The sequence below is a fragment of the Arvicanthis niloticus genome, chromosome 1 (genome assembly GCF_011762505.2).
Source record: "Arvicanthis niloticus isolate mArvNil1 chromosome 1, mArvNil1.pat.X, whole genome shotgun sequence".
In the NCBI taxonomy this organism is placed as follows: domain Eukaryota; kingdom Metazoa; phylum Chordata; class Mammalia; order Rodentia; family Muridae; genus Arvicanthis; species Arvicanthis niloticus.
In genome coordinates this window covers 17,052,715-17,107,386 of record NC_047658.1, presented here as the reverse complement: position 1 = coordinate 17,107,386, position 54,672 = coordinate 17,052,715, and the positions used below count along the sequence as shown (strand labels likewise).

Here is a 54,672-nt window from a genome sequence, read left to right as displayed (position 1 = left end):
TTTCTCCCTCCCTATTTAACTCAGGTCTGCCCTGAGTTTCACAGGGTTGGGGGTGCACATCCAGACTCAACCATCATTCGTCTTGCCAATAAAGCTGTTTTGGAAACCCACGGATTTTCTCGGGTTATTGGGGCCTACCATCTTGTAGCCTTTGTAGAGGATGTCCCTGAGTTCCAGCCACCGGGTCCCGCAGGCCAGATGGCTTTAAGGCAGAATTCTACCAGACTTTCAAAGAGCTAATACCAACACTCCTCAAATTCCATGAAATAGAAACAGAAGGAAAACTAATTCATTCAATGAAGCCACAATTACTCTGATACCTAAATCACACCCAAAAAAAGAAAGAGAACTTCAGTGGCCAGGAGAGATGGCTCAGCAGTTAAGAGCACTGACTGCTCTTCCAAAGGTCTTGAGTTCAATTCCCAGCAACCACATGGTGACTCACAACCATCTGTAATGGGATCCAAAGCCCTCTTCTGATATGTCTGGAGACAGCTGCAGTGTACTTGTCATATACCTAAAATAAATAAATAAATAAATAAATAGATAAATAAATAAATAAAATCTTTAAAAAAGAGAGCTTCAGACCAATTTCCCTTATGAATATCGATGCAAAAATACTCAGTAAAATTCTCAAAAACTGAATCCAAGAACACATCAAAATGATTATTCACCATGATCAAATAGGCTTCATCCCAGGGATGCAGGCATGATTCAATATATGGAAATCCATCAACATAATCGACTTCATAAAAAATGCAAAGGAAAAAAGTTACATGATCATCTCACTAGATGCTGAAAAAGCTCTTGACAAAATTCAATACCCCTACATGTTAAAAGTCTTGGAAATAACAAGAATTCAAGGTCCATACCTAAACATAGTAAAAGCAATATACAGCAAACCAGTAGCCAACATCAAACTAAATGGAAAGAAACTTGAAGCAATCTTACTAAAATCAGGGACCACACAAGGCTGCTCACTCTCCTTATCTATTCAATATAGTTCTTGAAGTTTAGTCAGAGCAATTAGACAACAAAAGGAGGTCAAAGAGATACAAATTGAAAAGGAAGAAGCCAAAATGTCATTATTTGCAGATGATAGTATACTTAAGTGACCCCAAACACTCCACCAGAGAACTCTTTCAGCTGATAGACAACTTCAGCAAAGTGTCCAGATATAAAATTAAGTCAAACAAATTAGTAACTTTCCTCTACTCAAAGGATAATGCCAATCACAAAAGAAGACACATGGTATGCACTCATTGATAAGTGGATATTAGGAAAAAAGCTTGGCATACCAATAATATGGCTTACAGACTATATAAAAGTCAAGAAAAAGGAAGAGCAAAGTGTGGATGCTTCAGTACTACTTAGAAGGGGAACAAAATTATCACAGGAGGGAGACTGAGGAGGGACTTGAGAGGAAGAGAGGAGGGGTAGGGGAAAAGGGGCAGGGTCAGGTATGGGAGGAGAGGGCTGGGGTGGGTAGAGATGTACAGGAGAGGGAGAGAGTGGGTCAAGAAATTGAACAGAGGTAGGTGTGTAACAGTGGGGGATGGGGAACTGAGGGTAGCCACTAGAAAGTCCTAGATGCCAGGAAAGCAAGGGCTCCGGGGACTCAGCTGGATGACATTAGCTGAAGTGCCTAACTAAGGGGAGAGAGAACCTGTAGAGAGCAAATCCAGAGCTTAGGCAAAGCCCCTGGTTGAGGGATGGGGCCACCCACCCTTCTAAGAATTTTAACCCAGAATTTGCTCCTGTCTAAAGGAAATACGGGGACAAAGACTGGAGCAGGGACTGAAGGAAAGGCCATCCAGAGACTGCCCCACCTGGGAATCCATCCCACATGCAGCACCAAACACGGACACTAGTGCTGGTGCCAAGAAGTGTTTGCTGACAGGAGCCTGATATTGTCTCCTGAGAGGCTCTCCCAGAGCCTGACCAATACAGATGCGGATGCTTGTAGCCAACCATTGGACTGAGCAGGGACACTGCAATGGAGGAGTTAGGGGAAGGACTGAAGGAGCTGAAGGGGTTTGCACCCCCATAGGAAGAACAATATCAACCAACAAGATCCTCCAGAGCTCCCAAGGACTAAACCATCAACCAAAGAGGAGGGATTCATGGAGGGACCCATGGCCCCAGCTGCATATGTATCAGAGGATGGCCTTATCTGGCCTCAGTGGTCTGGTAAAGGCTTGATGCCCCATTATAGGGGAATGCTAGGGCAATGAGGCAGGAGTGGGTGGGTTAGTACCCTCATAGAAGCAAAAGGGAGGGGGCATTGGGTAGGAGGTTTGTGGAGGAGAAATTGGGAAGGGGGATAGCATTTGAAATGTAAATAAATAAAATAACCAATAAAATGATGGTAAGTGTTCCCTTCTTTCTAGAGAGGCTTCACTAATTTTTTTCACACTCAGGTTCTTCTGTACAACAAATGGAATTATTCAGGATTTGCATTGTCTTAAAATGTTACCCTTAACCTCTAAACATTTAGTATGTCACTTAATCCACAGCTGGGAGTACAAAATCTAGAATCAATGTGGATTACTTTGTCAGGTACCTCTACTCATAATTTATTACAATTGATTCCAAAATAATTGCAGACAGAAAAAAAAATACAGTTTATTTTGGCTTAAGTGGTCACATCTAATCTACCAGGACCATTGTCTGAGGGAAACAAAAAGGACAATGTTCTTTCAATATGTCTCTTTTCCTAGAAACTAACAACCTAAAGGAAGCACAAGAATCTCATGAATGTTTTTATCAAATTTTTCAGTATTGAAATAATAATAATATAATATAATGAGTAAGCTCAGTTGATAGTTAACAAATGCCCTTCATATGTAAGAATTAATATCAAGCCTCTTTCCTCTTATACTGTAAATTCTGGATGGTTACTGTCATAATATTTGGCTCACAGATGTTAGCATGTTTGCAGTTTGGGCGGATTAAAATATATATCCATGATATTCTACCTACTTATTCTTTGCTCATTTTTGCTGTTCTTATATCAGGAGAAGCAGTGATAAAATCATCCTTTTACTCAGAGTCTTTGCTATTTTAACTCCATGTAAAATATTAAAAACTGACAATGGTCCTTCATAGACTATCAAGCCTTTTCAGGAATGTTCCAACAATATGCTGCAACTCTCATCACAGGCATTCCATATAACTCTCAGGATGAATCTTTTGTGGAAAAAGGTAATGGAGAACTGAAATATTATTTAAAAATAAAGCAGGGGAAGAAGAATAATATGGCTACTCTTCATAATATTTTATCTTCTATTTTTTATGTTTTATATTTTTTAAGACTTGGTTAAGGACTGCCTACTTCTGCAGAACATTTTTTTTCTCTGCCTCTAGAGTAATGTTCCTTTGGAGAGATGCTATGTAAGGTGATTGGTACTTCTCAGGTCCCATAATTTACTGGAGCTGATGTCATGTTTGTATATTTCCTCAGTGGAATGAAAACCCAGTGTGGATACCTAAAAGACTGTCTTGACCTGAAAATTTGATGAAGAAGATCCAAAGTGTCTGTAAATGCTACACCTGAGGAAAAGAAAGTGAATGGGGTGATAGAGTTATTAAGCCATGAATGTCAATCATCAGTGACCCAGAAGAGGAAACTAGTGACTAAATGAAAATAATTCATGAAATCTCAAGGAAAGAATGTGACTGCCGAATTGCTGTACCTTGCTATGTTGCCTCTATTAAATGCATCTGTTACTGCTGATGATACTGTGCCTTAGGCAAAAATGGCCACATGAGATTTTAAGAATTAATATGCAGGCCTTGCATGATACAACATTAACTACATGGCACTGAAATTTAGATGAATTTTCCTCATTCATTGCCACAGAAACCTAGTGAAGATATTTGGTCATTATGTTATTTTGTCTCTAACCAGACTGAGGTAAACATTGTGTCCATGGGTGTCAGAATTTTTCTGGCAATAAGATAACATAGAAGTCACTTAGGCACAAATAACATCATAAGAATTGGTTCATAGTCTAAAAGCAATGCTCAAGATTTAGGAGCACAGGTCTGGTATAAGTAAAAAACATGAATTCTGGTAGACATGGGGGCAGAACCTATTTTATCAGGCAGCAAAAGAACAGCAGATTGTGAAACTACATTACTCTTGTCATTTCAGGAAGAGCAGCTTTGTACATCATTCTATTGAAGAGATAGTCTGTATATTTCATTTTCCTGGATTTGCCAGTGCTTAACTATGTGTGAAAGGCCTGTTTTTTCTCTACACTTTAACATCCCCCATCTTTATAGAACCATAAGTTTCCTTCAGGTTATCAAATATCCAAACATCATTTCTATAAAAAGATTTAAAGTTGTTACCTGATGTCATTTACAATAATATTTTTTTAACATTCATCTTCAATTATCCATTACTTCCACTTTTCTAAGAAAGAGTTTTAATTTTCAGTGGAGTATATAACATCTACATTACCTCTGCTGTATATCTTTACTAATTGCATCTTATATAATGATCTTGCTAATCTGAGCTGAACCTACATGTCTCTATCAAATGTGGTGTTCTCATAACAGCCTCTGAAACACCTGAAAAGTCACTTCTATCCTGTTCCTGAGCTCTAAGTTTTTAATCAAATCCTAGTTACAACTTAGGGATGTTTTATAGTTCCCCAGAGTAAGAGGCTTCATTTTCTCTCATGTAACAAAATAATGATATTTTAAAATAGAAGGAACTTCTACTGTTATCTGAAGCCATGGTGTTTCTTTTTCTTTTTCCTGATCACTGGAAATAAGAACCTGTTAAATCAAATTTTAAAAGACACTTTGCTCTAATAATTTTTAGTTTACAGAGTAGAATATAATAGAATATTATATTGTCCAAAAAATCAAACATGTGAATTTTTTTTAATGAAATCAGTACAAAATGAATCCAACATGGCTGACATGTTGACACATTGTTCACAGCAGCACTTTGCATGCAGAGGAGAGTACTTTGTATCCATCAGTTTATGCCACAGTTGCATAATTATGGGAACAGTAGGCCAACAAGGCCACATAGTGAAACTATGTTACAAAATAACATATAATGAATCTAAAGCAAAATATAACTAATGGTTTCAGTACAAAGAGAGTTTGATACAATTAGATGAAGAAATTATGAATGTACACAATTACATCATATTACACCCAAAGAAGACATTTAGAATGTTGTGGCACTGGTTAAACCATATTTAATTTACTATCATAGATAAATTTTAATTTTTAACCAAATTTAAACGGATATTCTTTCTTGAATGTGTTTTGTTCCTGATGACAAGACAGGAGTTTTTTTCTGGCCTTAACAAAATAATGTAGCACTTGGGGGCAAAAATCAATCCAAGGAGTGCTATACTGGAAGCCAAGATGGAGAACACTTCCATAGCCACCATGACCTTCCCCTTTGTGCTATGGTAGACAGGGAGGAAAGTGATCCAAACACAGAAGAATACCTGCATGCTGAATGACAGGAACTTGGCCTCATTGAATGTGTCAGGCAGATTCCTGGACAAGAAGGCCATGGTGTAGCTCCCAAGTGCTAAGGAGCAGAGGTAGCCCAGGACAGTGTGGAAGGCAACTGTGGAACCCATGTTGCACACAATGATGATGTGACCATGTTCAGCATGAGTATCTTGATCAATGAAGGGTGGAGAGGTAAGCAGCCAGATTCCACAGATAATAAGTTGGATCAGTGTGCAGATGGGAATGATGAAATTAGGGGCTCTTGATACCATTAACCACCTCACCATTCTAGCTGGAACGGTGGCCTTGAATGCAATAACCACTGTAATAGCTTTGGCCAACACTGTGGAGAGAGCCACAGTGAACAAAATTCCAAATGCTGTCTGCTGCAAGATACAGGTGGCTGTGTTGGGCTGGCCAATGAAGAGCAAGGAACTGAGGAAACAGATGAAGAGGGTCAATAGCAGGGTGTAGCTGAGAGCCCTGTTATTGGCCTTGACAATGGGTGTGTCTCTGTGCTTCACAAAGACTACAAGAACCATAGCTGTGAGTACAGAGAAGCCCAGTGCTGTGATGGTGAGTGCCATCCCCAAGGGGTCTTCATAGGCCAAAAAGCTCACAGGTTTCTGGAGGCAGTAATTCTTCTCTGAGCTGGCATATTGACTTTCTGGACATGTCACACACTGATCCATATCTATTCAGAAATGAAAGTGAATGTGAATGAATCCTCAGGTGCTACCTTCACCCCTAATATATTAATTACCCCCAGCTCATTGAAGTGCTTCCTGAGTCACCTTCTTTTATTATTTCAGAAAGACATTTTAAAAAATTTTTGTTATTGATTTTAATTTTTAATTATCTTACTGTGTCATATTTCCTCATGGCTTTTTTTATATATTGTTATTTTGAGTTGACACTATTCTTCCACTTCAGATCTTTAATTATTCATTTACACATTAAAATGTTTAACCCTTTTCTCCCTTGCTCTGTCATCTTGCCTCTGCTCTCTCTTTTTTCCCTTTTTATTAGATATTTTATTTATTTACATTTCAGATGTCATCCCCTTTCCCTATTTCTCCAGCCCCCAGAAACCTCCTATCCCATCCCCCCTCCTCCTTTTTGTTTTATACCACTGTAATTACATGCAAGTATTAAGGTCAGTTCTATGTTGAGGAACTAGCAACACAACAGATGCAAATAGTCAAGGAACAAGCAAGACAATAAACCCAGATAGTCAAAGAACAAGAAAAGCAATAAACAAAATTCTGTGAGCACTCACTTGATCACTGTTTCTAAGGGCATATCAGGATGACTAAAATATCTGAGCCTACTTCCCTGTCCTAGTCCAAAGTCATTTTCATGACTGAAGTCTACTTCCTTGTTCTAGCCTAAGATTTAGATTCCTGCCTGAAATTACTTTTTTGTACTAGCCTAATGTCAGATTCCTTCCTGAAGCCCACTTCCTTGTCCCTGGCCAATGTCAGATTCTTTATTTTTTGTTGGATATTTTATTTATTTACACTTCAGATGTTATCCCCTTCCCTCATCCCCACCCCCAGAAACTTCTTATCCCATTCCCCCTCCTGTTACTTCTATGAGTGTATGCCCCCACCCATCGACCCACTCCCCCTCCCTGCCCTTGAATTCCTGAACACTGGGGCATCCAGCCTTTATGGGACCAAGGACCTCCTCTCCTACCAATGCCTGAGAAGGCCATTTTCCACTATATATACAGCTGGAACCATGGGTCCCTCCAAGCGTGTTCCCAGGCTGGAGGTTTAGATCAGGCTCCGGTCAGCATGTACTTCCTGGCATTAACAACAGTGCCTGTGTTTAGTGATTGCACATGGGATGGATCCCTAGGTGCAGTTTCCAGATGGCCTTTCCTCCAGTCCTTGCTCTATACTTTGTCTCTGTACTTGTTCCCATGAGTATTTTGTTACTACTTCTTTTAAGAAGGACCAAAGCACCCACAATTTGGTCTTCCTTCTTCTTGAGCTTCATGTGGTCTATGAGGGGTATCTTAGGTATTGTGAGCTTTTGGGCTAATATCCACTTATCAGTGAGTGCATACCATGTGTGTTCTTTTGTGATTGGGTTACCTCACTCGGGATGATATTTTCTAGTTCTATCCATTTGCCTGAGATTTTCATGGATTCATTATTTTTAATAGCTGAGTAATATTCCATTGTGTAAATGTACCACATTTTCTGTATCCATTCCTCTGTTGAAGGACATCTGGGTTCTTTTCAGCTTCTGGCTATTATAAATAAGGCTGCTATGAACATAGTGGAGCTTGTGACCTTGTTATATGTTGGGACATCTTTTGGGTATATGCCTAGGAGTGGTATAGCTGGGTCCTCAGGTAATACTATGTCCAATTTTTTGAGGAACCACCAGACTGGTTTCCAGAGTGATTGTAACAACTTACAATCACACCAACAATGAAGGAGTGTTCTTTCTCCACATTCTGGCCAGCATCTGCTATCACCTGAGTTTTTTTTAAAATCTTATCCATTCTGACTTGTATGAGGTGGAATCTCAGGGTTGTTTTGATTTGCATTTCCCTGATGACTAAGGATGTTGAACCTTTCTTTAGGTGCTTTTTGACCATAAGAGTTTCCTCAGTTGAGAATTCTTTGTTTAGCACTGTACCCTGTCAACTGTTGCTGGCAGGTCCAGGAGAAAGGAGAAATGTCCCGATCCATCCAGATTTCTCTCTGGGGCTGAGAAGGATGGTGAGTGTTGGTGGCCCAAAGAAACACACCCCTGGCTGGGAGTCTTGTTGAAGCAGGAACTCAACTTTAGTGTAATAACCGCTTGTTTTTATAAACTTGGAGCCTAGGTAGGAAGAGTTTTGTGGGGTGAGATGACATAGGGGGTGGGAAAGGGAGACAAAGTGTATGGGGTGACTGACAGGGCCAATTGCAAAGCTCTACATCAGCAACAGCTGAGCAGAGGTAGGGCTAGACTGGTCCTGTTGAGTCACCCCAGTATGGAGGTAACTAAGACAGGTCTCCAATGTGAGCCAGGCTTAAGCTCTCCCACAAGGCTGCAGAAACTCAAGCCAGGCTTGGCTTTGTTTACAAGGCCCAAACCAGGGCAGAAATGGGGCCCAACAGTACCCCCATTTTAAAAATAGGGTTATTTTATTGTCTGGAGTTTAATTGCTTGAGTTCTTTGTATACTTTGGATATTAGCCCTCTATCAAATGTAGGCATGATAAAGATCTTTTCCCAATCTGTTGGTTGCTGTTTTGTCTTATTGACAGTGTCCTTTGACAGAAGCTTTGCAATTTTATGAGGTCCCATTTGTCAAATTCTTCTTTTTTTTTTTCAGACATGGTTTCTCTGTGTAGTCCTGGCTGCCTTGGAACTCACTCTGTAGACCAGGCTGGCCTTGAACTCAGAAATCTGCCTGCCTCTTCCTCCCAAGTGCTGGGATTAAAGGTGTGTGCCACCACTGCCTGGCCCATTTGCCAATTCTTGATCTTAGAGCATAAGCCATTGGTGTTCTGTTCAGGAACTTTCCCCCTGTTCCCATGTGTTCGAGGCTGCTCCCTACTTTCTCTTCTATTAGTTTCAATATATCTGGTTTTATTTGGAGGTCCTTGATCCACTTGAACTTTAGTTTTGTACAAGGAGATAAGAATGGATCAATTTGCATTCTTCTACATGCTGACCTCCAGTTGAACCAACACCATTTGTTGAAAATGCTGTCCTTTTCCCACTGGATGGTTTTCACACCTTTGTCAAAGATCAAGTGACCATAGGTGTGTGGGTTCATTTCTGGGTCTTCAATTCAATTCTATTCTATTGATCTTCCTGTCTGCCTCTGTACCAATAACATGCAGTTTTAATTACTATTGCTGTGTAGTACAGCTTGAGGTCAGAGATGGTGATCCCAGAAGATCTTTTATTGTTGAGTTCATTAATCCTGAGTTTTTTGTTATTCCAAATGAATTTGAGAATTTCTCTTTCTAACTCTGTGAAGAATTGAGTTGGGATTTTGATGTGGATTGCATTGAATCTGTAGATTGCTTTTGGCAATATGGCCATTTTTACTATATTAATCCTGCCAATCCATGAGCATGGGATGTCCATAAACATAAAATGTCAGATTTTTGCCAAGTAGCCCCCAAAGCTCTCCACCTCTTCCCCTTTTTTATTCCACAAACAAGACTGAGCCTGTGTTAGGTCATTCTGAGAAGACTGCCTTCCTTACCCATTGTTGAATATACATTATCCAAAGCAATGTACTTCTGCCTTAGGTTGGTAAGACTCTGTGCATAATCTTATAAGTTTTTGGCTTGCCAGACTGTTATATTAATAACTCTGTCTGGGGGTCAGAAAGACATTTTTAAGTACTCTGAATAATTTCAAATCTATACAATGCTTTTTTCTTATGGTGACAAAAATTACAAAAGCCTAATGCCTTTCCTCTGTCCTTGTATGCTTTGCCTTAATTTCTGACTCTGTTGCATCTATTTTATGAGTCATAACATTTCAGAAAGATGTTGTATAATTGTAATTTGATTCTAACATCACCTTATGAAAAATGTCTAATTCTGGATATATATTTTGTACAATATTGATATTTTTTGAAATTCATTTCTTAAATGGTGTTCTCTGATTTGGTACTTATATTCATTTATTTTCATAAAATCCCTTGGGTACTCCAATTTGGTTAACAATATGAACGATTTCAAGCCGATCAATGCCATTATATTCTTGAAGCTTAAGTCCTTCAGTAGTGTTACGTTGTTACATTTGGCTATGGCATTATTTGTTAACACATAGGGAGAGAACTATTAAATAATAGTTATTGAATACTCTGCTCCTAAACATTTGTGAGTTTTACCTTGAATTAAAAAATATAAGTACCTCAGTTTATGCCATAATTTCTACTACATTAAACCTTTGTGTATTTCCGAGAACTATCATTTCATCAAGGGATTGTCTCTGTTTTATATTTTGAGCTAACACTTACTGAGCTTATTTTCAGAAGAATCAAATTTCTCTTTTCATACCTTGTTTTTTTTTCATTTAATGATCATAGAACTCTACTTACTTTTTTCTCATTTTTTTTTACACATTCACAACTCACCCCTTTGCTTCTATATGAGTGTTTTGTTTTTTCCTTTTTTATTGTACAATGTATGCTTCAAGACTAGAATTCCATCTTTGACTTAGTTAAGGAACGTAATGTCTGTTTCATTAACTAATATAAAGATGACACCTTATTTTAAAATTAGGTTTTGTTCTACATCTTGCATCAGTGATATCTTGAATTTTAAATTGTTATCATGTGTGTTTTTTACCCTATTTTGCCTTATGTATGGCTTTGAAATATAGTCAGTAAAATCAAATTTGCAGGAGTTTGTATTTATGACTGAAGTTCTCTTGTTCTGCACATACTGAATATATCTGTGGACCTACCATATAGCATAATTACAGGGAAGGGATTTTATCAAAGGAGTATTTCATATCTGGTATTATGAACTCATGTGAAATTTCATGGTGGTAGGAATTTGTATCACATAAGAACAAATTCAATGCTTCCATTAAGCTTAATCTACTTATTGTCAAATAACTGTGTAAATGTTTGGTTTTATAACTGTGTAAATGTTTGGTTTTATGTACATCAACAAGTGACACTCTCATTCTTACTCCAAGAAGCCTATCTTAACAGTGTTCTGTGATGACAGTCAAGGTATATGATGGTGGAAGATCATGAAATAAGTGATGCTTTAATCCCTATCCATAAACAAAGACTTTATAACTATACCTTCTAAGGTTTAGTGGAAATAAATGCATAATGTTTATAAGCTGAGGACTTAAAATTGCCTCCTTCCAGGCAATACATGCATCGCTTTAAGGATGTCTCAACAATTAAGGATAAGTTTCTTGGTTGGTTCTGCATATGTATGGGTTATAGAAAAATGAGGAAATTATTTTATCCTTTTTTTTTTTGCTAAACTATCTCCTGCAAAGATAGTCAAAGAAAAAAAAGTGAATTATTTTACTAGTGTAACAATTAATGATTATACTGGGTTCCCAGGTACAGTCTAAACCCAAGGGTTATGAAGATGACCATGATTAAATCAAATAGGAAGCATTCCCATACCAAAAAAATCATGAAGCCGGTAAAGGGATGATTAAGGATGGAATAAATTGACAAGTGCTAGTAGGCGGGGCGTGTACCTCGGATATATTGAATACATGTGGGCAACTGTAAAAGACTGCGTTTGACAAAATGTAAACAGCATGGAGAATATACCCAACAGATAATGAGGTAGATTACGTGCAGACCATCTCCTCTCTCTATTCCCCCAGACTTTATCCTTCATTGTCAGTCTTTAGTGATGCAAGAGAACACCAGCTTCAGCCTCCCTTTTTTCCACACGTTCTGTGAATACCATAGACCATCCCCTTCTATTTTACCTCCCCCACTCATTGATATATTCAAGCTTCCAACTCCAACAGACATGCCCTGGTAAACTACAGGCCACAACATCTAGAAAACCAAGTAAGCTGCTCCCAGACCTTCTCCTTCCTGTGTTTGCCTAGACCAAATCCTTCCCACCCCACATTTCCCAGCTCTGCAATAGAACAATTTTCAAAGTCTTCTGTGCCCCTGTCCTCCCATCTCCTGTGGATTCCACAGATCTTGACCTTTGTCTTCCTCTCCCCACTTGTTGTTTTGTCTCATACACCAATTTTATTATAAACCCTCTGCTATTCCATGAGCTGCTCTTCTGAGGGTAAAAAGCAGGCTAAAGCAGACATACAGCGCATCTACTGCTCCTGAAACCCAATCCCCATAGTCTCATTTCCAACTCTGTAATAGAATATTTTTATCTCCATTTCCTTTCACACACCATCACCAAGAGATCACAAGGACCTTCTCCTCCAATTTTTCTTCCCCTTATTCATTCTAACACCAGCAGGCTCCTATCCCATACCCCATTCTGCCTCATTTTATGACGGTACTCCCCTCCATATACTCCTGCCTTAGCACCCCAGCAAGCAAGTTACAGTCTTCTGTGATAAAAATTTCAGGTGTTGTTCTCATCTTGCAAGATGGCAGGTGAAAAGGCAGAGAAGCCTGATACAAAGGAGAAGAAACCTGAGGCCAAGAAGGTTGGATGTGATGCTGCTGCCTCTGGTCCCCGGGCCGCTGGTGCAGCTCCAAAGTGTAAACCTAAGGTTTAAAAGCCCAGGAAGGGGAAGCCCATTGCAGCTGAAACCCTGTCCTGGTTAGAGGAATTGGTAGGTACTCCTGATCAGCTATGTATTCCAGAAAGGCCTTGTACAAAAGGAAATACTCAGCTGCCAAGACCAAGGTTGAAAAGAAGAAGAAAAAGGAGAAGGTCCTTGCTACTGTTACAAAAAACAGTTGGTGAGGACAAGAACAGTGGCACCCAGGTGGTGAAGCTTCGAAAAGTGCCTAGGTATTATTCTACTGGAGATGTGCCTCAGAATCTGCTGAGCCATGGCAGACAGCCCTTCAGTCAGCAGCGAGAAGGCTGCGCTCCAGCGTCCCTCCCAGGACTGCTCTGATCATCCTCACCAGGCGCCACGGGGGCAAGAGAGTGGTTTTCCTGAAGCAGCTGGGCAGTGGCTTGCTACTTGTTACTGGACTTCTGGCCATCAACACAGTTCCTCTGCACAGAACACACCAGAAGTTTGTCATCACCACCTCTACAAAAGTTGTTATTAGCGAGGTTAAAAATCCCCAAACACCTGACTGACGCTTACTTCGAGAAGAAGCAGCTGTGCAAGCCCAGGCATTAGGAGGGCGAGCTCTTCCACACAGAGAAGGAAAAATACGAGACTACAGAGCAGTGAAAGGCTGATCAGAAAACTGTGGACTCGCAGATTTTGCCAAAGATTAAAGCTGTTCCTTAACTCCAGAGTTACCTTCGATCTCAGTTCTCCCTGACAAACCGGATGTATCCTCACAAACTCGTGTTCTAAATTGCTTACAACCTAATTAAACAGCTTCATATGTTAAAAAAACAACAAAAAAAAAAAAACAAAAAAAACTTCAGGTGTTTGATGAAAGAAATTGAAAGAGATATGAGAAGATGGAATATTCTTCCATGCTTATGGATCTATAAGATTAACATATTAAAACGATCATCTTACCAAAAGCATTCTAAAGATTCAAAGCAACCCCCTTAAAAAAAGTACAGAATACCCAGGATACAGTCCACAGAACTCAAAAAAGGTCAACAAGCTGAAGGGCCCAAGTGAGGATGCCTCAGACCCACTTGGGAGAAAGAAAGCAACCACAAAGTGGGGAGACAGGGAGGAAGGAACCTGGGAGGGAAAGGGAATGGGGGATGTGGCAGAGGGGAACCTGATCTGGTATTGGGTGGGTGGGGAAGGACTGTAGCCCTGAGGGCCAGCAGAAAGAATGGAAACAGGCAACCTTGGGAGGTAGAAGGTTGGGTGGAACCCCCAGAATGTACCAGAGACCTGGGAGGTGACAGACTCTCAGCACTCAAAGGGAGGGACCTTGCATGTAGTGATATACAGGGGGAGAAGGAACTTGTAGAGCCCACCTCCAGCAGAAAGACAGGGCATCAAGGGAGAGATGGGGTTGCTATCCCACAGTCAAGGTTCCATAATTGTTTCAGTCTGAAAGAACTGCAGGGATGGAAATGGAGAGCCTGAGGGAAAGAAGGTCCAGCAACAGGCCCAGAGTGGGATCTAGCTCAAGGGGAGGTCCCAAGGCTTGACACTATTACTGAGGCTATGGAGAGCTCACAAAAGGGAACCTATCAAGACTGACCTCCAGAAGATCCAACAAGCAGCTGAAAGAGTCAGATGCAGATATTTGCACCCAACCAGTGGGCAGAAGCTGCTGACTTTTGTGGTTGAATTAGAGCAAAGATGGAAGAAACTGAGGAGGAGAGCATCCCTGTAGGAGGACCAGCAGTCTCAATTAACCTGGACCCCTGAGATCTCTCAGACACTGGACCACCAACCAGGCAGCATACACCAGCTGATATGAGGCCCTTAACATATATACAGTAGAGGACTGCCAGGTATGGGTTCAGTCAGAGATGATGCACCTAACCCCCAAGAGCCTGGAGGTCTCAGGGAGTTTAGAGGTCTGGTGCAATGGTGGTTGGGGGTGGGGATATCCTCAGGGAGACAGGAGCGTGGGGATGATGTATGGGATGTAGAACAGTTGGAGGGTGGACCAGGATGGGAATAAAATCTGGAGTGTAAATAATAATAATAATAATACCACCAAACAAACAAAAAAAGAAAATGCAATCTGAGGAAATCTATAAAATTCTTGATACAGAACATCTAGGAAAGACTGAACCTAAAAAAAATAGGAATAGAAGAAGGGAAAGAGTACCACTCCAAGATGGCACAATATTCTCAACAAAGCCATAAAAGACAATTTCCTCAACCTAAAGAAACAGATGCTCATCAGAACCCAGTTCCCCCATCATAGCAAGCCCTGAACACCTCATCACACCAGAAAAGCAGGATTCAGAATTAAAATCACTTCTCATGACGATGATAGAGGACTTTAAGAAAGACATAAATAACACTCTCAAAGAACTTAAGGAGAACACTGGTAGACAGATAGAAACCATTAAACAGGAAACACAAAAATTCCTTAAGGAATTGCAAGAAAACAACTAAACAGGAGAAGGAATTAAACAAAACCATCCAAGATCGAAAAATGGAAGTAGAAACAATAAAGAAATCACAAAGGGACAATACCCTGAAGATAGAAAACCTAAAAAATGATCAGGAATCATAGACACAAGTATCACCAACAGAATACAAGAGACAGAAGAGAGAATCTCATGTGCAGAAGATACCATGGAAAACATTGACACAACTGTCAAAGAAAATGTAAAATACAAAAAGCTACTAACCCAAAATATACAGGAAATCCAAGATATAATGAGAAGGCCAAACCTAAGGATAATAGGTATAGATGAGGGGGAAGACTCCCAACTTAAAGGACTAATAAATATCCTCAACAAAATTATAGAGGAAAACTTTCCTAACCTAAAGAAAGAGATGTCCATAAATATACAAGAAGCCTACAGAACTCCAAATAGTTTAGACCAGAAAATAAACACTTCCCGCCACATAATAATCAAAACATCAAATGTACAAAACAAAGAAAAAAATACTAAAAACAGTAAGGGAAAAAGGTAAAGTAACATATAAAGGCAGACCTATAAGAATTACACCAGACTTCTCACCAGAGACCATAAAAGCCAGAAGATCCTGGACTGATATCATACAGACTCTAAGAGAACACAAATGCCAGCCCAGACTACTATACCCAGCAAAACTCTCAATCAATATTGATGGAGAAACCAAAATATTTCATGACAAATCCAAATTTACACAATATCTTCCCACAAATCCAGCACTTCAAAGGATAATTGGTGGAAAACTCCATCACAAGGAGGGAAACTACAACCTAGAAAAAGCAAGAAAGTAATTTTCCAACAACCCTAAAAGAAGGTAGCTATACAAACGTAACACCACTGCCAATAACAAAAATAACAGGAAACAACATTCATTTTTCCTTAATATCTCTCAATATCAATGGACTCAATTCTCCAATAAAAAGACATAGACTATTAGACTGGATATGTAAACAGAACCCAACATTTTGCTGCATACAGGAAATGCACCTTTGTGAAAAAGACAAACACTACCTTAGAGTAAAAGGTTGGAAAACAATCTTCCAAGCAAATGGTCCCAAGAAACAAGCTGGAGTAGTGATTCTAATATCAAATAAAATCAGCTTTCAACCAGAAGTAATCAAAAAAGATAAAGAAGGACACTTCATATTCATCAAAGGAAAAATGTACCAAGAGGAACTCGCAATTCTGAACATCTATGCCCCAAATGCAAGGACACCCACATACATAAAAGAAACTTTACTAAAGCTTAAAGCATACATTGCACCTCACACAATAATAGTGGGAGATTTCAACACCCCACTATCAGCTATGAACAGATCATGGAAACAGAAACTAAACTGAGACACAATGAAACTAACAGAAGTTATGAACCAGTTGGACTTAACTGACATTTATAGAACATTTCATCCTAAAACAAAAGAATATACCTTCTTCTCAGCACCTCATGGTACCTTCTCCAAAATAGACCATATAATTGGTCACAAAACAGGCCTCAACAGATACAAAAAGATTGAAATAATCCCTTGTACCCTATCAGATCACCACAGACTAAGACTGGTCTTTAATAATGACAAAAACAATGGAAAGCCCACATACACTTGGAAACTGAACAATGCTCTACTCAAGGATAACTTGGTCAAGGAAGAAATAAAGAAAGAAATTAAAGACTTTTTAGAATTTAATGAATATGAGGACACATCATATTAAAACTTGTGGGACTCCATGAAAGCAGTGCTAAGAGGAAAAATCATAGCTCTAAGTGCCCACAAGAAGAAAATGGAAAGAGCATACATTAACAACTTGACAGCACACCTGAAAGCGTTAGAACAAAAAGAAGCTAATATACCCAAGAGGAGTAGATGGGAGGAAATAATCAAACTCAGGGCTGAAATCAACCAAGTTGAAACAGAAAGAACTATACAAAATATCAACAAAACCAGAAGCTGGTTCTTTGAGAAAATCAACAAGATAGACAAACCCTTAGCCAGAATAACCAAAGGGCGCAGAGACAGCACTCAAATTAATAAAATCAGAACTGAAAAGGGAGACATAACAACAGAAACAGCGGAAATAAAAAAAAATCATCAGATCCTACTACAAAGGCCTATACTCAACAAAATTGGAAAATTTGGATGAAATGGACAACTTTCTAAATACCAGGTACCAAAGTTAAACAAGGAGCAGATAAACCATCTAAACAGTCGCATAACTCCTAAAGAAATAGAAGCAGTCATTAAAAATCTACCCACAAAAAAATGTCCGGGGACAGATGGTTTTAGTGCAGAATTCTTTGAGACCTTCCAGGAAGACCTAATACCAATCCTCTTCAAGCTATTCCATTGAATAGAAACAGAAGAAACAATACCCAATTCGTTCTATGAAGCTACCATTATGCTCATACCTAAACCACAGAAAGACCCAACGAAGAAAGACCAATCTCTCTTATGAATATTGATGCAAAAATACTCAAAAAATTCTCACAAACCGAATCCAACAACACATCAAAACAATTATCCATCATGATCAAGTAGGCTTTATCCCAGGAATGCAGGGATGGTTCAATATTTGGAAATCCATCAATGTAATCCACTACATAAATAAACTCAAAGAAAAAAAACACATGGTCATCTCACTAGATGCTGAGAAAGCATTTGACAAAATTCAACATACCTTCTTGTTAAAAGTCTTGAAAAGATCAGGAATTCATGGCCCATACCTAAACATAGTAAAAGCAATATACAGCAGGCCAGTAGCCAACTTCAAACTAAATGGAGAGAAACTTGAAGCAATCCCACTAAGATCAGGGACTAGACAAGGCTGCTCACTCTCACCCTACCTATTCAATATAGTACTGGAAGTCCTAGCCAGAGCATTTAGACAACAAAAGGAAGTCAAAGGGATACAAATAGGAAAGGAAGAAGTCAAAACTTCACTATTTGCAGATGATATGATAGTATACTTAAGTGACCCTAAAAGTTCCACCAGAGAACTCCTAAACCTGATAAACAACTTCAGCAAAGTGGCTGGATATAAAATCAACTCAAACATATCAGTAGCCTTCCTCTACTCAAAGGATAAACAGGCTGAGAAAGAAATTAGGCAAATGACACCCTTCACAATAGCCACAAATAATATAAAATATCTTGGAGTGAATCTAACCAAGCAAGTGAAAGATCTGTATGACAAGAACGTCAAGTCTCTGAAGAAAGAAATTGAAGAAGATCTCAGAAGATGGAAAGATCTTCCATGCTCCTGGATTGGCAGGATTAACTTAGTAAAAATGGCCATCCTGCCAAAAGCAATCTACAGATTCAACGCAATCCCCATCAAAATTTCAAATCAATTCTTCATAGAGGTAGAAAGAGCAATTTACAAATTCATTTGGAATAACAAAAAACCTAGGATAGCAAGAACTATTCTCAACCATAAAAGAACTTCTGGGGGAATCACCATCCCTGACCCCAAGCTGTACTACAGAGCAGTAGTGATAAAAACTGCATGGTATTGGTACAGAGACAGGCAGGAAGATCAATGGAATAGAATTGAAGACCCAGAAATGAACCTGCACACCTATGGTCACTTGATCTTTGACAAGGGAGCTAAAACCATCCAATGGAAAAAGGTCAGCATTTTCAATAAGTGGTGCTGGCTCAACTGAAGGTCAGCATGTAGAAGAGTGCAAATTAATCCATTCATATCTCCTTGTACAAAGCTCAACTCCAAGTGGATAAAGGACCTTCACATAAAGCCAGATACACTGAAACTAATAGAAGAGAAGTTGGGGAAGACCCTCGAATACCTAGGCACAGGGGAAAAGTTCCTGAACAGAACACCAATGGCTTATGCTCTAAGATCAAGAATCGACAAGTGGGACCTCATCAAATTGCAAAAGTTCTGTAAGGCAAAGGACACTGTCAACAAGACAAAATGGCACCCAACAGATTGGGAAAAGATCATTACCTACATCTGATAGAGGGCTAATATCGAATATTTACAAAGAACTCAAGAGATTAGACACCAGACAACAAAATAACCCCATTAAAAATGGAGTACAGAGCTAAACAAAGAATTCTCCACTGAGGAAACACAAATGGCCGAGAAGCACCTTAAGAAATGCTTAACATCCTTAGTCATCAGGGAAATGCAAATCAAAACAACACTGAAATACCACCTCACACCAGTCAGAATGGCTAAGATAAATAACTCAGGTGGTAGTAGGTGCTGGCAAGGTTGTGGAGAAAGAGAAACACTCCTTCATTGTTGGTGGGGTTTCAAGCTGGTACAACCACTCTGGAAGTCAGTCTGGCAGTTCCTCAGAAAATTGGACATAGCACTACCCAGCTATACCACTCCTGGGCATATACCCAGAAAATGCCCCAATATATAACAAAGACATATGTTCCACTATGTTCATAGCAGCCTTATTTATAATAGCCAGAAGCTGGAAAGAACCCAGATGCCCTTCAACAGAGGAATGGATACAAAAAAATGTGGTACATTTACACAATGGAATATTACTCAGCTGTTAAAAATAATGAATTCGAGAAATTCTTAGGTAAATGGATGGAACTAGAAAATATTATCCTGAGTGAGGTAACCCAATCACAAAAAACCACACATGGTATTTACTCACTGATAAGTGGATATTAGCCCAAAAGTTTGAAACAACAAAGATTCAACTAACAGACCACATGAAGCTCATGAAGAAGGATGAACAAGTGTGGATGCCTAGGTCTTTCTTAGAAGGAGTAACTAAACACCCAAGGGAGCAAATATGGAGACAAAATGTGGGACAGAAACTGAAGGAGAGGTTTTATGGAGACCATTCTACCTGGATATTCATCCCATGTGCAGTCACCAAAAATAGATGCTGATAGGATGACAGGAAGGGAATGCTGACAGCAGCCTGATAAGGCTGTCTCCTTAGAGGTCCCCCATAGTCTGATATACGCAGAGGCAGATACTCAAGCTAACCATTAATCTGATCAAGGTTCCCAATGGAGAAGTTAGAGAGTAGACTAAAGGAGCCGAAAGGGTTGGTGGCCCCATGAGGAGAGCAACAATACCAGCCAGCCAGAGCTCCCCAGGGTCTAAACCACCAGCCTAGGAGCACATATGGAGGGACACAGGACTCCAGCTGTATATGTAGGGGAGGATGGCCTTGTTGGGCATAAGTGGGGAGAGGAGATCTTTGGTCCCATGAAGGCTGAACACTCAGTGGGGGGGGGAATCTGAGGGTGGGGAGGTGGGATTGGGGGGTAGGTGGGTGCACACCCTCATAGAAGCAGGAGGATGGGGGATGGGATAAGGGGTTCCTGGGTGGTGGGGGGAATGGGGTAAGGGGATAAAATTTGAAATGTAAATATTATATCTAATAAAAGAGGGGAAAAAAGAAAAGCTGTTAGAACCAACATCTTTAGTAAAATGTCAGCCCTTAAAAAATTATCTTGATACTAAAATTTGTTTTGAGAATTGTATATTGCAGAGTACACAGCCTTGGTGTATCTACTCATCAAGCAAGCTGAGCAGACCTGTGCAAACCTCTGAGGTCCTGGAATTACATCTGGATGCAGTGAAGACACAGCATCAGAGACTTATCAATTTACTCTTCCCCCCACTCCTCTTCTAATATCTCAATGCCCATAATCAGCTTGAAGAAGTTAATGAAGAGTCAGTGCCCCTATTCCCTGGGCATGGGGACTAAGGTGGTAAATGTAGGGCTGTCTTTTTCCTGAGTCACTTGGCTAAGGTCTTGGAGTGCTAATTTGTGGGTTGTTGAAGATGGAACCTGGAATTAATGACTGAATTGATTTGTAAATAAAAACTTGGTTTTTGTCTGCATGTGATGAGCTAGCAGAGAACAATAGTTCTTTTGTAGATTTTTTTGTATGGAAAGCTTAGCTGTTTGGAGATCTTTGAGGTGTGAACACAGCTCTTCCAGATGTTTTCAAGAAGGATTTCTGATTTTGGCTGGAAAAAACCCATGGGGAATGAACACAGCTCTTTTAGAATTTTTTTCTAATGAGATTTCTGAATTTGATTGAAAATCCCAGAATTACTTAGATATTTTTAGAATGTTTTCTAGTTGCTATTTAGAGAAGGTTGTTGGAAGAGAAAACATGGTTCTGTTAGAATGCTTTCAGGCTTCTAATTTGAACCAGAAAAACCCAAGAATGACTTTTAGAATTTTTCTAACAAGACTTCTAACTTTGTTAGAAAATCCATGAATTTTTTTTATAGAAGCTTTTCTGACTTTGGTCATAAAATCCATACATGAATTATCTAGAGAGCATTTAGAAATATTTTGTACCAAGACAGATCAGTCTCAAACAGACAGCTGTCTTGAGAAGGAGAGCTGTTAGGCGCAAACTACAGACACAAGAGCTATCTATAGAGAGCTGCCCATGGAGCCATCTCTAGCAGAAGATAGGCTATCAGCTTTGAACCCATGATTTGACTTCAGGTCATACTTTTTGCTGCTCTCAGATACCATTTCTCTCAGGAACCCCTGTCCAGGCTAAGGCTGCCCTTTGTCAGATTCTGAAAAAATTCAAAGAATCATTAAGTTCTACTCCAAAAGCTGTCACTCCAGGAAATCTGAAAATCTACACTAAATAGATAATTTTCTAGATGAATACCACTTACCAAAGTTAAATCAAGATCAGTAAATCATTCAGATATTCCTATAACCTCTATGAAAATAGGATCCGTGATTAAATGTATACCAACCAAAAAAGCCCAAGACCAGATGGTTTTAACACAGAATTCTACCAAACTTCAAAGAAGAGCTAATACCAATACTTCTCAAATGTTTCCATTAAATAGAAACAGAAGGAGCATTGCCACACTCATTCTATGAGGTCATGTCACCCTAATACCTAAGTCACACTTAACAAAGTAATGGATGTGCAGACCAATTTCTCTAATGTATGTTGATGCTAAAATACTCATAAAAATATTCACAAACTGAATACAAGATGGCATTAAAACCATCATCCACCATCATCAAGTAGGATCCATCACAAGGATGCACAGAAGGTTTAATACACAAAAATCTGTCAAGGTATTCTACCATATAAACAAACTGAAAGAAAAAAAAGTCATACTATCATCTCACTAGATGCTGAAAAAGTCTTTGGCAAAATCCAACACCCCTTCATGTTACAAGTCTTGGAGAAATCCAGGGTACAAGGTGAGTTTTTAATCATAATAAACACTAAATACAGCAAGCCAGTGACCAAGATTAAATTAATAGAGAGAAACTTAATGCAATTCCATTAAAATCAGATATAAGACAGGCTTGCACAATCTCTACCTATCTATTCAATATAGTACTTGCTGTTCTAGCTAGAGCAATAACTGAAGAAGATCAAGAGGATACAAATTAGAATGGAAGAAGTTAAAGTATGACTACTCACAGATAATATGATGAAATGCATATGTAACTCTCAAAAATCTACCAGAGACATTCTACAGCTGAAAAACACCTTTAAAAGTGGTTAAACAAAATAAACTAAAAAAAAAAAAATCAGTAGCCCTTCTTTAAACAGTACCTAGGCTAAGAAAATATTGGGAAAATAACACCCTTTATAGTAGCACTAAATAATATAAAATATCATGCTGTAACTGTAGACAAGCAAGTGAAAGACCTATATGACAAGAACATTAAGCCTCTGATGAAGAAAGAAATCGAAGAAGATATGAGAAGATGGAAGGTCTCCCCTGCTCATCGACTAGGATTAACATGGTAAATACAGATGTTGCTAAAAGCAATCTGTAGAATCAATGCAATTCCCACCAAAATTCCACAACAATATTTACAGAAGTTGAAAGACCAGTTCTTAACTTCATGTGAAAAAAAAATAGATCTACAGTATGTAAAACAATCTTGTACAAGAAAAGAACTTCTAGAAGTATCTTCCTCCCTGATTTCAAGCTATACTACAGAACAATAGTAATAAAAACTGCATGGTATTGGCCTAAAACCAGACATGTGATCACTGGAATAGAATTAAACACTCAAACATAAACCTTCCCAACTATGGACACTTGATATTTGACAAAGAAGCCAAAACTATACACTGGGAAAAAGGAAACATCTTCAACAAATGGTGCTGAACTAACTAAATGTCTGCATGTAGAAAAATGCAAATAAAGCCATATTTATCACCCTGAACATAACTCATGTATAAATTGATCAAGGAACTCAACATAATACCTGACAGACTAAATATAACAGAATGTAAAATGGGGACTGTCTTGAACTCATTGGCACAGAAGACACCTTCCTGAGGAGAACACTAATATCAAGACACTAAGATCAACAATTAATAAATTTGCCCTCAGGAAATGTAAAAGCTTTTGCTAGGCTAAGGATATCACCAATAGGGTAAAACAGCAGTCTGGAGAATGAGAAAGGGTCTTCACCAACTGTACATTCAACAGAGGTCTACTATCCAAAATTTACAAAGAACTCAAAAAATTAGATATCAACAAGCAAAACAAGCCAACTAAAAATGGGATACAGAGCTAAACAGAATTCTCAATAGAGGAATCTTGAATCAAATAATAAATTATGAAAAGAAAAAATAAAATAAAATTTTTTCAAAGAAATGATTTTTTCATAAAAATTTTCAATGTCTACATATACAACCTGATTAATGACTTACATGTTATATATGGTTGATTTACCTTTTTTTTGTTTCTATTCAATGTCCTACATCAATTCTTGTCATCTAGTTCCTTGGTTTCACTTACTCTCTACAAGATTTATTTTCAATGAACTCATTTTGATTCAAGAATTTTCTATTGTAAACATCCTGGCCAAGGACTAGCAATGTTTTCACTTCACTGTGTTTAGTTTCAGTAGCTCAAGTACATGTAGCTATCCCTAGTTTATCATTCAACTAACATTCAATAATGCAGTTACATGACATTACTGCATTTTTCCTAGTTCTCACAAGACATAAATCTACATTAATCTATGTAATAAATGGCAAACACTGTGTTAATACTATTTACATATCATAGACATGTTGGTATTGATGAATTAATGATTATTATCACATTCTTTAAGGTTTAAAAATCTTCACATGTGTGGGAGACATTCATTAGAGAAATTTCACAAATGACCCAACTGTAGAACTAGCATAATTTGTGAAAATATTTACAGAAAATGTTTTCCTTCATAATGGGTAATGTCTTGAATATGTTTTTCATGTAGTTTCCAAGGGATTATGTGTATTACATGACAGATTTCAGAACATCTCTGTATTGGAGACTGATCACATAATCTTGAGTTTATTGTTTTGATTCAAGTGAAACAGGACAGTGAGAGAGAACCTTGGATCTTAAACAAGCTGTGAAATTTAAAAGGTAAATTGATGGTACTAGAAAAAAAATCATCCTGAGTGAGATAACCAGACAAAAAAAGACAAAATGCTTTCTAATCATTTATATGAGGCTTTTATCTGTTGAGTATTAATATAGCAGGCTACAACTCATATAGCCACTGATTTCAGGTATAAAGTAATGCCCTGGGAGAGTGAAGAATCACCCTAGGAAGCAGAAATTAACTGTATAGTTATGGTTGGATGGGATGTGAGATTGAAATAGGAGGTCAAATGAGGAATGGAGAGAAGAGGTGAATGTAAAGGGAATATGGGACTGAACAGCTAAATCTAAGGATCATTTGAGCATTTGTATTTGAAAACAAGTACAGTTGAGATTACTTAAAATATTTAAATATGTGTTAGAAAATCTAATTGCATTCACCAAATAATGAAAAAAACAAAATTCAAATGGACATCTGTAGCCAGTAAATGAGAGCTGTATTGTGAAATGAGTTGCATATAATTTTATCCCAAGAGGCTCCATAAGATCCCAAATAACCCAGGCTGTAGTCAAGGCTATTGGTTGTCCTACACAATAACTAAAGACAGCATTGAGCATAGAGAAGTCAAACTGGGACCTACCTATAGCCTTTACTACCATTGACTAGTTTTCACAGTATTCAGAGGTACTTTGCAAACTACTAGAAGGAAAAAAGAAAACACCACACAGATTTTAACCCTGCAATCTGTGCTGCCTGCAGAATACACTGATATAGTAGTGGCTCAAAATCTGTGAAAATAACAACTCACTATCTGATTCAAATAGAGGCCTGCTTCATGATATGAAACCCATGTCTGACAATGCTTTGGTAACCAAACACCTGAGAATAAATTGGCAATAGACTTAGGAAAAAACTAAATACTACTGTTCTACAAAAGAAACACAGCAATTTAATCTATTTGTAATGACATTATTTTATACATATAGATCAATATTTTTCTCAGCTTTCATCAAAAAAGTGTCTTCCACAACTGGACAATAATCAGAGAATGACAGACATTGAAACATTCAGTTCTAAAATGGTGATCTCTATAAAGATCCCTTGCTTAAGGGCTGAGGAAACACAGCAGGAAAGTATTCAGAAAGATTGCAAGAAACAGTGATGGGGGAAAACACTGATGAAAGGAAGCCTTCTCTACATACCAGGATTTATAAGGTATGAAATCACAGAAAAACTGGCAGCATGCAAAAGTGTTATATAGGTATAGGCCAGATAAGATCTTAGTGCACAAATGCCAACTATATACAAGCCCCATCACTAGCACAGAATCTATTTCTTTTTTTATTGATATTTTATTTACATTTCAGATGCCATCCCCTCATTTCCCCTCCCTAGAAAACCCCTATCCCATACCCCCTTCCCCTTTTTGCTTTTATAATTTTTTTTAATGTTAACCAATGGCTTTATAAATTTGGTAATGCTCAATATCAATCAGAATACCCAATGTAGATATATCAACTATCTTTGACTGGCGGAGACATGTGAACATCTGCCTCCATGTCTGGCCCCCCTCTCTTTCTCTCATCATCTAGCTCCTCCGCTCCTTTTCCTCCTCCTCTCCTTACTCCTCCTCTCTGTACTCCTCCCACTTAGCTCCTCCTACATATCACCCTTCCTGTTAAAATAAAACTTTTCTCTCAAAATACAGTTAGAGCATAACTATACTATTTTATGTCAGTAAGGTGCAAGATAGACCTAATACCCAGTCCATTATTTTGTTGACTAAGCAGAACCTCTGTCATCTCTCCTAAATAAAAGACTTAGTTCTGAACCTGGCTTTTTTTTCTTGGCTTTAGAATGAATGTCAGCTGAAAACCGTCCTCTCAAATCTTTTCTCTCAAAGTAAATAGCAAGGATTGGCTATGAGACTATAAGTTTTCAACCCCATCAGAAATCCAAAATGACTGAGTTAACTGAAATTATGGGAAGCACCAAGCATAGCTTCTAAAACTTAGCCAATTTATAGAGACCGCTGAACACCTGGACAGTCCCTATACTACGGAACATTGGAGCATCCGATCTTCAGCCTTCTGGCCCAGAATCATCTGACAGACCTAGTGATGCAGAATTATTAAGGGCTGATTACTCTGTCTTGGCAGATATAATCAGTTGACTATTCTGCAAGTGTGTCCTTTTCTGGACAGTGATTTGTCTGTAGATGAAAAGAGGCAATTCTTGTCTAGTGGCTGACTCACCACAATCGGAATAACTCCAAAGATGCTCAATTTCTTCTTAGAATCCAAGACAGGAAGCTGTCAGGAGCAGACAGGTCTCTAATCAAAATGAGCATAAATAGAGAAATGTTTGTCACATCAATTCTGTGGATTTCTGATGTTTTGAAAACCAACTATTTGTGTAAGGCAATCTGGACTGTTGTCTGTTAACTCCTCTCAGCTATTTCTAAAGAAAATATAGAGAACACCCTAACAATAAACTCAAAGCCATGAATTTGCTATAGGCCCTTAGCTCATAGGCTAACCATCTCAAATGAGTTAAAAAAGTTAAAGAAGGACTGGGTCTAAGCCTTATATTCCTAAATGTGTTATACAGGTACAATACCTATGATAGTAACAATATTCATCTCACTTTTATATTAATAGGAAGCTTGTACCAATGAAAACCTTAAATTTGAAATCAAAATAAATTTTGTACCATTTAAGAAATTATATCTTCATCTTAAGAACAGTTATACACACATTTCTACCAGTAGGTTATGGCTATGCAATAAATCCTAGCTAATCCTCCCTGTTCCACCAAAACCACTACTTTTCTTTAGAAAAACAGCCCAATATTAACCACCTCAGTCCACAAGCCCAGGGAATAGGGATGCCGACTCTTCATTAACTTCTTCAAGCTGATTATGGGTGTTGAGATATTAGAAGAGAGGTTTGGGGAAGAGTAAATTGATAAGCCTCTGATGCTGTATCTTCACTGCATCCAGCTGGAGTTCCAGGACATCAGAGGTTCGAGCAGGTCTGCTCAGCTTGCCTGATGAGTAGATACACCAAGTCTATGTATTCTGAAATATACAATTCTCAAAACAAATTTTAGTATCAAGATAATTGTTTGTTTGAATTCTGGAATCTAGTCTTCTGGCGGCCTGCCTCTGTCATGTCTAATCCATATAATTCTGGGAGTTTCTGAGGGTGTGCTCCTACCATTCTCCCATTTTTGCCTTCCTTCTCTCAAATTTCCCAACATCAGGGAATCCAAACTTTCAGGCACCTAGGCTCTCCACTTCCACTGATGCCTAACCCCTTACCCCATTCCCCCCTCCAAGGGTGTGCTTCCACCATCCTCTCATTCCCGCCTCCCTGCTCTTACAATTCCCCAACACTAGGGAATCTAAACTTTTAGGTACCAAGGCTGTCCACTTCCACTGATGCCTGGCAAGGCCACCCTCAACTACCTATACAGATGGAGCCATGAGTCCCCACCTTTGTGTTCTCGGGCTGGAGATTTTAGAATGGCTACTCCAGCTTGTTTCTTAGGACCATTTGCTTGAAAAATTGTTTTCCAGCCTTTTACTCTAAAGTAGAGTCTGTCTTTGCACTGAGTTGGGTTTCCTGTATGCAGCAAAATGCTGGGTCCCGTTTATGTATCCAGTCCATTAGCCTATGTGTTTTAATTGGGTAACTGAGTCCATTGATGTTAAGAGATATTAAGGAACAGTGATGTCTCCGTGTGGCTATCTTCTTTTGAAGTTGTTGGAAGAGGGTTACTTTCTTGCTATTTCTAGGGTATAATTTCCCTCCTTGTATTGGGACTTTTCTGCTATTATCCTTTGTAATGCTGGGTTTGTGGAAAGATATTGTGTAAATTTGGTTTTGTCATGGAATATCTTGATTTCTCCATCTATGGTAATTGAGAGTTTTGCTGGGTATAGTAGCCTGGGCTGGCATTTGTGTTCTCTTAGGGTCTGTATGACATCTGTCCAGCATCTTGTAGCTTTTATAGTATCTGGTGAGAAGTCTGGTATAATTCTGATAGGTCTGCCTTTATATGTTACTTGGCCTTTCTCCCTTACTGCATTTAATATTCTTTCTTTGTTTTGTGCACTTGGTGTTTTGATTATTATGTGACAGGAGGAATTTCTTTTCTGGTCTAGTCTATTTGGTGTTCTATAGGCTTCTTCTATGTTTATGGGCATCTCTTTCTTTAGATTAGTGAAGTTTTCTTCTATAATTTTGTTGAAGATATTTATTGGCCCTTTAAGTTGGGAATCTTCACTCTCATCTATACCTATTATCCTTAGGTTTGGTCTCCTCATTGTGTCCTGGATTTCCTGGATATTTTGTGTTAAGAACTTTTTGCATTTTGCATTTTCTTTGACAGTGGTGTCAATATTTTCTATGGTATCTTCTGCACCTGAGATTCTCTCTTCTATCTCTTGTATTCTGTTGGTGATGCTTGTGTCTATGACTCCTGATTTCTTTTTTAGGTTTTCTATCTCCATCGTAGTCTCCCTTTGTGATTTCTTGATTGTTTCTACTTCCATTTTTATGTCCTGGATGGTTTTGTTCAATTTCTTCACCTGTTTGGTTGTGTTCTCTTGTAATTCTTTAAGGGATTTTTGTGTTTCTTCTTTAAAGACTTCTACCTGTTTACCTGTGTTCTCAAATTTTTTGAGAGTGTTATTTATATCCTCCTTAAAGGACATAAATATCATCATCATTAGAAGTGATTTAAAATCTGAATCTTGCTTTCATGGTGATATGGGGAATTCAGGACTTTCTAGTGTGGGAGAACTAGGTTCTAATCATGTCAAGTACCCTGGGTTACTGATGCTTATGTTCTTGCACTTGCCTTTTGCCATCTGTATCTCCTTAGTGCTACCTGCCCTGTCCCTGACTGGAGCCTGTCTTTCCTATTATCTTGGTTGTATCAGAACTTTGTGGGGTGGGTGTAACTACTGGGGTAAGTGCTGCGGCCCAAAATCTGCTCAGCGCTCAAGCACAGACAGGATGCTGCCCAGGTTAGAGCTCTGGGAGCCCTGTTTCCTCTGGGTTCTTAGAGATTGGGGCAGAGCTGCAGCCCAAGATCTGCTCAGTGCTCTGGCCCAGACCGGAAGGAACCAGTGCTCAGGGCCGGGAGCAACTTCCTGGGTCCTTGTGGGTCCCAGTTACTCCCTGTTTTGGGTGAACGTTGCTGTCTGCTTACCTAAGATACTGCCCGTGTTAGAGTTCCTGGGAGCCCTGCTTCCTCTGGGTTCTGTGTGATTGGGGACAGAGCTGTAGTCTTGGATCTGCTCAGTTCCTGGGCCCAGACCGGAAGGAACCCGCTATTTCAAAATAATAACGGCAGGCAATGAAAATTTTATTTTTTCAATGGATTTTAACTGGGTAATTAAAAACTTATGGTCTAGCCCCACTGTCTGATGGCTAATACAAAATTAATTCACTGAAAATTTGGAAGTTTTTATTGTTTTATAATGCTTTGTCTTGGCCATTCTTTTAACCTTACATGTCTTAGAGTACATGTGACAGTTTCTAGTTTGTTTTTGTGTGTTGTCTAAGTGTGAAAATGTGTTTGTGTGTGTCTGCATGTGACCCTTGCAATATTTCTTTGGGTATTTATTTATTTATTTAGTTTCATTGTACTCTGGCTTGTTGTTGTTTATTGTATTTTATCTTTATAAATTAGATGTCTTTTTTATTCTAATGAGAGAGAGAAAGAAACAGTATGGATTAGTGTTGTATGGGAAGTGGGGAAGAACTGAAAGGAATTTCGGGATGAAAACTCACAAGAATATATTTTATAAATCAAAACTACTTTGACATTACAACGTATACCATTCAGAATGCCTAAGAACAATGATACAAGTGGCAGCTCATGGTAGCAAGGATGTCGAGCAAGGAGAAAAGTCTTTCATTTTTGGTGGAAGAGCAAACTTGTACAGGCACTATGGAAATCAGTACGACATTTCTGCAGAAAGATGGAAATCAGTCTACCTCAAGTTCCAGCTTTACTGCTCTTAGGAATATACCCAAAGTATGCATCATCCTAGCACCAGGACATTTGATCAATCATGTTTGTTGCTGCTCTACTTACAAAAGCCAGAAAATAGAAACAACCCAGATATCCCTCAACAGAAGAATGAATATAGAAAATATGATACATTTACATAATGGAGTATTAATACTCAGATGTTAAAAATGATATCATGAAATTTGCCGACAAATATGTGGAAATAGAAAAGATTATCCTGAGTAAGGTATGATAACCCTAGAAAGATAAATATTGTATGTATTTGCTTATATCTTTATATTAGCTCTTAAGTAGATTATAATAAAGATACATGATATACTGTTTAATAGAGAAAAGGAATAGGTAGTCCCATCGATCTCCAAGGGGAAGAGAGAAGCCAGTTCTGCCCGTGTGCCCAGTCTCCGTTCGTGGCCCCCATCAGTGGTGTCTGGGAGCCCACTGCAGACACCGGCCTCTGGGTCCATTCAAAAGCCTTGTGCCCCCTGGAACTTCAGACTGAGTGAGAACTCCCCATGCTAGGTGGGGGCCCCACCGCGCTCACCCGGTGTCCCGGATCCAACTCAGTCAAAATTCCTGCACTTCTATTTCTCTCTAGAGGCTTGCCTCCATGAGGCACCCTCGAAGAGCAGAAGACACGTGGGGACCTACAACACCACCCAACAGAGATCCACGCCCACGCCTATGCATGAGCTAATCATTTCCTGCCTGTGGTGGAGAATGCAGCCAGAGCCAGTGCTTCTACCAAAACCCAAGCCATCCTTTCACAGCCCCACACATGAATATGAGTTTTTGTTTTAAAATGTGCAGTAGAATCTGCCTTCTCCTACCCCCAAAATATAGGCTATTGCCAAGACAATATGTTGCTCTGCAAAAACTAACAGCAAAGTCCCACTGCTCAAGATAACATAGCAGAACTCATCAAACATGGAGTGGTGGACAGGCCCTGCTTCAGTTGTTGGAGAACCCACATGAAGACTAGGCTGCACTTCAGCTACATATATGCAGCGGCCTAGGTTTATCTCCTGCTCACTCTTTCAACCACAAAATTTTTAATCTACATTTAATCCTGCCCAGAAGCTATTCTAGGATATTGATCATATAAACCTTGAGGGAGTAACCAACCAATGTCTGATTTGACTCCATGGGATGCAACACATTCCTGACACTATTTGAGCAAACCAGGGACCAGAGACTAGACAGATCAAAGACTTTGGGTAAAACCAATACTACTCATATCAAAATATGTCTTCTGAACCTATTCTGCCATACTCATAAATCAATGCATTATTCAGCCATCATCAGAGAGGTTTCATTCTTTATTCCTTCAGCAGAAAGGTGTAAATACAGACACACAATCTGGACATTATGATGTGCATGTGTGTATGTGTGTGTGTGTCTGTTAGAGAGACAGAGAGAGAGAAAAAGAGAGAGAGGGAGAGAGAAACAGAGAGAGAGAGACAGAGAGAGAATACAATAGACAGCTCACAGTGAGGTGTCTCGCCATCTATTCCTCGCTCTCAAAGTTTAGAACACTCCATAAAAAATGAAGCAGAAGGTGTAGGGGAGTCAGATGGGACAGAGGACAGCAGAAGATCAATGTTTCTACAACAAATATGCAATGCTTACATGTACACACAGAGAGTGCAGCTGGAATCACAGGGCCTACACAGGTCTGCACTAGGTCTTCTGCATATACACTAGAGCTTTCACTTTAGTGCTTTTATGGGACTCCTAATCAAGTTTCTGATTCTTGAGTGCTCTCTTGAAACTTTTATTTTTCTACTGTCTTTTCTTCCACAGCATCAATATGATAGATTTATAAAAATATTATTATACTTTATTTTTATCATATATTGTTGTTCTCTTATAGAAACATGTTCAATTCCAATGAGAGACAGAAAAGGAGTAGATCTGGATGAGAGAGGAGGTGGGAAGAATTCTGGAAGGAATGAAGGGAGGGAAATTATATTCAGATCATAATGTGTGAGAAAAGAATCCATGTTTAATAAACAGGAGACAAACATTTTACATAAACAGATAGCATGAAATAAGTAAAACAAAAGAAACTTAGCAATGATAGAGATTAAATATATGTACTGGAGAAATAAAATTTAACTTCTTAGTCACCTACTACATAAAACAACAACAGCAACAACATCCCTGTACTGGTAATAATGATTAATAGAGGATGTGAGGAATCCACGTTTTAAGTGAATCCTACATATGACTGAGTATTGTTTAAAAATGTAAAGAAATGGTGCTAAAAACACTGTGTCCATGGTGAAATTAAATAGATCATTAACTTGTGCGAAAGGTGTATATTCAGGGAAAAATAACTGCAATGGATCAGCAATGTAAGTCAAGGATGATGTCAATATCTAGAATGTGTGATTTCAAAAGGAAATAAAACAATAACAATGCTTAAATGTCTAATCAGGGAATGAGAGATAATCTCTTACTTATCTCCAGTGTTTTCACATTTCATTAGGTATAGCAGACTCCTGAGGACAAGCTGGAAACTTCTCTGTAAGCTTTTATTTACCTGTCATGTTGGAAATCTCATTGTCTTCACAGGGAGTACAATCAAAGCAGCAGACAGGCTTGCCTTTCTGGGCAGCTTTCTTGAATCCAGGCCCACAACTCTTATGGCACACAGACTGAGGAGTCTAAGAGAAATGGAAACTATTAGCAGATGCTTGGGGTTTCTAAAAATTTTCAGTAAATAGAGAATTTCTGAGTATATGAAAAGTTAATTTTCAAATGCTTACACTTAACAATTGAAGCTAATGAGGTTTGGAATTGCTAATTTTATCAGCTCATGGGCTACACAGTCCACATACGTAAGTCTTGGTCCAGTTTCTGAAGATGTTCATAAGTATAGGTGATTAAAGCAGTGTTCAAGAAAGTCATGATATATGCTTTCAGATTTACTTTCTCTCTATGCTTACTGGCTCCTAGGGGAAACTTATATACTGAGAATGGTTGTTAATGTTGACTGACAACTTTACAGGTCTTGGATTCATCATGGAATTAAATCTGTTGCATCTCCATGATAGTTTAATACAGGCACCTACCTGAGATAAGAATAAATACCACAATATGGGGGTCAGTATTTCACCGACTACTGTCACTCACAGAATGAAAGAGTGATAGGAATGAGCAACCACATTCTTTATTCTCTAATTTTACTCTAATTCTGGTCTATGAACATGTTGTCCTCACCTTCTCTGGCTTTCAAAACATCCTTTACCCACTATAATGAGCACTCACAGAGTCAGCCAGAACAATCTGTTCTCCCCTCAGTTGCTTTGTTGTCTATTTGCATGACATAGCAAGTCAAGCATTACACACACACACACACACACACACACACACACACACACACACACACTTGTCGTACCATTATGCCTTTTCAGAGGCTGGAAAGTTAAAATGCCTCCTTACCTTACTGTAATTTCTTCATCTAGGTGACAAAATGAATCTATCAGTGTTCTGAGGCAGTAACTAAGAGACACTTTCTTTTAAAGAAATGTATGCACATTAACACACTTAAAAATAAATATATCCATTGATCAGAGTCAAGGAATGAGAAAATAGTTCACATTATCCATTTCTATGTGAATATCCTTATTGTTAGTTTGGTGTTTATTGCTTCTGAGAGAGAGTTCAATAATCATCACATCCTGAGAATTGAGAATTACCTTAGATTTTATGAAAGGTCAGGGCAGTGACAGAAGTCACAACTCACCTCTGTAAACCCTGTAGGCCATTGTATCATCTGTTCACATAAAGAGAAGTCTACACCCTCATTAGCATGTAGAGAGAAGGTTCCTACTTTCACCTTTAATCCAATACCACTTGGAAAATTCCAAAAATTAAGAATGTCATACTCTAAGATTCTTCCCCCATCCATTACTGTGTGTCCTCTCACATGACTTTTCATTATAGCGTTCTTTAGGAAAGGGAGAAGCTAAAAGCAATGTAAAAACATATGGTGATATACATGAGATCATAAAAGATTTTTTTAAACTACTACCAAGAACCTCATTTGAAACAGCCATGTTCAATAGAAATGTCAAAAGTCATGAAGCTAGGATAGTCATTTGTCACAGTTCCTGCAAAGGTAAGCCAGATATTTAAATCACTGTCATTCTGTTTCTTTTTTAAGTTGTGGTCTCTGCCCCTTGCATTCTTGGAAACTTTCTGCATTATGATTCATTTTATGTCTTCTCCTGAGAAAATTATGTTTAAGTCTTTAGGAAAGCCTTAAACTTACTATTCTTTCTGCCTTTTAAGGAAATACCTATTTTTGGCCCTATTTGGAAGTTTTCTTATGTTCAACATGATCACAATAAGCACAGATAAGCACAAAGCTAGATATGACTCCAGGGATCTTCTTGTGTATCTTCCCATAAGCAAACCCAAACAATATAGTTGGAACAGGTTAAACTTAGAAATATTTGACAAACTCCAAATGGCCAAGAGAATGGGTAACTGACTCTAGATTATTTTTTCCAATAAACTTAGAGCTCTCTGACAATGTAATTTAATCATAGGACATCATACATGACATACCCACAGAGGAATAGAACTCAGTAAGTAAGTTAGATTGACTAAAACAAAAGTTTACTATTTAATAGTAGACATAATAAAATGATATAAATATAAACATTACATATTAATATTTGCAATTTATGAAACAACCAGTTCAAATATATTCTATTTGTCTGGAGTGCTTTATAACTGGAAACACTACCAGCTTAACAACAGGCTGTCACATAATAAATAGGTTTGCTTTGGTGAAGATATTTCTTAAATTCTTTGAATTGGATTTGTATGGTAGATAATAAAATCGGTTTTATTTTTTTTTCTAATTTTGATTGAACTTCTAACCCAAGAGATGTAATAAAAAATCAAAAATGCCTCTAGATAAAATGATAATATCTGTATTTCTTGGATAATCATTAGGCTGTCTTTCTTCTGTGGAACCTGTATAAATGTAGAACCAACCTGACTGCTAGTTAGACAGAGCTTAGTAATTCTTCTGACAACCATGCCAGGGTCTCCTAAATCTGACATATTTGCCTTTTCTGAGGAACACTAACAACCCTCACTGTTCACCCCTGGCCCTCAATTCTTTTAAGCCCATGTGATAGGAGGCATTTATAAAGGAGCTATCAGAGATGCTGAGTGAATGAAAGACACTTGGATTGAAGTGCTTTAAATTTCAAAAGTCTCATTCTGTACAAGATAAATCTTTGAACTAAACATAGCTAAGATACCAAGACACCAATTTACATGGATTGAGCTAATTCATATTTCTTTGATAAGCTAAACCCACCTATTCACTTTTGGAATATATTTAGAGCTTCTGTCCTTAAAAAGAGGGCCTGAAAATCTGAAGTACACTTTAAATTGACCATTCACTTTATAACCTTGTGGTAGTTCTCAGGAGAATTTTATCTCTTAAAGATGTACTGCTCTGTCCTCTGCTCTGAGAAATAATATTGGAAATCTCGTTTTCACATTGATGAAATTATAAAAAAAACCTCTGAGGCAATGTGTTACATGAATTCAATACTAACTTAAGTTATTTTCTTGTTCCTGGCACTCCATTTTATAAAGAACACTAACTGAGAATTTATCATTGACCTCCACAGAAAGAAACAATGTTCTATCCTTTGCTTATTGACAGCATAGTCTAAAACATATGATGCTCAATTTCAATCTCTTAAGAAATAATAAAAATACCACATTGGTGACATAATAAACCACAGCAAGGCATGTTACCTGCCATGGGGAAAATAACATTTCTTCTCCATAGGCATATGGTTGTGTCTGTATTTGTTGAAGATGCATCTCATGGAGGCTGTAAACCACAGCATACACAGCATTGTATATATTGTAGCCTTCTTCACTCATGGCTGGGTCAAAAAGGTGTCTGGGAAGTAAATCCAAAGAAGCATTGGGTTGGCAGTTCTCCAAAAGTTGACAATCAAAGTTTGAAAATGAGCACTTGAAAAACAAATACCAAAACTTAGGAAGATAATTGTCCTCTGGGTATTTGTAGGGATTAACTGTTTGAACAAAATTCATAAAATCAACCACCTCTTCATGGTGGTGTGAAAAAACAAGACTTCCATGAAAGGACTCAACCATAAAATAATCAGAATGGCTATCAACATCCCATGAAGAATTCAAGACCCAGACTTTCCATGTCACTAACAATTGCGCAATATGTCGCATTAAACCTTGTAGAGAAATAATATCTCCATAAATAACTATGACATTTGCTGATGATTCCTCAATCTTCTCCATATTTTTCCATAATGCATTGGAAAATGCATTCCATGTGCCAGAGATCATTTTCAAAAAGGCTATGCAGATGCCATGGCTCTCCATAACTTCTCTCCAGTTTGATAGAATGTGAGCCCCTCTGTGGTCATCTGGGAGGATCAGACCAACCCAGGACCATCTGAAATGAAGCATCAAAAGGACTATGGCTAATATCAAAGGTGTGTCATCAGGAGCCATCTGATAGAGAGAATTAAACTGACCTCGGTCATCCAAGATAGAGTCAAAAGGTCCAAAAGTGACCTGAAGAGATAACAAAATACATTGGCATCAGACACAATCCCAGATTGAATACAACAGATAGAAACAGTCAAGATGTTATTTTCCTGTAAACCCATTACATCTTTCTACAAAAATTGCTGATAGGTCTTCAGTTCCAATAACATAGCTGGTCTTACCCACCTCTCCTTTCATTCTATTTTTAAGCAATTGAAATATGAACTTAATATAAAGTATCTTCTTTTCTTTGATAGGTGATTAACTCCAGTGCCCCTATTTTACATTTAAAAACACCTGTAATATCAACAAATGATACATGTCTCCTAGTTCTCACATCTCATTTCTCACCTGAGGTATTTTGTAGAGTTGTAGTAGTGTTCCAATGTGGGCAGATGCTGACCTTGATGGGCCTGTGAGTACAGCAGGTGACTTTTTCTTGTGTCCACAGTCACAATTAGGAAGGGGACTACTCATCCCTGTGTGCCAAAGAAATGCACTATAAAGAATATTCTTTTCAGTATATGGAATGTTATAGATATTGTATCCAAGAGTTATATTGGGTAGAAGGTGAGGGTTTCTGTTGATCTCCTCAATGGCAAACATAAGAGCCAGAACAAACTGGTAGTTCTTAAACTTATACCTGCACAGATTTCATAAAATTACACAGGAGGAAGCCATAGACCATAGAAGTTTTCTATTTAGTGCACTGGTTTTATAATGTAAATGCCAATTTTTTTGTGAAATCAGTATTATAATATCTTCTCACGAATGACTGGAATTAGAATGTGCATTTTAAGCAGGTGAGATTATTAAAATCCTACATTCATTAATTGTGGTCTCTGTGACTCTAATTCATCATTTTATCGCTTTATTTATCTTCCCTGTGCATAAAAAATAAAAAAAAAAACTATTCATGAATTGGGTTTTGAAAAAGATCAGGTTTCTTGTTGTTTGAATCTTGGCCTTTCAGTCTCTACAGTTATGAAAGAACAATATAGCTTGATCCAATCACCCACTTTCCTGTGACAAAATCCACCTTAAAATTAGAACAGAATTTATTTCAAATACTGTATTACAACAAGTGTCATTTTATGAATTTTAAATAGAGCCGTCTGGAACATACTATGTAGAACTGGTTGATGTGGAACTAATGATGATCTTCCTGGCTCTTACTCTCTATTGATGGAATTAATTTATGTGAAACTACACCCAAATTTATATCACCTTTGTGTGTATTTATTAGTTATGTGTATTACTACTGTAGATGTGAGGTTTTGTGCAGGTGTAGTTTCATCAGTTTCATGATTGGTGAGTGTAAGGCAGAGGATATCCAGGGTCAATACTAGCTGTCCACATGATTTCATCTGGGGTCTCTCAATCATTTATTTAATTATTGCATCACTGACTAACTTATTTGATTGATTGAGACAGATACTGACCATGTTGTCTTGGCTGCCCTGGAACATATTCTATAAAAAGATTTGAACTCAAAATCATGAAAAATTTCTGCCTCTCCTTCCCCAGTGCTGCAGAGAAGAGAAAGTACCTTGCCAACTGACTTCACAGTTCCTTTATTGTTTTCAGCACATAAGCCTGGCACTCCAGCTAGCAAACTTTCAGGGAGTCACCTCTCCCTATTGTATCTTCCATATGATCATTTGAATACTAGAGTATACTCATGATCTTTGGGAGGTCTGAACTCAGGTCCTCAAACTTGCACCTAGAGCAGTTTACCTTGTTAGACAACTGTTGATTTGTCTAATAATAATGTGATCAGAGAAAAATTCAGAACTTTAATGATACCAGAGACCCACACACAAAGAAAGAGCATTTCATTTTAGTGTCAAAGTATGCTGTACCCATTGCATTTTCCTTAAGATTATATTTAGTAAGTTGTTCTTCAGTTGGATAAAAAACATTTCATAAGACATTTTCATGGTTTCTATAGAAAAGCAGCATTTTGATATATATGTATGTATATATACATATATATGTTACATTATAATATAATATATATTATACATATATAATATATACATATATATACATATATGTATACATGTATAATATGTATACATATATATATATATATATATACATACATATATATATATATATACTTGTACTTGAATATGTACTTGAAAAGAAAAGAAACAGGGCTTCTTTAGATGTAGAAGTTTTCTACAGAATTCTGGCATTTTTGTCACATATTTTTTTTTAATTTTTGTTTTTGTCCTTTTCTTTTTTGCTTCAGTGAATGTTTGCATCTCTGATACTTTGTACTTCTGTACACCTTTTCTAAAACTTCTTTTTTCCATTTATGTAGTTTCTGGTATGCCACATATCTGATATTCATGATGCATGATGGCACAAAGAATATTGTCTTTGTTCCTTTCTTCTCTGTTCTCCTTTTCTGAGAATCTGATGAAGTTTATAGATTGCATGCCCTGAGGTGTGTTTCTTTTAAACCAAGTGGATTTTTCTAGTAACATCAAACAAAAATAAAACAAAAGAACTTATGTATATTATAATTTAAAACAAATATGTAAGGATGCACTTGTATTAATTAGGATTAAATCATGGCAATCACAGAACTCATAAAGAGGAGGAGAGACTAGAAAAACCAAAATAAGAGTGCAAAGAGTGGCTATGAAAATATTTTAAGTAAAAATGTATTATGGACGAAGCTGAGGAGAAGGGCAGCTTCATGGGAAGACCAGCAGTTCAACAAACCTGAACCACCGAGATGTCTCAGACACTTATTCACCAACCAATCACTATACACCCAGTGATTTGAGGTCCCCAGCACATATACAGCAGAGGACTGCCTGGACTGAATTCAGTGAGGGAAGATGCATCTAACTCTTGAGAGACTTGAGGCCCCAGGGAGTGGGGAGGTTTGGTGGTGTAGGGTGGGGGTAGGGATATTCTTTTGAAAACAGTTGGAGGAGGAGATATGGGATAGGATGTGGTTGGGGAGCAGAGTAGGAGGGGCATGAAGACTGGACTGTAAAAAAGGATTAAAGAATACTAATAAAAAGAATTCTCAAATCAAAAACAATACAAATCAAAATTAACCACACTTAAGTCTGTACATCCCAATGAACTTCCATACAATTAGAATAGCCATTCTGAGTCACATTAAGAAAATTGAATATCATACATCTTTCATACTCTTTATCTAGCATATATATATTCTACACACACACACACACACACACATATATATAGAATATATATAGAATATATATTCTATATGTATGTAGAATATATATATTCTATATATACATATATATTCTATATATAGAATATATATATTCTATATATATAGAATATATATTATATAATATATAATATATAATATAATATATATATTATATAATATATATATAATATAATATAATATATATTCTATATATATTATATTATATGTATGTATATTATATATATTATATTATATTATATGTATATTATATTGTATTATATGTATATATATATTCTATATGTATGTAGAATATATATATATTCTATATGTATGTAGAATATATATATATATTCTATATATATATAGAATATATATGTATATATATGAATGACCCAAGATTGGATTCTGTAGAACTTGATAGAAAGATTCCATTGCTGAGGACACTACATGCTTGAATCACAAAACATGGAGAAATCATGAAGTTAATCACTTACTTTATTTCTCCTGGCTAGATTTCATAGTGCTGTAAGATGCTATGCATGCTACCAAGGAAAATAAAATAATCATCATTTTTCCCTAAGCTGTGAACTATGTGGGATACAGTAATGACTGGGTTTATCTGATAGGGCATCTGGTACTAAAATGGGCACACATGTTACATGTGGATCCAATCTTTGTCAGATTTAATATAAGATACATTCCATAGTATAGAAAACATTCATTACACTTGGCAAGTTGTGTAAGATGGAAAGACTCTGTTATAAGGTAAGTCATAGACCCACAGGGATAGCTTACTAGTCTTATTATGCTAAAGTACAAAATCAACCACTAATGACTTATTGATGTATCCATGGATTAGTTTATCCATCAGTCTTCCTCATAATTCTTTTTACAGTATGGTATAGATAATAAAGACTATATGGTGCTAATCCATAAATTTGGGTTTGACATCATACCCCTACCAACAAGGCTGAAAGATCACTGCAGAAAAGTAGTGGGAAGATTGTAAAGACCAGAAGCTGTGAATAATCTCAAGGAAACAATATTTTTAGTCCACAAGAGTTACACATTTGAAGCCATCATGATTATGAAAGCACATACTAGACAATGTGTGTGCAAACAAGACAAAAATACCAACATGGAGGATATAGGCATGAAATATCACCATGTGCCAAGATACTATTGAGATTCAATAATTACTTGGTAAGAGATAGTCAGTTTCTTCACTGCTGTACCCTTAGGTCAACCATACTCAAAACAAGGTTTCAGTGATAGTAGTACTTATAGAACACAAGCTGTAATTGACTCAAAAAACAATAAAAGAAACAAGTTTCTTTGGTAAGAGAATAAGGATCAAAAGTGAGGATATAAGAGGATGGAGTGGTGTGAGTGGTGTGGGTGAATATGGTCAAAATGTTTTCTGTGAAACTAGTAAAGAATTAAATGCTTTTCAAGGCAAAATAAAATTGAAAAAGTATGTCTAATAGAGGGGCATTTCATCAGAATTGTGAGAATCAAGAAAAATAAATATAGGTTTTGTTGGTCGACAGTATAGATTTAAATGAACACATATATAAATATGATATGATCATTTTGATAATTTAATACATGCAAGTAACAGCTTACAAACACATTATCCAGTTCAATCAGCACTACATCTTTCATGATGAAGCAGCATAGGGTATCCAAGCTACCCAACATAAAACAATGATAAGGAGATAGTGTCTTTATTTCCAAGATTTATTTTAGATTCATATTTTGAGAAAACACGGTGTTTCATAAATATGTACAATTCATATATGATAATTAATACTGTTTAAATTCAACACAATTTTAATTTAGATTTTATCATTTTATTCATTCAGTGAATTTAAAATCTGAATTATGTAGATTTTTTTAAACATTCACTTTAATATATTTTAACATGTGTAATATCTTTACTTTTTTATAATGACCAGATTTATTTTTCTTTTTTCTTGCATTTTTTGCCCCATATTACTTCCCATGGAGATCCATGTTTTTTGTCTCTCTGTCTCTCTCTTTCTCTTGTGTGTGTGTGTTTGTGTGTTTAGAAAACAAATAGAAAAATTGATAAAGGAAACAAACAGTTACTTCAAAAAACAGGGAACCTGGGTTTGAAGGTACATACCATTAATACCACTGCTCAAGAGGCAAAAGGAGGTAGATCTCTGATTTCAAGGTTAGCCTGCTGTACATAGGGAGTTTCAGGACAGCCAGGGCTACACAAAAAGTCCATGTGTAAAAGAAGGAAAGGAAGAAGGTGCTGGGGACAGCATACAATGACAGGGACTGCCTGCAGTAGGCCTGGATGGAGTCATCTCAGAAGTCCATGGCAGCTCCTTGTAAAGAGGATGATGTCTGGGACAGTGAGGAGCAGGAGACACATCCCTCCAGGGGAACCACCATCTAAAATAAGGGACTGCCTAGAGTAGGCAGGGATGGAGACATTTCAGTAGCCCTCAGCAGCTCTTTGTAAAAGACAGTTGTTCCCCTTTCTCCTAATCTTAGCCCTGGACAACAGCAGTATAGATTTCATTTGTGTGTGACAGTTTTTCAGTTGTTCTGGTATGCATAATTATTCTATTATATCTGACTTTCTTACTTCTTTCTCCTTTTGCTCTGGTGAATTCTGTGAAAGTAGATATTCTTTGGTGTAATGAGTCTTAAATAATTAAAAACTGAGGCATAGGGCACAGCATAACACAGTCCTAACAGCCCAGGTGCATGCTGTGTGTTCTCATCTTGAAAACAATGCAGTAACTGTACAATGGTAGTTCCACATCATTGATTTACTTGCAAAGAAAGTTTGAAGAAATTACTAGAAAATAAAATAGAGCCAACACTGGGACCCCAAAAAAGAAAAATCTATTGAAGTTATGAAATAAATTTTGTACAATTTAAGAGTGGTACCTAGGTAAGGAAGTATAGAATATATAAAATCTTATATTAGTAAAACAATGCAAAACACTGGAACTCTTATGAGAGTCATTGTGTGTAATGTACACAAGTAGAAAACTAGCAGAACTATTGAGTCAAAGGTTAATTTGATTCTTTCTGGTCATTACTCATGTCATTTATCATTAGAGATTCACAGGAAAATACAAGTAGCTGACCTTGGATCTCTGAGATCTGAAGTATAATAAATTAAAAGTTAAAGTTTAAATAATGGTAAGTTTGCAATTATTATTATTGCTACAGGCCTCGGAATAGGGAAGCTTGAAACTTTGGGTACAATTCTAATTCTTTTTTTCTTTTTTTAAAATTTTATTTACATTTCAGATGCCATCCCTTTTCCCCATTTCCCCTCCCTAGAAAACCCCTATCCCATGCCCCTTTTTCCTTTTTGCTTTTATACATTTTAAAAATGTTAATCAAAGGCTTTATAAGTTTGGTAATGCTCAATCAGAAGTGTAACCCAATACCCAACCTAAATATATCAACTATCTTTGACTGGTGGAGACACATGAACATCTGCCTCCATGCCCCCTCTCTCCTTCTCTCTCTTTCTCTCTCTCATCACCTAGCTTCACCGTTCCTGTTAAAAATAAAACTTTTCTCTCAAAATGCAATTAGAGTATAATTATTCCTTATTGTACCAGTGAGGTACAAGATAGTCCTAATACCCAGTCCATCCTTTTGTTGACTAACCAGAACCTCTGTCATCTCTCCTAACTAAAACACTTAGTTTTGAACCTGGCTTTTTTCTTGGCTTTAGAATGAATGTCAGCTGAAAACCATCCACTCAGATCTTTTCTCTCAAAGTAAATAGCCAGGATTGGCTATGAGACTATAGGTCTTCAACCCCATCAGAAATCCAAAATGACTGAGTTAACTGAAGTTATGGGAAGCACTAAGCATAGCTTCTAAAACTTAGCCAATTTATAGAGACCACTGAACACCTGAAAAGCCCCTATACTACCGAACATTGGAGCATCAAATCTTCAGCCTTCTGGCCCAGAATCATCTGACAGACCTTAGTGATGCAGAATTATTAAGGGCTGATTACTCTGTCTAGGCAGATATAATCAGTCGACTATTCTGCAAGTGTGTCCTTTTCTGGACAGTAATTTGTCTGTAGAAGGAAAGAGGCAATTCTTGCCTAGTGGCTGTCACCGCACAACTGGAGTAACTCCAAGGATGCTCAATTTCTTCTTAGAATTCAAGACAGGAAGCTGTCAGGAGCAGACAGGTCTCTAATCAAAATGAACATTAATATATAAATATTTGTAGCATCAGTTCTATGGACTTCTGACATTTTGAAAACCAACTATCCATGTAAGGTAACCTGGACTGTTGTCTGTTAACTCCCCTCAGCCTTTTCTAAATAAAATATGGAAAACACCCTAACAGTAAACTCAAAGCCATGAATTTGCTATAGTCCCTTAACTCATAGGCTAACCGTCCCAAATCAGTTTAAAAAGTTAAAGAAGGGCTGGGTCTAGGCCTTGTATTCCTAAATGTGTTATACAGGCACAATGTCCATGAGAGTATCAATATTCATCTCACTTTTACATCAATAAAAAGTTCATACCAATGAAAACCTTAAATTTGAAATCAAAGTAAATTTTGTACCATTTAAGAAATTATAACTTCATCTTAATATTAATTATACAGATTTCTACCAATAGGTTATGGCTATGCAGTAAGTCCAGGCTAATCCTCTCTATTCCAACAAAACCACTACTTTTCCCTAGAAAGACAGACCAATATTAACCACCTTAGTCCCCAAGCCCAGGGAGTAGGGGCGCTGACTCTTCTTTAACTTCTTTAAGCTGATTATGGGCATTGAGATATTAGAAGAGGGGTGGGGGAAGAGTAAATTGATAAGCCTCTGGCGATGTTTGCAATTATTATTATTGCTATAGGCCTGGGAATAGGGAAGCTTGAAACTTTGGGGAACAATTGTAATTCTTAATTCTTTGTGGGATGTGGTTATTCTTTGAATTTGATTTGGCAATGATTATACAATGCCTTTTTCCTATCTACTTTTGAAGTATCAATAAAAGACGGGGGCAAGAGAAAGGTGAGATAGTATGTAGAGAGCGAGTGGGAGAGCATGAGAAGAGCATGTGAAGAGTGAGTGAAGAGAGTATGTGGAGTGAGTGAAGACAGAATGTGATGTGTGTATGAAAAGTGTATGTTTGAGTGAAAGGAGAGTGCATGAAGTGTATGTGAGATGTGTGTGAGATGTAGGTGAAGAGTGTGTGTGAGAGTGAAATGGGAATGCACAGAGGTGTGTTGGAGTGTGGGAGTTCAAGAAAAGAAAAGTGCACTGGAGAAAAGCAGAGTGCACAAGAGAATCCAGAGTCTGTGCAACCTCAAGCTGTGAGCAAATGAGTGAGAGAAGGAAAGCAGAGAGTGATAGAGAAGAGAGAGAAACTTTAAGCCTTGAAAAATTGCCTGTCCTCTTTCTCTTCCAGACCCAGGCTCTGCGGAAGCTGCATCTTACTGTGCAGACATGGCCAAGTCCAAGAACCACACCACACACAACCAGTCCCGCAAATGGCACAGAAATGGCATCAAGAAACCCCGGTCACAAAGATACGAATCTCTTAAGGGGGTTGACCCCAAGTTCCTGAGGAACTTGCGCTTTGCCAAGAAGCACAACAAGAAAGGCCTGAAGAAGATGCAGGCCAACAATGCAAAGGCAGTGAGTGCACGCGCAGAGGGATCAAGGCCCTTGTGAAGCCTCAGGTCACCAAGCCCAAGATGCCAAAGGGCCCCAGCCACAAACTCAGCCGCCTGGCTTTCATCGCTCACCCCAAGCTTGGGAAGTGGATTCGAAGCTACATGGCCAAGGGTCGTAGGCTCTGCCAACCAAAGCCCAAGGTTCAAACCAAGGCAGAGGCCAAAGCTCCAGCTAAGGCCCAGGCCAAAGCTCCAGCCCAGGCTCCTAAAGGTGCCCAGGCCCCTGTGAAGGCCCCATAGAAAAGGCTCCTGTCAACATGAAGACAGATGGACTGCCGTGACACACCTACCCACACACTATTTGCAGATGACCAGTGTCCTAGGCTGTTTTTACAAATAAACTCGAGGCAAGATCTGTTAAAAAAAAAAAAGAAAAGAAAAATTGCCTGTCAGCTTGTACCAAAAAAGTAGCCTGTGTATATTTATTATGCGCCTTCCAGATGTCCCTGCTTCCAGTTGAGAACTCCGATCCTGTGTCTAGGCTGGACCCTGAAAAGGAGGAGCAAGCAAACAAATCAAGAAAGAGAGAAACAAAAAATGCTTCATTGGGAAAAGGAGTGCATGCCTTCAGTCTCAGCTTTCAGTAGGCAGAGGCACACAAACAACTGCAACTCTGTTATATATAGTAAGTTTTTGGACTGCTCGGGCTATATGATTTATACAAACTCTGTTTCAAAATAAAAACATAAAAACAAAAAAAAAAAAAAAAACAGTGAAATAACATACGAAACATCCCCTGACCTCACACAACCCAACACACATTAATCTTTTAAAAGATAAAGAGTTCTAGTTAGAATTATTAATTATTGGATGAAACACTATGACCAAAAGCAAACTACAGAGGAAAGGACTATTTGGAGTCTTTATTATGATTACTGTTGTTGTGATGAAGCACCATGAGCAAAAACAAGATGAGGAGTAAAGCTTTTTTTAGGTGATTACCTCCACATCATTGTCCATCACTGAAAGACATCTAGACAGGATATCAAACGGCCAAAATGTGGAGGCAGGAGATGACACAGAGGTCACAGAGAGGTTCTACTTACTGACTTTCTCATAATGTAATTCTTGGCCTGCTTCCTTATAGACTTTATGACTACCAGCCCCCAAATAGCTTCACCCACAAAGGGCTAAGCAATACCACTACAGGTTTTTCTACATCCCACTTTTATGGGGACATATTCTAAACTGATGTTCCCTCTTTTAGATGATTTTTTATGTCGCAAGTTGATACAAAACTTTGCAGCATTTTTAGCTTACACTTCATTGCTGTTCATTATTGGTAGAAGTCAGTACAGGTTCTCAAGTAGGGCACGGCTGTACACAGGAATTGGCCATGGAGCAATGCCATTTATTGGTTTGCTCACCGCGACTTGCTCAGTTTGGTTTCTTATGGAACCCAGGACCACATTTGCAGAGGTGCTACTCCACCCACAGTGTACTGGGCCTTCCCACATCAAGGAAAGAATAAGAAAAACCCTATAGGCCTGTCTATTGAGGCAATTACAGTCTATATAGACTGATCTTACTGAGGCAATTACTGAATGGAATCTTCCTTCTCTCCAGTGTTTCTAGTTTGTGTCAAATTGACATAAAACTAACCAGCACACCAAGAAATATGAAATAAAAAAATCTAGAAATGTTTTAGACAATGTGACAAAATGTTAAGAAATTGGTAATAATAGTTTAATAACAGTATAAGCTAATGAATATTCAAAAATAATCTTACCAAGTGGTCATTTACAAGTTTTTTATGAGAATAATTATAGTAACAGTACATGCAGAAGACCTGCAGAAAAGAGTAGAATTCTGAGAAATTTCTTGTGTTATTTCTAAATGTTTACCACATTAAATAGCTTACTTTGAAAATTAGAGAATACTTCATGAATTATTTACTCATTCAATTAGAGTAGGTAAAGTTGAAACATCATACAATTACATTATTTTTAATCAGTTAATTTAAAAGAAAATTAACCTACAAAGGTCTAGATATTTTCAACATCTATTTCTGTATTCTATATTTATTTCTGCAAGTGATAGTTTGAGGTAAATGGCATAAAACTCTCCACAGTGCTGCTATCAGCACTCACCTATGCAAACCATGACAAAATCTCTTACATCAGAGAGGGTGGTACACACTTGAAGGACTGCTTCTGTTTGTGTTTCCAGCTGTGCTGGAAATTACCTTTGTATATCAGACCTTCTTTATCAGTTGTCTAGAGGAAAAGGGAGCTAGCAAACACAACCCAAGTGCCAGTTAAAGAGCAAACTGTAGATGACAATATACCAGTGAATACAGTAAAGCAGACACCACAGTTGTATTTCTCAAATAGATGAATACAGGCCCAATACATTATAGAATTCTATGAAAAGATTTAAAGAATACTCATTGAACCCTCTGACTGTGTTGTGTATGAAGTAAAGATCACAGGGCTGCACTTCATGGAAATAGAGACCTAAATTATAAGGCCACAGACAAGAGTGGAGAAATGTACTCAGGATACAGATATATTTAGGGATAGAGCTCTTTTCACAGCTAAGACACAGAAGGATAAAATGGACAAATCAATCTCAGATCAGCATTAGACACTAGAGCTATGTTCTAGAAAACTTGCAGGAGCTCCATTTTTCTATTCTATTAGTAGTAAATATATAATACAAATATAAGTGTACACAGAAAAATATGTTTGGTAAATGTTTAAGACAATATTGTTATTATTTTATAATGAAAATACTTTTTTCCAATAATGAACTACTTTTATTTCTGAGTATATAAAATTTGACTATAAAAATGAATAATTCTTATAGGATAAAATCCTTTCATTCATCATGGAAAAGGCAACTACTTATAGCTCATGTACCTGAAATTACACTCTTTCCACATATGGGCCTGTTGCAGCATGATGTACAAAGCACCACATGCACATGAACATTGGTGCCTGGGCTGCTGAAAGTAGAGAACAGAGAAAAAGGAGCAGAAGAAGGGGCCTTAATTATAATAAATAGAAGGAGCTCCACCAGTATCCAGTGTCCCCATGCTGCTGGGCATATGACAAGTATTTGTGATGTTATTTACAATGTGATTCTTAAGCAATTGTGTCAACCATGAATTATCTCATTGAGATATGATTTATGGCAAGTATATATAAAATTTTGGATCTGTGGCCATCTTTGCTATGTTAATTTCAAAGTAAATTATGTCAAGACCCCAAAAATCTCATGATTTTTTGCTTCTGAACATATTTCTTCTTCTATTGTCTTTGATTTTTTCTTTAACACCCCACCAAGGATTTAACAGTTACACAGTGATGTCACACTGAGAACAATTCACATGCATAAGAAAGTTTTCTTTCTTTCTTTCTATCCATTTTCTTCCTCCTGATTTTCTCATATGTTCACAGACATTTACAAGCCCTATTGTTCTACTTCATAGATTTTTTTACAATGATCCACAGATATTTCAGATATATATGTTGAATAAGTACCCTTTATTTCTTCTATAAAGACAATGACCTTAAGTCTTCTCCTACGTTCCTAAGAAATCAGACTTTTCTGACACTATTTTTTAATATTGCAAATTTCAGAAAAGCTTAAAAATGCCCATAAGTCACCAACCTCCCAGATAGAGTTTTTGGGAGTATAGAAACATAAAGCAGGAAAAGAACTAGAAACATGTGACAAGCAGATAAACATTTAAAATCTGTCTGAGAATAAAATAGTTTAGGACAAAAAACCCTCCAAACCAACCAACCAACCAACCAACCAACCAACCAACCAACCAACAATCAAAAAAAACCAACCAAAAGAATGAAATGAAAAAAGAAAGAAAAAATAGAAAGACATGTCTAGAGCCGAAATTGCTCACAAATTTTAGTGGTTATAGTACTCTTCTGAAATCAGCTGGCTGTAACATAGTCAGTACTTGTCACTCTAGCAACATTCTATGCACTCAGGAGTCTCTTCACTCAGTTACATCATCTCCTTCCTCAAAAGTACATCTGGATTTAAAAAAAAACCCAGAAGTTCAAGGTCATACTTAGATTAACTTATCCATACTCTGAAATTATAACACTGAAAATATTCAAATTATCTTGTGTTACAACCATAACAAACAAAAGACCTTAGATATTGAATAACAACAGGGAAAGCGAAATAAATAATATCAAAATCATCACTTTTCCTTTTAAAGAAGAAAAGAAGTACACAAGAAAATATAGTTGAAGGGATTTGAGAATGGAAAAGGAGAATTGTGTAAAAAAAAGGAAGTTTTAATCCCTATATCCACTGTCATGAGAATTTTGAACTCTTAGAATGAATAATTGTACTTACTGTATATAAAAGTCTTGAACATTGTGTGGCATATATTTATCAGGAACTTTATTGCCTGTGTGCACAATATGAAGAGGGAAAAATGCACCAATTGTCACATCACCTTCACGGTAAAAATAATCTTTGCTTGTTACATAGCATTCATTGTCAGTAAAGGCACAAACAAAATTGGGGATATACAGGAGCCCAAAGGTGAAAATCCAGAACATCCTATTAACATATATATCTGCCCAGCCATAAGATGAATAGATACATATCCAATGATGCCTAGTAGATATATATTTAGTTCATGTGTTTGTGAACATTTTATGTTTCTGACTGTTAATGAGTGCCTCTGTGATGGTAATCACCCACATGTTCTTCAGGACACTTCCTTCACTGCCAATGAGAGTTGTGGAACTCTTTCTTCCCTTAGGCTCTGCATCTGAGGCCCTGTGTTCTGCTTAAACACAAGTCAGAAAATATGTTTTGGATCTACTCTAGCCAGAGGCACCATGATTTCAGTTAAGAAGACAGCAGGAGCTAAAGGATCAACTTCCCACTGGGCCATTTTGGCCAAGTTCAAAACTTTTAATACAATAATTTTGGCTGAGGAAATCATGCTGCATCAGAGGTTGCAATGTTGGATGAATTGGAAGAAGGATGAAAATGTCCATGCTAGTCATGTATAGGACAAATCAATGGGCCATGGTATACAAACAAAAGACAATTTTCAGATTTTACTCTTCCTACTTACTGACTCTTCTCTCAGAATTTTCATCCATGATATATTTTTATCTGCAGAAACATGATGCCTGCACCCAACACAACCAGTTTATTTCTCACTTCACAAAAGTTAATAGTCCTGCTGCATTTTTCAGTTCCAAATTATATACCTAACAGTAATGGGAAAAATCAAGTCTCCTGTTTATATTCTCAGAGTTGAACTTCTATACTCCTACCCTTTTCTTTACTCCAAGGTTAATCTTTGTGTAGTGGTGTCCTTGTAATCCATTCCTGCATCTAGAGCAGTATGTTCACCTACTGCTTACCATGATCTGAAAACGTTAGGTGTTTCTCATTTATGTAAAATGTATGATAATTTAAAGGCATTACAGCGTGTCCTTCCACTTAAGGTACTGAGGGAACTGATCTTTAGCAGGGCTCTATTTCTAGCCACCAGCAGTTTCTGACAGTGAATGTACTATCTACTGCGACACTGTAATGAAAGTTGCCCCCACAATAACTTGACTCACCTACACAAGAATGGAAGAATAGAGTGAACAAAATAAAGAAAACAATACAAAGCACTACCATAAGAAATATTAACTGGTCACACTGTAGTTTCCTGGAACTGTTTTTTTGCTTTAGATTAACAATATGCAATGAGTACATATTAAACATAACCTGTCTATTATAGGAGTGAAGGCAATGAACAGGCACAGGGGAACTTACTGCTCAGTAAGGCCCAATTCAGGTCAATAATGTGTAATAGTGCAAGTTTATGTATCACTGAATTCAAAGTTGCTCCTCCCTTAGTAACAGAGTACTAAATATGTAAGCAGGAAGTACATTGATAATTTTTTTCACAATATTCTTTGATGCAGAATAACCATAAGACTTAGACATATGGGATTGAGGAAGTGTCCTGGTAACAGGCCTGGGCATTTATAAAACATTTTTTTCCTAGGCATGTTGTGACAAAAATCACTGTTATAATGTTTAAAGTGAGTGATTCTGAAAAGGTAATCTTTTCATTACTGACATAGACATTATAACTAAAGAAGAAAAATAAACTAGTATGGCACAAGTATTTAAGAATAAACATCAAAGAAAAATGAATTAGTTAATAAGCAGATGAGATTGCCTGTGAAGGAAGGGGTCATGTCCTGACTTTTAAGGTGCAACTGTGCAGCCCTGAGCCACATGTCCTCATTTCTAGCAAGAACTGAGTATGTTGACACTATATTTACCCATACACACACTCACACACACACACACACACACACACACACACACACACACACACACACACACACACACACTTCTGAGTCATGAGAGTATATTGAAAATTTTAAAATTTTACTTCCTCTAAACACATATTCCTCTGGGACTCATTTAAAATCTCATAGAAGGGCACACCTTGTAGATACTCCACCAGGCACACCTAGAAAATCTGTAGGCACCATACATGATGCAGAGTCAAAGATAGATGCAAGATGACTTAGTAGCATTCTTAGGTTGCCCTATCCATATTGGGACCCAGAACCACTTCCCACTGCCAGAAGAAATTTTTGAAGTCTCCTTTTTCTAACTATTTAAAAAACTGGGCATAAGACATGAAGAAGAAGACCTGACTTCAGGCTGTATCCTCAAATACTAGACACAGTAAATCAAGGCCCTAACATGATGAATATGTGTCTCAGCATTTATTTAATTTTTTTTGTTTTTGCTGTTATTTCTTTTTCATATTTTTATTGGATGTTATGTATACATTTCAGATTTTATCCCCTTACCCCATTCCCCCAACCACCCAGGAACCCCCTATCCCATCCCCCTTCCTGCCTCCACAAGGGTGTGCCCCCACCTACCCCCCACTCCCCCCTCTCCACCCTAGAATTCCTCCCCACTCAGTGTTCAGCCTTCATGGGACCAAGGATCTCCTCTCCCACACATGCCTGACAAGGCCATCCTCCCCTAAGTATACAGCTGAAGTCATGGGTGCCTCTCTTTGTGCTCCCAGGCTGTTGATTTAAACCCTGGGGAGCTCTGGTTGGCTGGCACTGTTGCTCTCCTCTTGGGGCCACCAACCCTTTCAGCTCCTTCAGTCCTCTAACTTCTTCATTGGGAACCCTTGATCAGATCAATGGGTAGCTGCGAGCATCCACCTCTGGATATGTCAGACTCCGGCAGACCTTCGAGGAAACAGCTGCATCAGGCTCCTGTCAGCATGCACTTTTTGACATCCATATCAGCGTCTATCTTTGGTGACTGCACATGGGGCGGATATCAATGTGGAGTGGTCTCCCAATGGCCCCTCCTTGACTTTCTGTCCCACATTTTGTCACCATATTTGCTCTCTTAAGCATTCTGTCACTCCTTCCAAGAAGGACCAAGGCATGCACACTTGGTCTTCCATGTTCATGAGCTTCATGTGATCAGTTAGTTGAATCTTGGCTATTCCAAGCTTGTGGGCTAACATCCACTTAACAGTGAGTAAATACCATGTGTGTTCTTTTGGGATTGGGTTAACTCACTCAAGATGATAATTTCTAGATCCATCCATTTACCTAAAAATTTCTCGAATTCATTATTTTTAATAGCTGAGTAATACTCCATTGTATAGATATACCACATTTTTTGTATCCATTCCTCTGTTGAGGGACATCTTGGTTCTTTCCAGCTTCTGGCTATTATAAATAAGGCTGCTATGAACATAGTGGTGCATATGCCTTTATTATATGTTGGAGCATCTTCTGGGTATATGCCCAGGAGTGATATAGCTGGATCCTCAGGTAAGGCTATATCCAGTTTTCTGAGGAACCGCCAGACTGATTTCCAGAGTGGTTGTACCAGCTTGCAATCCCACCAACAATGGAGGAGTGTTCCTCTTTCTCCACATCCTCAGCAGCATGTACTATCACCTGAGTTTTTGATCTTAGCCATTCTGATTGGTGTGAGGTGGTATCTCAGGGTTGTTTTGATTTGCATTTCCCTGATGACTAAGGATGTGGAGCATTTCTTAAGGTGCTTCTCAGCCATTCGAGTTTCCTCTCTGTTCAGAATTCTTTGTTTAGCTCTGTACCCCATTTTTAATAGGGTTATATGGTTGTCTGGAGTATAATTTCTTGAGTTCTTTGTATATCTTGGATATTATCCCTCTATCGGTTGTAGGATTGGTTAGGATCTTTTCCCAATCTGTTGGTTGCCGATTTGTCTTAATGACAATGTCCTTTGCCTTACAGAAGCTTTGCAATTTGATGAGGTCCCATGTGTCCATTCTTGATCTTAGAGCATGAGCCATTGGTGTTCTGTTCAGGAACTTTCCCCCTGTGCCTAGGTATTAAAGGGTCTTTCCCACCTTCTCTTCTATTAGTTTCAGTGTATCTGGTTTTAAGTGAAGGTCCTTTATCCACTTGGATTTGAGCTTTGTACAAGGAGATATGGATGGATTGATTTGCATCCTTCTACATGTTGACCTCCAGTTGAACCAGCACCATTTGGTGAAAATGCTGTCCTTTTTCCACTGGATGGTTTTAGCTTCTTTGTCAAAGATCAAGTGACCATAGGTATGTGGGCTCATTT

The 54,672-nt window shown here is 37.8% G+C and overlaps 1 protein-coding gene and 1 pseudogene across 1 annotated transcript; one reads left to right on the top strand and one right to left on the bottom strand.

The window, feature by feature from the left end:
* Positions 1 to 5,128: 5,128 nt before the first annotated feature.
* LOC117715410 (vomeronasal type-2 receptor 116-like) lies at positions 5,129 to 50,597 on the bottom strand. Its single transcript, XM_034512209.2, has 6 exons — positions 50,389 to 50,597; positions 37,494 to 37,785; positions 36,363 to 37,169; positions 34,321 to 34,542; positions 33,115 to 33,238; positions 5,129 to 6,184 (listed from the first exon to the last, which is right to left on the bottom strand). Exons 1-6 carry the CDS (start codon positions 50,595 to 50,597, stop codon positions 5,247 to 5,249), a joined length of 2,592 nt encoding a protein of 863 aa, XP_034368100.1. The 3' UTR covers positions 5,129 to 5,246.
* LOC117715424 (large ribosomal subunit protein eL6 pseudogene) lies at positions 12,573 to 13,469 on the top strand (annotated as a pseudogene).
* Positions 50,598 to 54,672: the final 4,075 nt, after the last annotated feature.

Coding starts and splice junctions, on each gene's coding strand:
- LOC117715410 (XM_034512209.2), bottom strand. CDS start 50,597: ATGTTCTGGATTTTCACCTTTGGGCTCCTGTATATCCCCAATTTTGTT. Junction 37,170..37,493: donor AACTCTACAAAATACCTCAG/GTGAGAAATGAG, acceptor TTATCTCTTCAG/GTCACTTTTGGACCTTTTGA. Junction 33,239..34,320: donor GGCCTACAGGGTTTACAGAG/GTGAGTTGTGAC, acceptor CATTTCTCTTAG/ACTCCTCAGTCTGTGTGCCA.